Genomic DNA, 54199 nt, shown 5'->3' with positions numbered 1-54199 from the left:
ACTATAAGGGGATTAAAGGCATCTCAGCAATTCTAATAGGGGTTTAGGAATTGGTCACATCCCCCATGTGGCAGACATGTTATTCCCGGACAAATTTATTTACAGTAATACCTCAGTACTCAACTGCTTTGAAACTCAATGCATTTGATATGGAAATTTTGTGCCGGTACTCATTGTTTGTTTGGTACGACGCACAATAATTTGTCGGTGTTGGCTGCCTCATGATTCACTATCCTTTTCAGATGAAAAAAAGGGTGACACGTTACTCACGTGGTTTGCTACTTGTTGTTTTTAGTGCTGGTCACACCTCCTGAAACCGATTGATAATAAATACCAAGGTACCACTATATTTATTTTTGTTAAATTTATTTGCTGCCTATCTCACTATGGGACTACTCTAGTAGTTTTTGCATCTTCAGTTCAGTCATTTGAGGAAAATTCCCATTACACAACACACTTTCAAAATTCAGAGTATTCCACCCAGACCCAAAACTGAGAGGGTGCAGACTGATGTATCTCAGTATTTTATTTTTTTAAAAAAAATCTAAGCACTTCATTTAATATGAAGCTTGTCCATCCCTTAAGTCCCTCTGAAACCAATTGGAATCAGGCTGCTGTACCGGAACAGATTTATCTAACCTAATCTCCTATAATTACAGTCAGTCCCTGTGTTAAGAATGTCCAATTTAAGGACAATCTCTAGATATGAGCAGGCTGCCTATTACTAAAAATGGCAGGTGGCATTCTCCTTCCTTCAGTCGACAAACCATGTAAGCCATGCAATGCGTTTAGGAATGGTTGAAGCTGCACATTTTTAACAAGCTGCCTGTTTGAAGCCATTCCTGAAAGCATTGCGCAGCTTCAGTGGTTCATTAATTTGAGGAAAAACAATGCCATCAGCCCAGGGGTGAAATCCACTTACCTTTGCTACCGGTTCGGAGCAATGTGAGCGCACATGCTCCACCTCCACACATGCGCAGGACCTTCCGTGTATGTACAGAGCGTCAAAATGATGTTTGGGTGGGTGGAGCCTACTACCAAGCATGCCTCGCAAGCGATTAAGCAAATGTGAGGAAAGCGAACAGCAAAGGGTGGGATCCACTTTGCCACCCAATTTAGATTAGCTAGAATAAAATGAGGAGCCAGATTGTTGGGGGCAAAATTCTGACTCTGTAAACTGTTTGGAGAGGAGTATAAAGTGGTATAGAAGTCTAAGCGTTAACCCTGTTTCCCTGAAAATAAGACCTCCCGGGATAATTAGCCCAATCAGGCTTTTGAGCACATGCACTAAAATAAGCCCTCCCTGAAAATAAGCCCTCCCCTGAAAATATTGCAACACATTGCAATATTGCAAAATATTGCAACATAGCAGCAGCCATGAGATGACCATGATTGCTGCCTCCTGCACCTCAAAAATAATACCTCCCTGAAAATAAGGCCAAGTGCTTATTTCAGGGGTCAAAAGAAAATAAGACTGGTATTGCTATTGTTATTGCCTCCCTGAGCTTAAATGGACTCCAGAGGATAGTAGAGGACAGGAAGGCCTGGAGAAACAATTTCATAACTAACAACAACAACATTGCCTCCCTGAGTTGCAGATGCTCCATCACTGGAGTTTTCAATAAAACATTTGACAACCATTTTTCCAGAGTGGTATAGGGTCTCCTACGCAAGCAGAGGGTTGGACTAGAAGACCTCCAAGGTCACTTCCGGCTCTATTGTTCTATATTCTGTATTCTTCATGGAGGTGATCAGCCATGACTTCGGGAGTTGAGGGAAAAGATACTGTTGAAAATTAACCATCCTGTGGGTAGAAATACCAGCGGAATCTTCCCGCTGGCATTTTCTCATACCACTTATGATTACTTTGTGAATTATGTGCAGAAGAAGAATTTGGAACAAAACTTTTGGAACAAAATGGAGACTTAGGAGCAGAGTGAGGCTCTAGTTAAAATTGGCATAATCCTCATGGCACTGTTACCAGCCTATCCAAATTCTGTGAATGACATTAACCATTTTTGTTACTTGATGATAAATCGTATTGGATACAAACTGTACCCAGTGCAAATCATTTTAAATTCATATTTATTATATGTATGTTTTGTTTTGTTTTGTTTTTCTTATGAGGCAGAAAATGATATTATTGTTTTTAATATTTTTGAAAGCATAACAATTACCTAAAATATAAATATATTAATTCATTAATTGTATAGAAACATAGAATAGGTAACCAACTTTGCCAATATTTCAAGAAAATGCTCTGACCTTGAAAAAATAGATTTTATATATTGTATATATTTTTCAAAAATGAAACTGACAGGTGCACTTTTGAATATTTTAATTCAAAGGTTGAATAATGAATGGATGTTACCCAAATATAATTATAGTGCAAAAGATTTATTGGGTACAAGTTAGTGTAATAGCAAAATGTCGATTTTCTTGTTGTTCTGTTACATGTATCATGAACCCTAACTATATACAGAAACTAAGTTACTAATATTTTTTTTAAAAATATCTAATTGTAAAGATGATCAATATTTTAATATCACCTTTCAAGGTGAATTACAAAAAGAATGTACAGTTAAAATGTGGAAATGTGTATTCAATACACAATTATCTGAGATACATAGTGCATTACCTACATTTATTGAGCCAAATCAGTGCTTATAGATATATTAATATATTAATTCTTGTCAACTGTTAAAATTCTGTGTCGAAATCATCTAGATTCTACAACATACCGTATCTAAGCATATGCAAATCAAACAGATTTACCCCACAGTTTTCTTCTCTTAGGATTTATTTTTTATTTGTCACAGAATCTGAAAAAGGTAGTGTGTGTGTGTGTGTGTGTGTATAGCAAGCACTGTTCTATTTGAAGCATTTTTCCCCAATGCTAGAAAACAATATATTTTTGCTTGTGACAAACAGTGGCTTTTATACTAGAAGTCTAGCTCTCAATCCACTTGATATCCACTCTCCTCTGCTGCTCATGTTCCTCCTGATTCAGATAATTTTGCCAACTTATAGTACAGCACAATAAACTAGTCCATGAAAGCTTGTAATATAAATGTAGAGTAATGGAAAGCTCCTACACATCTTGTCTTAAGAGAGACAAAAGATGAAAAATGAAATTTAAAGGAGAAAGGGGCTGCTGCAAAAGGAGAATTGCAAACTAGATTATTTATTTATTTTATAGCTGCCCAAATCAAGCAAAAAAAAAAAATAATCTCTGAGCATGAGTACTTCTTTCTCTCTCTGTATCTCTCTCTTTTTCTCTGTATCTCTGTCTCTCTCTTTCTCTCTCTATCCATCCATCCATCCATCCATCGCTATCTCTATCATCTCTTATGAGCCTGCATTGACTTGTGGTTTCTGTGAGATCCTCACCGTTATCCTGATAGTGTCAATTTTTAGTCCTTGCTTCATCCTTGGCACTTGAGTTGCTTTTTTCCAGCAAAAATGGGTGCTCTCTCTCACCCAGAACAAAGCCAACAACAGCCTGAATATCAACATCGTCTACAGTAAATCACTTACTCCACTTCATGTGGAGTGGCAGAAGATAGTCAATGTAACATCAATTTCCTTCCCAATCAATCAACCCCCAAAGCAACCAATTATGTATTAATTATCATCTCTGTCCTTCCAGATACAAATTCTCAAACATTACATTCTCTCTCTCTCTCTCTCTCTCTCTCTCTCTCTCTCTCTCTCTCTCTCTCTCTCTCTCTCTCTCCCCCCCCCCCCCCTCTCTCTCTCACACACACACACACACAAACACGCTCTGAAGAGTAATGGAAACCTGAGGGAAAGAAATGTTGGCCCCAAATCTCCCTTGCCATCCCTTTCCTCTGAGAAAAAGGCTTCTGTTTCACTCTTTAATTTTCAGGAGGCTTGAGAATTTCCTTTGATTTCTTCAAATGAGGTTTTTGAACTCACTTTATTATTGGAGCTGGTAGAAGATGGCACTGCTGGTGGTGCTTTCAGTTAGGATCTTTTCATCCTTTTGAAGCCTTTCCAGCTGCCCACATTTCCCATTTTCAAAAAATGCAAAGGGAGAAATGCCCTCATCGTGGTTTCCCTCGGGAATGTTTGTTTGAAATGGGGGAAGCTGCAGAATTCAGCCATCTCTCAAAGAAGTGAAGGGAAGAAAGCTGCCTTTGCTGTAAGAAATTAATCAAAATGTTATGTTTAGTTTTCATGGAAAGCAAATTCTTCTGTCAGGTTGAATGATGGCCGAGGAAACCAAGCTTATTATTTTATACTTTACTACCTTGAGGAATAAATAGCCTGCTCTTCAGTGCATCCCATAACAAACTCCCTCATTATTCAGGAAGTGAATTCTCCAATCAGTTGCCATCAAAGGCGTTATGATTGGCAAATCCAGGGATACCTCAAAGGCAGATAATCCAGAGATATCTCAAAGGCAGGCAGATAATCTCTCTCTCTCAAATAATTGGCTTATTGAGAACTTCTGGATCTGCTGAACAACGGTACAACCTCCAACATTCTGTTAGCCATCATGGGTGGGGCTTCAAAGAGTTGAGGCCTAACATAATTGGAAAGCATTAGGTTGGCTAAGATCTTTCCACCCTTCATACAAGCCTACCCAAATATTGTCATAGCATCTAAAAACGCCACTTGTCTAGAGAAATACAACTATTAGGTTGATTTTATGAAAGAAAATCGGAGGAATAAATTGAGTGGAATGGGGGACTTGAGTGGAGAGCCACACCAAAAGATCAAGTCCTATCAGAGGTGGGTTCCTACCAGTTTGGCTGAACCAGTAGTAGTTTGGCAGCCTGGGTCACTGGAACCGGCAGAGACCCAGACCTGCCACGCCCCAAACCAGTTCTCTGGGCAGCGCCATAGGTGGCGCCATCTTGTTTTTTATTTCTGTGCAGGTGCAGAACAATTTATATTGCACTGTGCATGCACGCACATCAAGCGTGTGCACAGTACACCCACAAGTGAACCAGCTGTAGTGATTACTGGAATCCACCCAAGTCCCATGGTCACCAGAGAAGGTTATAAATCCTAATAGGGAGTAATTACCTATTACTAATTGTTCTCACCCCCCTCCGTATGGTGAGGCACACTGACACAAGATTACTGCTAGACAATTTATTCACAGTAAATTAACACACCAACAAGCCTTCGGCAGCAACCCAGACTTCCACAGATAAGAAATACACACCAGAGCACCTCGGTTCACCCACGTAACACCTATCCTCCGCGAGCTGCACTGGCTGCCTATTGGTGTCCGGATACGCTTCAAGGCGCTAGTCGTCACTTATAAAGCCCTTCATGGTATTGGACCTGGGTACTTGAGAGACCGCCTGCTGCCAATTACCTCCACCAGACCGATTAGATCCCACAGACTAGGCCTCCTCCGAATTCCATCCGCCGGCCAGTGTCGACTGGCGACTACCCGGAGGAGAGCCTTCTCTGTGGCTGCTCCGACCCTCTGGAACGAACTCCCCATGGAGATTCACACCCTCACCACCCTCCAGGCCTTCCGCAAAGCCCTTAAAACCTAGCTGTTCCGACAGGCCTGGGGCTAAAGAACCGTTGCCCCCGCCTCGAATGGTATGATTGTTGTGTGTTTTTTAATCATGTATTGTTTTTGTGTTGTGTTAATTTGTCTGTATCCCCCCTTCCTTGGTTTGAGTTGTGAGCCGCCCTGAGTCCCCCTTCGGGGGGAAAGGGCGGCATATAAATGAAATAAACATTTAAACATTCAAACATTCCAGCTTTAGTATAATAGTTGAGTCCTGCAAACAGCCTCCTCCCAAAGTCTCTTCTTATATACTCTCTTGGGAGGAGCCTAATCACAACCACCTGGCACCAATTATCTCCTTTGTCTCTGTAATTGCTGCCAGCACTTATCCGCCTGTCTCTGCCGGGCGTCCAGGACCAATTCCCTCTGTACCTCCTCACTGCTCAAGGGGCTGATGTCTTCACCACTGCTCCAGAGCCTGATGTCAGTGACAAACTCCCTTTGGCTTTTACCGCTGCTCCATGCCCCAGGCGCCTCCTGGTGGCCAACCAGCCTCTCTGGTCCCTGCTTGGAGTCTGAACCCTGTGCAGGGTCCTCCACATCTTCCAGAACCTACTCATAAGATCTCTCGCTATCGGAGTCTGTTTGCAGCTCTAACGGCTCCTGCTGGGCTACAACAACTAATTATTATCACAATAGAAAGCAGTAGTCTGTGAGTTCTAGTCCCACCTCAACCATGAAGGCCAGCTGGGTGACTTGGCCCAGTCACTCTCCCTCACTCCAACCCACTTCATAGGGTTGTGAGAAAACTAAGAGGAGGAAAGGATACTGGATATGATCGCCACTTTGAGTTATTTATAAAAATAATGAAGGAGGGATACAAATAAATAAATATTACTATCTCAACTAGGGGTGTCCGCAAGAGGAGTCAAAAAAGTCAGCAGAGCAGGCCCAACCACACAATCGCTGCACACTTCTTTTATCATATATTGTATGCATATGAGAGACAGGGACTCTCTCTTGGAGATGTTATGGGTCCCACATTTAAAGAACTCAAGATTTATTGCAAAACTGGAACCCCAAATAATTAGGGGGCTGAAGAAGGTATTTCAGGTAGAAAGAGCACAGCAGTTGGAGCAAAAGCAGTAAACACCGTTTTCAGCTCTCTAATTATTTGAGTTGTCCTGTTTTACAAAAGTTAAAAAGCTTCGAACAAAAGAAAGGCAGAGAAAACATGACAGAGGAATGCAGAGCATTTCCTGGCATCAATAATGCAAAGAGATGTCTCCCCCCCCCCCCCCCCCGTTTTAGAGCTCAAGGTCGTCTGTGGAACCTAAACCGAAGGGAGATTTAAGACCAAGGCAAAGAAAGACTGTTTTGCCCAGCATATAATTAAATGGAGAATTCATTGCCGGGGTTGGAGTGATGGCAGCCCATTCAGGTGTTTTGAAAAAGGAACTGGAGAAGTTCATTGGAGGATCAGGCTATCAACAGCTGCTAATGGGCCAATAATTCCTGCATACTAGGCAGGTGGTTTTAAATCCTGGGAAGCCATGAAGTAAGGCGAGTCTCATTCTCTGGTCCAGGTCTGGTCCAGACAGGCAGCCATGAAACTTCCCATAGTAAACCCAGATAGGGAAACAGCCCAGGGTGGGAATAAGAGTCCCCTGGTAGTCTCTGAGGGACGTGTTAGCCGGCTGCAGCTGGTCACGGCTAACTCGGGGGCATAATCGGGCGAAGGTAGACCAGGAGAGTAGGGAGCGGAAGAAGCTGGAGTCCACTTCCATGCTTCAGGACTGACCTTCCAGGCAAAGGGTAGCAGAGATCTTCTTCATCCCTGCAGAGGTCTGGCTGACAGTCTCCCCAAGGTCTTCGGGCAGGGTCACCGCGTAGCAGTCTTCAGCCTGCCGCGGAGGCCAATGATCCGGTTGGCGGTGCGGTTGAGGCTGCGGAGCGGTGGGCAGCTGTAGGAAGGAGGGAGCTGACAGCGAGGCATGACAGACCTACATTAGGTGCCCTTTCTTGCTGCAACGGCGGCACATGGAGCCATTGAAGGGGCAAGCGGAGCGGCTACGCTTGCTCCCGCATCCTACACAAGCAGAAATGGCAGGAACAGCAGGCAGTGGCGGAGTGCGCCTAGGCTGAGCTCGGAGCAGGGCCACTTGATCGTAATCAGGCTCATCAAGTGGCACTAGCTCATCGACGAGGCAGGCACGAACAGCAGGAAGAGGTAGAGGTTGAACCCTCTGCATGTCGGCCGTGGACTGTTCTGAGAGCTCGGCAGCCGTGGCTTTGTCCACGGCCTGCTGCAGGGTGACCTCCGGCCGTGCCAAGAGACGGCGTCTGAGGCGAATGTCCTTGACACCACAGACAAACTGCTCCACCAGGTTGTCTTCCAGATCCCCAAAGTCGCATTGAATCGCCGCTACGTGCAATGACTACAGGAATTGACTGACTGACTCCGCGGGTTTCTGCACACATTGGTGGAAAGCGTAGTGGTGGGCGATCGCAAGGGGGTGGAAGCGTAATGGTTTTTTAGTTTGGCCATCAATGTCTCCCAGCTAAGCTGGTATACCGGCCGAGGAGAAGCCAGAGCCCTTGCTGAGGCGAACATAGCCGGGCCGCAGCAGCTGAGGAAAAAGCTGCACTTCTCCTCAGGAGGCAGGTTGTGGTTTTTTGAGGCTATTAGGTAGCACTCAAAGTGCTTGAGGAACCCGGCCCACGACTCGCCGGAGATCCCAAACGGTGCGAATGGTGGCAGAGCTGCCATCTCTAGGTCGAGAGGCGTGAGGTGAAGTGAGAATGAGGAATGAAGAGCCGACGGAAGCTCCGCGGATTGTGTGGCTTTGCGGCTGATGGTCTTCTTGTTCGTCCTAGGCACTGATCAATGGAATCACCGTGATCCCATCCTCGTTGCCAGTTTAGTTGATCGGTGGGAGGACGAGGCTGGAGCCAGAAATGCAGAACGAGGAACGCTTTATTCAAGGTAACTATTTACAGGCGATTCAGCACCTTTCCTGCTTGACAGCTATTTATACGGAGCTGTCAAGCAGGAAAAGCCAATGAGCGCACCCCTAGCGGCCCGCGCTCAACCAAGCCGTGCCTTAGCCAATCAGGGCGCGGCTTGGCTGGTTGCTAGCCGCTGGGTCGTAAGTCGAGGACTTTCCGAGTCCTCAACAACCTGACTCACCGGAGCCGGATCCTGCACTGGTTTGGCAACAGACGACGACTTAAGGCGTCCGCATGCTCTATGTGCTTCCCAGACTGATGCTCTAGCCGGTAGGCATATGCAGCCATAAACTTTACACAATGTAGCTTCCTAGGCGAAAGGATCAAGGGGGTCGGGGAGTCTCCTGCCAAAATGAAAGAGCCGAGGTGGCGCAGTGGTTAAATGCAACACTGCAGGCTACTTCAGCTGACTGCAGTTCTGCAGTTCGGCTGTTCAAATCTCACTGGCTCAGGGTTGACTCAGCCTTCCATCCTTCCGAGGTGGGTAAAATGAGGACCCGGATTGTTGTTGGGGGCAATATGCTGACTCTGTAAAAACCACTTAGAGAGGGCTGAAAGCCCTATGAGGCGGTATATAAGTCTAACTGCTATTGCTATTGCTAAAATACCCAGAAGGGGCTTATGGTCCGTAACTAGTAGGAAACGGTGGTCGTACAAGTAGTCATGGAAACGCTTGATTCCAGCAACGATCGCCAATGCTTCCTTATCAACCTGACTGTAATTACGTTCAGTCAATGTTAAGGTACGCAAGAAATAGGCAATAGGAGTCTCCTGACCATTGGGTCACCTGTGGGCCAGGACAGCGCCAATGCTATATGGCGAAGCATCGCAGATGAGAATCAATGGCAGTCGGTCATTGTAGTAGTTAGTTGTAGTTTATTCAATTTGCATGCCGCCCTATTCCCGAGAGACTCAGGGCGGCTAACAACCAAAGGGGGAAGGGGATACAAATAAGAAAATAAAAGACAAACAAATTAAAATACAACAACAGTCGCAACTTCAAGTGGGGCTGAAAATTCATCGGCCCCAGACCTGCCGGAACAACCAGGTCTTCATGGCTTTGCGGAAAGTCGGAAGGGTGGTGAGGGTTCGGATCTCAATGGGGAGATCGTTCCAGAGGGCCGGAGCAGCCACAGAGAAGGCCCTTCCCCGGTGAGTTGCCAGCCGACACTGGCTGGCAGATGGGATTCGGAGGAGGTCTAATCTGTGGGATCTGATAGGTCTTAGGGAGGTAATTGGCAGGAGGCGGTCTCTCAAGTACCCAGGTCCGATACCATGCAGGGCTTTAAAAGTAATGACTAGCATCTTGAAGCGTGTCCGGAGCCCAATAGGCAGCCAGTGCAGCTCGCGGAGGATAGGTGTAACGTGGATGTACTGAGGTGCACCCACGATCGCTCACGCGGCTGCATTCTGGACAAGCTGAAGTCTCCCAATACTCTTCAAGGGCAGCCCCATGTAGAGCGCGTTACAGTAGTCCAGTCTGTACTGTATGAGGACCGCTGATGATATCAGCAGAGTGTTAATGGCAACAAATGCTTTGGCTTTCTTAGTCCCCCAACACTACACAGCCAACTTGTCCAAAAGCTTGTGGAGGGGCTCCGCCACAGACGCCTTATGGGGAAGAAAAACTGCATAAAAATTAAGGAGCCCCCAAAACGCCTGCAGTACACCTTTGGATGTAGGGGTAGGTGTGTTATGGATATCCTCTACCTTGGCTGGTGTGGGGTGGATTCCCTTAGCATCAATTAAAAACCCTAAAAATTCTACTGAGGGTACCCTCAAGTGACACTTACTCTTCTTAAGGCACAACCCATCTTCTCTGAAGTGCAGCAAAACAGCCCGTAATTTGAGGACAAGGTCTGCTTTATCATTAGCAGCCAGCAGTATGTCGTCAAAATACGGAACCACCCCGTCAAGGCCTTGGAGCAGATGTTCCATTAAACCTTGAAATATACCTGGAGCCACGCAGACTCCGAACTGGAGTCTACAGCATCTGAAGGCTCCCTTGTGTGTTACAATTGTTTGGGCATTGGTAGCAGACTCATCAACAGGTAACTGTTGATAAGCCTGTGCCATGTCCAATTTAGCAAAAATCCGTCCGTGTCCCAATGAATGCAGTACATGTTGGACTACTGGAACAGGGTACGGATTAGCTTGTAATGCCTTATTCAAAGTTGAGCGGTAATCCGCACAGATCCTAATGGACCCGTCGGCCTTCACAGGGGTGACTCTAGGAGTCTCCCACTGTGAATGATCAATGGGTTCCAGGATCTCTTGGCTGATCAATTTATTTAATTCTTCCTTCACTTTTGCCCTAAGCGCGAAAGGAACTCTGCGAGCTTTCAAGTGAATAGGGGCAACAGTGGGGTCCAAATTCAGCATAATTACCCAGAATCCCCTCAAACACACCTGCAAACTCTTTGGACAGTTTGTCAAAGTCATAATCGACAGTCGCTGCATGAATACCAGCAATAGTTAGGCCTAGAGGCTCAAACCAGTCAATGCCCAAAAGGCTAGCCAGCGGGTTGGCTACCACGATGAGCTGCAGGTGGCTTCGGAAATCGTTCAACTGCACTAACACCAAGATCTTACCCAGCACCGGAATCATGTTGTCTTGGTAATTGCGGAGCTGGCAGCTGCAAGGCAATAATGAGTCTTTAGTAATAGCCAGCATCAGTTTCTTTAGTATAGATCAGGAGACGATGTTTTCGTAGAACTGGAATTGATCTCCATCTTGCATGGAGATCCTTCAATCTGCACCGTGAGGATTTTTTTATTTATTTCTGCGAGCGCTCTTCCACTGACCGCACATCCCACATTTCTTGTGGAATATCGTCGTTCATCATGGCGCAGGCTGCTCTCGGTTGGCCCACACTCTTCCTTTCCACATAGGCATCGCGTCCTTATCCTGGCCCCATCAGGATGGCCCGGCATACGTTCATCAAATGGCCTTTTTTCCCGCAACGGCGGCAGATGGCTATTTTAAAATGGCAATTTGATCTATTGTGATTGCTGTCGCAACTGAGGCACCCATTCTGCAGTAATTTGGTGAGCCAACCATTCCCAGTTACTCTGGTTTTCAGGTGGGCAATCTCCTCATAGTCATTTAATAGCTCCCCCTCAGCTTTCTTGCTGGTTGACCGAAGCTGATTGGGGCCCTGAGGTAGTGGCCGCCATGTAACACTGAATCTGAGCCATAGATCTCTCAGCCATTTCAATGACCCTTGCCTCATCTATTGCAATTTGGAGGGTGAGCTCAGATTTAGCCAATAGCCTCCGTTGTAGTTTCAAGTCCCTAATGCCACATACAAATTGTTCCACTACTGCGTCATCTAATTCAGGGAACTGGCAATTGATTGCTTCTTTAGGTAATGAGGCCACATACTGTCTGATCGACTCACCCTCTCTCTGGATACACTGTCTAAAGGCATGCCTTCTCGCGATCTTCGAAGGGGTTGGGGCATAGTGATTCTTTAATTTGGTTAACAGCAGTTCCCATAGCACTGTACTCACTGGCATAGGAGCCGCGAGCGCCCTAGCTGTGCCAAACATATCCTGGCTGCAAGCACTAAGGAAAAATCCTTTCTTCCTTTCACATTTACCTCAGTAAAATCACTAGCGATTATGAAGCATTCAAATCGCTCAATAAATGCATCCCAGGATTCTCTCTCTGTGCTGAATGGCACAAAGCTAGGTATAACTGACATGTTGCGGCTGAGACTGATGGAGCTAGTTATGGTGGCTGTGGGAATTAATATCCCACCCTCGTCGCCAGTTTTGTGTATTCACCGTGGAGGAATAACTGGCTGAGGCAAAGGCTCAAATCAACAACTCTTTAATCCTAACCAACTAGAATGAACAGAACAGAACTCTCCGCTTTGACAGCTATTTATATAGCTCCTGTCAAACCGGCAACCAATGAGAACACAAACTTTTCCTGCCTGCACACTCCCCATTTCTCAGCCAATAGGAGTCATCCGCAGTCCTGATTGACACATCAGACACAACACTGCAACCCTCTGCCAGTGAAAACGGTGCTCGGGAGGGCCATGTGTGGCCCTCCTGAGCACTGTTTTCACTGGCAGAGGTTGCAAGAGGCCGTCGTATCCTCCCAAGCTCCGTTTTCACTGGCAGAGCACTCGGGCCATCTCAAGCATCCCCAACACAATTGACATTGAACTGGCCACACCCACCCGGCTGCCCAGGTCAAACAAAACCCTGATGCAGCCCTCAATGAAATCGAGTTTGTCACCCTATATCATTTCATACAAATGGTTGTCTAGTCTCTTTCTGAAAGCCTCCAGTGATTGAAGCACCCACAACTTCTGAAGACAAGCTGTTCTATTGGGTTGATTGTTCTCACGGTTAGAAAATTTCTCCTTAATTCTAGGTTGCTTCTCTTCTTGGATGGATAGTTTCTACCTACAAATGGTTTCTACCCATTGTTTCACATGATCTTGATACTATACTTCCTGGACATCAACTGGAAGTAAATCTTAAGAGCTCTAGGAATGTCTTGTCATCAAATTTCAAAAATGAAATACAAATAACACAAACTCCTTCTTGGAGGTTCTGGAGGCTGCACGAGAGCACACTGCATTCCTCCTCAGCCTCCCAAAATTGTGCAAGAATGGGGCATGCTTTAGAGCAAGGGTAGTCAACCTTTTTATACCTACCGCCCACTTTTGTATCTCTGTTAGTAGTAAAAAATTTTAACCGCCCACCAGTTCCACAGTAATGATGATTTATTAAGTAGGAAAGCAACTTTACTTTATAAAATTTATAAAGCAGAGTTACAGCAAACCCTTACCGCCCACCATGAAAGCTGGAACGCCCACTAGTGGGCGGTAGGGACCAGGTTGACTACCACTGCTTTAGAGAATTCCTATCAAGTGTTGGTGAACACTGGCATGTCAGCAAAACATTATGGTACGTCACTTTTGACATACATGTCATACGTTTGCCATCATTCAGTTAATCCCAATTGGAGAGGTTGGTAGGAATATGAAAATCCAGGAATATCCTTGTATGTTAACATTTCAAAAAAAAATTTTTTAGAACAGTGTTGATGGACTGGTGCAGGAGGGTGGGAGGGGATGGTTTTGTGCAAGAGGCAAGCGGGTGCATCCAAAGCTTCATTTGTGTGAGCAGCAGGGCACATACATCCGCCACGAGCAGCAGTGGGGTTGTGAGCACCAGGACCCGCTGCTTGTGTGAGTCAGGCTGCATGCTTGCATGCACCAGCCCACCCCTCACATAGCCCAGTTGTGAATAGTCCACGGCCTGATAGTGAGCTGCAGTCCACAGATTGGGGACCCCTGATTTTAAAAATGTATATGGCCACCCAACTGCCTCATGGTGAGTCTGGCTAAATTAAAGAAATAAAACACAGTAAACTCCTATCCACCCACCCATGCCAGTAACAACAATCAAACAAACAAACCACTTGATGGGCTATGGATCACCTTGAAGTCCCTAGGCCCACTGGCAAAACCAAGAGTTTCGAAAGAGTTTCAGGGTTAGGCCAATGTTCTCTGCAGTGATAATGTTCCACAGGGAGGGAGCCACTGCAGAGAAGGCCCTTTTTCTAGGTCCCACTATATAAAGCTCCTTACTGAAACGATCCATAATACACCCTATCTCCTCAATCTAATGTGTCAAGTAGATGTAACTGGATTACTCATCTCTAATGATCAAAGTGCCAGAGCCCACTATAACAACATTACCAAATAGGCACTAAGAGTTGTAAAACTACTCCTGTGTAGCTTCTTCTCTGGTAACACTTTACTACTAACCAAAGCATACAAAATACAGTTGCAAGAAAAAGTATGTGAACCCCTTGGGATTACATGGAGTTTTGCATGAATTGGTCATAAAATGTGCTCTGAACTTCACCTAAGTCACAACAATAGACAAACACAGTCTGCTGAAAATAATACTACACAAACATTAGATGTTGCCATGGTTTAATTGCACATAACATGTAAACATTCACAGTGCAGGGAGGAAAAAGTATGTGAGCCCCTAGCCTAATGACATCTCCAAGAGCTAATTGGAGCCAGGAGTGAGCCAACCTTAACTCCAATCAGTGTGATGATATTGGAAGTGTTGCTGACAGCTGTTCTGCCCTTTAAAAACACACACCTGTTGTGGGTTTACTGGTTTCAAGAAGCACTGTCTGATGTGGACCATGCCTCGCAGAAAAGAGCTCTTAGAAGACCTACGATCAAGAATTGTTGACTTGCATGAAGCTGGAAAGGGTTACAAAAGTATCTCCAAAAGCCTTGATGTTCATGTGTCCATGGTAAGACAGACTGTCCACAAATGGAGAAAGTTTAGCACTCTTGCTACTCTCCCTAGGTGTGGTCGTCCTGTAAAAATGACTGCAAGAGCACAGTGCAGAATGCTTCATGAGGTAAAGAAGAATCCTAGAGTGTCAGCTAAAGACCTATAGAAATCTCTGGCACATGCTAACATTTTTGTTGACACATCTACAATAAGGAAAACATTAAACAAGAATGGAGTACGTGGGAGGACACCACGGAGGAAGCCATTGCTGTCCAAAAAACCCCAAAAACATTGCAGCACGTTTGAAATTTGCAAAAGAGCACCTGGATGTTCCACAGCACTACTGGCAAAATATACTGTGGACAGATGAAACCAAAATTGAGTTGTTTGGGAAAAACTCACAATACTATGTGTGGAGAAAAAAAGGCACAGCACATCAACATCAAAACCTCATCCCCACTGTAAAACATGGAGGAGGGAGCATCATGGTTTGGGGCTGCTTTGCTGCCTCAGGGCCTGGACGGATTGTTGTCATTGATGGGGAAATGAATTCCAGAGTTTATCAAGACATTTTGCAGGAAAACGTACGACCATCTGTCTGCCAACTGAAGCTCCGCAGGGGATGGGTGATGCAACAGGACAATGACCCAAAGCATACAAGTATGTCAACACAAAAATGGCTTCAACAGCACAGAATAAGCCCTCTGGAGTGGCCCAGTCAGAGTCCTGACCTCAACCCGATTGAAATGCTGTGGCATGACCTTAAGAGAGCGATTCACACCAGACATCCCAAGAATATTGCTACACTGAAAAAGTTTTGTGAAGAGGAGTGGTCCACAATTACTCCAGATCGTTGTGCAGGTCTGATCTGCAACTACAAGAAACGTTTGGTTGAGGTTATTGCTGCCAAAGGAGGATCAACCAGTTATTAAGTCCAAGGGTTCACATTCTTTTTTCCTCCCTGTACTGTGAATGTTTACATGTTATGTGCAATTAAACCATGGCAACATCTAATGTTTGTGTAGTATTATTTTCAGCAGACTGTGTTTTTCTATTGTTGTGACTTAGATGAAGTTCAGAGCACATTTTATGACCAATTCATTCAAAATTCCACATAATCCCAAGGGGTTCACATACTTTTTCTTGCAACTGTATTTGCTAGACCAATTCTCGAATACAGCTCATCTGTCTGGAACCTGCACTGCATATCGGACATTAATACAATTGAGCAAGTCCAGAGATATTTCACGAGGAGAGTCCTCCACTCCACTCTCGCAAAAGAATACCTTATGCCATCAGGCTTGAAACTTTGGGCATAGACAACTTAGAACTACATCACCTTCAGTCTGACCTAAGCGTAGTACATAAAATTATCTACTACAATGTTCTACCTGTCAATGACTGCTTCAGCTTGAACCACAACAATACACAAGCACACAATAAATACAAACTTAAGTTAAACTGTACAAAATTCAGTTGCAGAAAATACCACTTCAACAACAGTGGAATGCTCTACCTGACTCAATAGTTTCTTCCCCAAACCCCCAAAACTTTAATCTTAGACCGTCTACTGTTGACCGGTCTACCTCACCCCATTCCTAACAGGTTTGTAAGGGGTGTGCATAAGCGCACCAGAGTGCCTACCGTCCCTGTCCTAACAACCCCATTTATTTGTATCCATTTCATGTATTCATAATCTTGTATGTACTTATATCTATTATCTTATACATGCATGACAAAACAAACAAATGAATAAATAAAATATGTTCCTCTAAATAACCTGGCCCTATGCATCTAGGGCTTTTAAAGGTGACAATCTTGCACTGAATTGATTTGATCTGATCAAATTTGAACAATTGCTAGATATGCAGACTCTTCTTCCTTTCTGAAATGGGGCTGCCCCATAGGAAAGGAACTATACAGGTATGAATGTCTACTGATTACTCACCCAATCACTTGGGGCTTTATCAATGGTTCACTCCCCCACCCCTCACACACATACCACTTCTCTTGAAGAAGGGGCATTCAGGCAGCCTTTTTAGTGTTTCTTCCAGATCCAGACCACATCAGGATTTGTTGCAGATAACTGCTAAAAGCAATTTACAAAGCCAGGGCTGCAGGAGAACAGTGTAAAATTAGATCTGAAGAGTTAAGAGGGAGAAGCAGATAGAATATATTTTAAAGTGGGGAGGGGGAGAGGGCAAAGAAAGATTACATGGTAGGAGAAAATAAATGGAAAAAGGGAAGGTGTGAGACAGCAAGGAAATACAACACAAATCATGGGGTAGTGTGAAAGATTACACACAGAGAGATAAAGCAAGTCACAAGGCAGCATTAAAAACATAATCTAAATCCTAGGCAGAACAAAAGGTGCGAACATAGAAAAAATAATGTTCTGAAGAAGAGAGAAAGGGGAAGTGTTTGGAAAACTAATTGCTGTGCGTGGGGAGGCGTTGCAGAGTCTGGTAAGGGTGGGACTCAGTTACTTCTTCAGTGGGTGGATATGCAACAGGGTGGGTGGGTGGGGGAAAGGTGGGGAAAATATCCCATTATAGACTCTTGTTGCTTTGTTCTCAAGGAATAAAAATACCCCAGGAAATCTGCTCCTGAAAGGAGCAGAGAAAATCACAGATGCAAGATGGTTGGGTGTGAGATGGTGGAGATGTGTTTACTTATGCTTTTGCATGCAAGAACCATGGAGTTGGGACCATAAAGGTCATGTCTAACCCTCCATTCAGGGCAGGATCCACTATCCCTGTGATGGCGAACCTACGACATGCGTGCCAGAAGTGACATGCAGAGCCATCTCTCCATTGCTCTTCTGGGTTCCAGCTTGCCAACCAGCTGGTCTTCACACATTGGGAGTGCCAGAAACTGGAAGACCAGGTGCCCGTTGCACATGCACATGCCGGAAACCGGAAGAGCAGCCGCACAGATGTGCATGTGCACCAGGCAGCTGCTCTTCTGGTTTCCGGCGTGCATGCTCCCGTTTCAGTACGCGGTGCCAAAAAGGTTCGCCAATACTGCACTATCCCATCTCTGATAGATGACCACCCAAGTTCTGAAGATTTTATTTATAAATGTCATACCCAGGCCAACAATTCCCTGAGTTGATTAATTTAGCCTTCCTTTCCTCCAGGCAAATACACATATAGCGGTGGCCAAAATTGTGGAAACTTTGTGAGAAAAGTGTATTTTTGAGGGCTGATGGCTAATAAGAATACTTTTTTAGCAGTACCATAAAATTATATATCAATGGAAAGATAATTTAATCAAGAATGTAATGCAGCAAAGTTCATTCAATTATCTATATTCTATGAAACATTATAGCCAAATAACCAGAAAAAGGAAGCACAAACTTGCTTAGGTTGATATTCAGTAGCTTTCCTTCATCTGATTGTAACCAATGAGCATGAGTGTTTAGAGACCCAATCGGGTGTCTTCTTGTTTTGGCAATGAGCCAATTAGATCACAGTAGAATTCAGTTATTGATGTTATGTATTGAAGCTGAGAGGAGGACATTTGACAGTGTGTTATGTAATTGCTATCAAGTTGATTGCGTTTTTTTTCCTGTTCTTTCATTTAGTGAGCTTGTAAAAAAATTAATGGTGCAAAGAGTTGGCTAGTCACCCAGAAACCGATGTAAAATAGTACTAAATACTCAGCGTAACGTGAAAAGACTGAGGCGACCTTTCTGGAACAACACCCTTTTTGGTTAACTACAACAATCTAATGTGAAGAGAACAGAGAACTTCGGTTTGACAGCTATTTATAGTGCGGCTGTCAAACTGGCAACCAATCACAATATTATCTCCCGCTGATGACGCCCAGGCGAACCAGCCAATTCTGGCACTCGCTGGTGCTGATTGACGCTGCGTGTTCACCATGGCTCGGACACAACACCTCTTTCCCCCAAGCTTGCACAGGCGTAGTTGGATAGATAGGCCAGCCGTCTCTGGATTTGCTCGGAACGACGCCTTGCATTGGAGCCCATGGAAGAGGAGCTGGTATTTTTTGGTCTTCCGGAACATGATGCTCATCAGGTAGCCATGTTGGCTCCGCCCTGGGAGGAGGTAGTTGCTCCACAGGTAAGTTAATCAGCGCCGGATCAACAGTCAGAAACGCGCAGGGAATGAGAGTTGTAGCTGGGCTAGGCCGGCAGGTGGCATAAAGTCTTTCATTGTTCTGATGGAGCTCATCATTACACTGTTCCCTCGGGCCTCGTGGCGGCGCAGGTGATCACTATGACGCTGCCATTGCCGCCCATCGTTCAGAAGGACTCTGTAAGAACAGGGCCCTGTTACTTCGATAACGGTAGTTGGAACCCACTTTAGTTGTCCCCCAAAATTATGTGCAAAACCCTGTCACCACTAATGAATTCCCTTGTTGGGTAAGCCCCCGGTAGCGCAGGGACATTGTTGTATTGTGGGTGCAACCTGTCAAGGGTAGTCCGGAGCTTCCTGCCCATCAAAAGTTCAGCAGGACTTTGATTAGTGACCGGACATGGGATGGAATGTTGGTAAATTAAATATTGGCAGATTTTGTCTTGTATATTGCCAGAGGTCATCCTCCCCAAGGCTTCTTTAACCAAACAGACCGCCTGTTCCACTCGGCCGTTGCTGGCCGGGTGGAAAGGGGCCATTAGAACCTGCCGGATCCCCAAAACAGCTAAAAATGACTGGAAAATGGCCGAGGTCCATTGGGGCCCATTAGCCGAGATTACTATGTCCGGTAGCCCATGGCATGCAAACAGTCATTTCAGAACCTTAATGGAAGCCTCGGCGGTCATAGTGGTCATAGGTACTACCTCTACCCACTTTGAGTAAGCTTCTACAATTACCATAATTTGAGTACCCTGAATAGGGCCAACAAAATCAAGGTGTAACCTTGACCAGGGCTCCTTAAGAATCTCCCATTCTCTGGTTTCCGCAGTCACCTGAGCTGGCTGGGCGGCTTGACATTCAGGACACTGCCCCACCCACACTTTAATGGCCTCATCCATTCCCAGCCACTACACATAACTGTGTCCAAGGGCTTTCATGTAAACGATTCCTGGGTCACCCTCATGCAGCCGCTGTAACACCTGGTTGCGAAGAGCTATGGGAATCATGACCCGATTCCCCCATAGCAAATACCCCTGGAGTATTGACAGTTCCACCCGCCAACTCCCGTAAGGAACAAACTGGTCATTTAAACCCTCAACAGGCCATCCCCTGCAAACCCAGTCCAAAATCTTAGTGAGGATCGGATCACGTCAGGAATAAGCAGCAATATCAGTGTAGGTCAGCGGTAAATTAAGCTCACCGACTGCTATAACATTACACATCGGAGCCTGGGCCTTTAACGGCAATGGACAGCGACTCAACGCATCAGCATGCCCTATGTGCTTACCTGGGCGATGCTCCAACCAATAGGAATAAGCGGCCAAAAATTCGGACCATCTCAGCATCCTTGGAGAAAGGATAGGGGGAGTAGGACGATCACCAGATAAAATCCCCAGTAGAGGTTTGTGATCTGTCACCAGGAGGAAGTGGCAGCCGTATAGGTAGTAATGGAAACGTTTAACCCCTGCTATGGCCGCCAATGCCTCCTTATCAACCTGATTGTAATTACATTCCGTAGGCGCTAAGGTTCAGGAAAAATAAGCAATAGGGGCTTCCTGACCAGAAGGTTGTACATGAGCCAGAACAGCCCCAATCCCATAGGGGGAGGCATCACATGTTAGTGTCAATGGAAGATCAGCATGGTATTATACTAGAACAGCTGAGGAAGTGAGGAGATGCTTAATGTTCTCGAACGCTTCAGCTTCCCTCGGCCCCCACTGCCATGCAGCTGAGTTATCTAGGAGCCTATGCAAGAGCTCTGGCAAGACACTTTGTGCGGCAAAAACACTGCATAGAAAGTCAGCAGACCCAAAAAGGCTTGCAAGTCAGCTTTTGACTGGGGCGTTGGAGCCTGATGGATAGTGTCAAGTTTGCTAGGCGTGGGATGGATTCCCTTACCATCAATCAAAAATCCCCAAAATTCAACGGAGGGAACTCAGATAGGGTTCGCAACTTGGGAGTCCTCCTGGACCCACAGCTGACCTTTGACCATCACCTGTCGGCTGTGACCAGGGGGGCATTTGCCAAGGTTCGCCTGGTGCGCCAGTTGCGACCCTACCTGAATCGGGAGGCCCTCACAACAGTCACTCGAGCCCTTGTGACCTCTAGGCTGGAATACTGCAATGTGCTCTACATGGGGCTGCCCTTGAAGAGCATCCGGCGACTTCAGCTAGTCCAGAATGCGGCCGCGCGAGTGATAGTGGGCGCACCGCGGTTCGCCCACATAACACCTATCCTCCGTGAGCTGCGCTGGCTACCTGTTGATCTCCGGGTGCGCTTCAAGGTGCTACTTACCACCCATAAAGCCCTCCATGGTAGTGGATCTGAGTACTTGAGAGACCGCCTCCTGCCAATTACCTCCCTTCGACCTATTAGATCGCACAGATTAGGCCTCCTCCGAGTTCCATCCGCCAGTCAGTGCCGACTGGCGACTACGCGGAGGAGAGCCTTTTCAGTAGTAGCTCCGACCCTTTGGAACGATCTCCCCGTGGAGATTCGCACCCTCACCACCGTCCAGACCTTCCGCACAGCCCTTAAGATCTGGCTATCCCGTCAGGCCTGGGGATAAAGATTCTAATCCGCCCCACCCGAATGTTGAATGAAAGTTGTGTTTTATTGTTTATTTTTTTATTCACGTATTGTCTTATGTTTTGTCTTGCACACCCCCTCCCATGAATTGTAAGCCGCCCTGAGTCCCCTCAGGGAAAAGGGCGGCCTATAAATAATAAATAAAATCTAAAAATCTAAAAAAACTCCTAGGTGGCATTTACTGTGCTTAAGTCTAAGACCTGCTGCTCTAAACCTTAATAGAACATTCCGCACTTTGACGACAAGATCCGCCCTGCTAGTGGCCGCAATCAACACATCGTCAAAATACGGAACCACCCCATCCAGTCCGTGGAGCATCCGCTCCATGAGACTTTGAAATAATCCTGGAGCTACAGAAACTCCAAATTGAAGCTGTTTGCAACAAAAAGCCCCCTTATGAGTAACAATAGTTTGGGCATCAGCAGAAGCCTGATCCACAGGCAATTGCTGATAAGCCTGGACCATATTTAATTTGGCAAAAATACACCCATGCCCCAGCAAGTGCAATAAGTGTTGCACTACCAGAACAGGATATGGGTGCAAATTCAGAACCTTATTAATGGTTGATTTATAGTCTCCACATATCCGAATAGACCCATCAGCTTTAATAGGGGTAACAATGGGGGTTTCCCATCGCGAATAATCAACGGGTTCAAGGATTCCTTGCGCTACCAATTTGTCAAGCGCGGCCTCGACCCTGGCTTTGAGAGGAAAAGGAATCCTTCTGGGCTTTAACCTTTTTGGGGAACATTAGGGTCCAGATTCAAAGAAATAGGGGTGCCCCTGTAGTTATCCAAGGTATTGTCAAATAAATCAGCAAATTCTATTGTTAAGTTCTCAAAGTCATTTGTGCTGGAAACAGAGTTCCCGCCATCAATGGACAGTCCAAGAGGCTGGAACCAGTCGAGACCAAGCAGTGTAGCCAGTGGTTTGGCTACCACGACAAGGGGCAGTTTTGTTTTAACAGACTTGTATTCGATGAGGACCAATGCTAGACCTAAGACGGGAATCAAGTTCCCTTGATAGTTGCGCAGGCGGCAGGTACAGCCTTGGAGTTCATCTCTGGTAATTGAAGGCAGTAATTCTTGCAGGGAAGGCCAGGATATAATTGATTTAGCGGAGCCGGTGTCGATCTCCACTCGGCAAAGTCTCCCCTCAACGCAAAGAGTAATGAAGAATTTGGAGGTTTTTGGATCTTGTTCGGATGCCGATTGGATGTTCCAGTCATTGGTGTCTTGTTCCACAGTCAAAGCAGAACAGAGGAGGACTAAAAGAATGTTGAGACTTAGCTAGCCTTTTGCCAGGAGCTCGGTCCCCCTGACAAACCTGATCTGTCAAATTTGCGCGGCACACAGCAGCTATGTGGCTGAGGCGGCCTCAACACCTGCAGACCGCCTGTTTAAAATGGCAGGTAGAGCAGAGGTGTTTGCCTCCACAGCTCAGGCAGCCCACACCTTGCATTTTGGCAGGCTCGGTCCTGAGGTAAATTTTTGATTGTATACAGCCAATTTGTTCACAATCATTCGAGTCGTCATAGTCCTGGCCAACTTGGTGGGTGACTGAGGAAGAATTAAACTGAGGATTAGCGCCATTAAGTTTTGTGTGAATCTGAGCGGTAGACTTTTCAGCAAGCTCCGCGGCTCTAGCCTCATCCACAGCGGCTTGTAACGTTAACTCTGATTTAGCCAAGAGCCGGCGCTGAAATCTAATATCTCTAACCCCACACACAAATTGCTGTAACAGGGCATCGTCTAGCTCTTTGAAATTGGAAGGAATTGCCTCTTGGCAAAGGGTAGCCATATATTGGCAGACAGATTCATCTTCTCGCTGCATACATTGCCTAAAAGCATGCCTGCGAGCTATTTTAGATGGTGCAGGGGAGTAATAGTGTTTTAATTTAGTTATTAGCACATCCCACGGAACGGTATTCACAGGCATTGGAGCTGATAGCATCCTGGCCATACTGAACATTTCAGGTCCACATGCATTGAGGAAAAATCCTCTCTTCCTATCTTTTGTCACCTCAGCGAAATCATGGGCCAGTAAAAAACATTCAAACCTCTCCAAAAATGCTTCCTATGACTCCTTATGAGCGGAGAAAGGAGTGAAACTTGGAATAGCAGACATTTCTTAATCAAAAGACTAATTTGTTAGACAGGATACGAGAACGTGGAGACTTCCCTACTCCTTGTCGCCAGTATTAAATACTCAGCGTAACATGGAAAGATTGAGGCGATCTTTCTGGAACAACACCCTTTATTGGTTAACTACAACAATCTAATGTGAACAGAATAGAGAACTCCGGTTTGACAGCTATTTATAGTGCAGCTATCAAACCAGCAACCAATCAGAACAACGCTAACTCCCGCTGATGACGCCCACATGAACCAGCCAATCATGGCACCTGCTGGTGCTGATTGACACTGCGTGGTCACCATGGCTTGGACACAACAAATAGTATTATTAAGGGAACAGGGCTACAGTTATAAAGAAATTAGAAGAAAAATTGGTGGAAACTTAACCAAATGTGGCATTTCTAAGTTTTTGAAGACATATAAGGAGACTCAGTCACTACAAAACCACTCTGGTAAAGGCAAAAAAAGGTGCACAACACCAAGTGATGATAGATGAATTAAGAGAATGTGCCTATGTGACAAGAAAACCATCTGGAGGTATACAAGATGAAATGGCGCAATGCAATGTGAAGTTGAATGCAAGGACTATTCAATGCAGACTGCAGGAATTTGGCCTAAAATCTAGAATTGCACAAAAAAAGCCACTATTATCTCTCAAACAAAGGTTGAAAAGACTAAACTGGGCTAAAACCCATCTTACATGGACAGAGGATAATTTTATGGTATTACTTCAAAAAAAGTGGTGTTATTAGCCATCAAACAATACTGTATACACTTTTCCCAAAAGGTTTCCACAATTTTGGCCACTACTGTATATGGAGAGCTGTGATTTAGAACATATCACTAATAAACTCCTATCCTCATAGTTCTTTATGCCTAAATTTTATTCTGTTAATTTCCCAACTACCCCACAGTATCTCACACAAATCTTGGGGATCATCAATTCATGGAATACTTTCAGTCTGCAAAATTTCAGAAACCACTAGGTGACAGCAAAGATCTTTGAGTAACTCTCTGTTGCCATCTAATGGTCAATCCCATTTTTCCAGTCTGAACTTTCTGGTTGTGGAGTAACAGGACATATGGGATTAGCTGATGTAATAATTTGGGGGGATTTGTACAGATTTGCCTGGAGGAAAGGAAGGCTGGGCTGAATACTAAATCCCTCTTCCTAGTCCTTTCTTTTGCATTGGAAAATATTTGACAGGAGCAGAAAATTGCAAATTTTTGGAATAATCAGATGGATCTACTAGGAAAAAACTTTGCAAATCTATACTCAAATCTATTTTCTGGGCTCAACCCACCATTGAAAAATTATTTTTGCCTTACATTCTGCCAAAACCCAAAAGTTTCTTTCTATAGATTTCAGCTTTGGACAAGTTACTCTCTCACATACACCAGCCTACCTCACAGGCTTATTGTTAGAGTGAGAAAAAGGCTAAATGTTTTGAATGAAAGATATAAATTTAATACGTAAATTAGTCAACACAGGGAATTGTTGGCATGTGTCCCACTGGAGTATGACATTTTGAGATAGCTAATGGATAATTAGGGACACAGTGGCTAAGACACTGAGCTTGTTGATCAGAAAGGTCAGCAGTTAGAATCCCTAGTGCTGCGTCATGGAGTGAGCTCCTGTTACTTGTTCCAGCTTCTGCCAACCTAGCAGTTCGAAAGCATGTAAAAATGCAAGTAGAAAAAGTAGGAACCACCTTTGGTGGGAAGGTAGCAGTGTTCCGTATGTCTTCGGTGTTTAGTCATTCTGGCTCTTTCAGCTTTGAAACGGAGATGAGCACCGCCCCCTAGAGTCGGGAATGACTAGCACATATGTGTGATGGGAACCTTTACCTTTAATGCGTGACCACACTTTGCTCCCTCCATCTCCCTCCTTGTCAATTTTATTTTAACTGAATTTTTAAATTTAAATCCCTATTTATTGCTGTAATGCTTTATAATGTATATTTAATTGAATGACTGTTAAGCTACAGAATCACCTTTGGCAAAATGAATAGCATGTAAATTTCATAATAAATAAATTGCTGTAACCATCCCAAAAATTCAACATGGTCAAGTTAACGAAATTCAATGATTTTATTTTAAAATAAAGACAATGTCCTGGTAAATTGGACTAATTGATCTTTTAGATCCCCCTCCTGGTCTAAGTAACCTCCTTATGTAACAACTGTGGAACTTTCCATATCTATTAGGAATACAATTCCCAGAATTCCTAGCCCGGGTGTATTAACCCAATGATTACTACATTTTTTTTTTAAAAAAACCTATTTTTTCAATTCGCAATATGCTGCTCCAGGGCTCAAAACTAAATATTGGCCTACGCATCTGCAAAAGACAACAATTCAACGAAGGAACGAGGTAAACAATACACACTTCCTATTGTATGAGGGGCACGAACGGATTCGAGTATATGACCGGGGAAACATTTCCGGCGGTTTCTGATTGGTCCCGAATCGCGGGTGTTCGCCTCTCAAAGTTTCTCAACGTTCTATTGCCATGAATGAAAATAAATTCCGAACTTTTTCCTACCCACGTGACTTTCTGAGAACTCACGGAGGGCCGTTTTCGACCGACTATCGAGCTCCTCCGAAACTATCGCCGAAGTGACCCGATTCGTTTCCGAGACTCCCCGAAGCGAATCCGATCATTTCCGAAAGAGGCCATTTTCTGGGCCTCTCTAGTTGTTGCCACTCTAACCTTGACATCTCTATGATGAAACTGCTTTGTGGATCATCCCCCCCTCCCTCCCCCCCCCCCGGATGGGTGGCTCAGGCGGGGAAAGCCTTTCAATCGTGGGCCGGAAATGCTTTGCGATTGCAGAGCGGAAGAGACTGGAGTTCAAAGGAGGCGGAGCTTGATTGATAGGCCTATAAAACCCCTTCGCAGCGGCTCAGCCCTTCTTTTTCCGCTTCCGGTCGCAGTATCGACAAGAGGGTGAGGTGTAGGCCGCGTGTTTCTCCAAAGGGAAGACGCTGCAGTGTGGGGGCCCAAAGAAATGGGGGAGAAGGACGGATTCTTGTGAGGGACTGTTAGAAAGGCGCCACATGGTCGAAAATATTAATCCGTCGTCTCCATGTGTTATGAATTCAGATGCCCAGGAAGACAAATGAATGTGCCCCCTCCCCCCTTAATATTCAATCTCAGATTTAAAGTTATTAAAAATGGATTCACTGAAACTCAGTGGGATTTATTTTTAAGGAATTACGCCTTGAGCTGAACGCTGTTTCTCTTAGGCTTAGGCTTCTCTTAGGGTGTGGAGTGTTTCCTCCCTTTTTAAAACATGCCTTCGCGTCTTTTGTAATGTTGGCAGTTAAATTACATATTAGGCGAGCGGATACCTGGTGGTCTGCTTCATTTTTTGTAGGGAAGCGTTTATTTTTTTTAAAGTAACATTTGCTTTAATGTGAATTCTTAGTTGGAAGGAAAATTATGGGAGAAAGTTACCCTTAAGTATTTATTTTCATACATACCACTGTTTCGGTTTTGCTGAAATATCTGAAAGAGAGTAAAATCTTGTAACGCTTATTGGCAGAGGATGCCTTTTATTCAAATTGTCAATTTTTTATGTTTCAGTTAGATTCTTCATTTTTAAAAATAATCTTTACAAGATGTTCAATTCTGGAGTCCTCAAATAGCATGAAAAACATGGGAATTGGGAATATAGAATATTGAGTTGGAGAAAACTACATTATTTTATATTCCTTTGAAAGACCTAGAAAAAAATTAAACTGCATAGAATATCAGATAGGAAGCATAAACTTGAAATGCAAGTAGCAGTGGCATTAAACATATATATATTCTGTATTGAAAGGAATAAGAATACTTGTTGGACTTCAAAACAAATCACTCAGTGCTGGGATTTTGAAATTAAATGAACTGAATGTCTGTTTGGTCTTTCCTTCCCAGGAATTCTCCACAATGTCTGCTCATCTGCAATGGATGATTGTTCGCAACTGCTCAAGTTTCCTTATTAAAAGGAACAAGCAAACTTACAGCACGGTGAGCCACATCTACTATCTTCAAAACCAACAGCCTTCTTGCAAATAATTCTAGGGTGTTGTTAGGCTTTCCTGGACTTTGAATCTACTTTTTTCCACATATATTTGTTTTCAAATAAATGATTCTGCCTTGAGCTTGCAAAACCTTTCATTATAAGTTACAAGGAATTCTAAAAGTGTTTTTCTTTCTTTAAAGGAGCCCAACAACCTGAAGGCCCGTAACTCCTTCCGCTACAATGGTCTGATACATCGCAAGACAGTAGGAGTAGAACCAGCTGCTGATGGAAAGGGTATTGTTGTAGTCCTTAAGAAGCGTGCAGGTGGGTATTCTCCGCTTAAATCAAATTCCTACTGAGCAGAGAAGGCGGAACAAAATAAGTTGGAAGCAACCTCAGAGGTCTTCTAGTCCAACCCTCTGCTCAAGCTGGAAACCTGATATTATTCCAGACAAGTGGCTGCCTAGTCTCTTCTTGAAAGCCTCCAGGGATAGAGCACCACTTCTGAAGGCAAACCGTTCCACTGGTTAATTCTTCTCAATTTTAGGAAATTCCTGCTTAGTTCTAGCTTGCTTTTCTCCTTCAATATTTTCCACCCATTTTTTCCTGTCTTGCGTTCTGGTACTTTGGAAAATAGGTTGACCTCTTCTTTGTGGCAGCCCTTCAAATATTAAATCACTGCTATTATTCACTCCTAGTCCTTCTTTTCACTAGACAAACCCCAATTCCTGCAACCGTTCATCACATGTTTTAGCATCCAGCTTCCTAATCATCTTAGTTGCTCTTCTTTGCACTCTTTACAGAGTCTATATCTTTTTTACAATATGGTGACCAAAATTGCAGTATTCTAAGTGTGATCTTACCAAGGCCTTATAAAGCATTACTAATACTAATTCATGTGATCTTGGTTCTAACCCTTTGTTAATGTAGCCTAGGATTGCATTGGCTTTTTTGGCTGCTGCTGCCCACTATTGGCTCATATTTAAGTGATTGTTTATTAGGGCTCCAAAATCTCTCACAATTAGCTGCCATTGAGCCAGTACCACCTATACTATGCCTGTGCATTTGGTTTTCCCAGCCTAAATGTAAAATCTTACTTTTCTCCACATTGAATTTCATTTTTTAGGCAATTCCGGAAAGGATAGAAATTATGTGATCTTGAGCCATAGATAATGCAGAGTGATGGAAGCTCAAAGGGCAAAAGAAGTTACCCAAGTCTGCATGTAAAGTGCAGAATTTATATTTACCTCAGTTTTGTGGAACCAGAAATAACTATTAGATTTCACAATGATTCTGAGCCATTCAAAAATACAACTTAACATGTCAAAAATGCTTCTAAATTAAATCTTAAATTTGCAAAGCAGTACCTAAAGAGATTTTCAGTCACCCAAGCCATGGTGGTCCCAAAGGTACTTTTTTTTTTTTTTTTGCAAAGCAGATCGTTTAAAATAGTTAATGATCTCTGGATAAACAGATATATTCTGAAATTCTCTTCCTGCAATAAGATATTTTGGTCTACAACATGTAAAAACCAGCATTAACTGTAGATACCAAGTATATCTAGCAGGACCTGCCAACAATGCCCCATTAATAATCTATACTTCTGCTTCTCAGGCCAGAGAAAGCCAGCCACTTCCTATGAAAAAGTCACCATCAACAAGAATGCACGGGCCACACTCAGCAGCCTCCGCCATATTATTCGCAAGAATAATTACCGCAAGGATCTGCGCATGGTAAGTCAGCCTCGTGGATTCTCACTCTGCAGAGTGGGGCTTGGATGAATATTACAGCTTCCACTAATCCAATTAATACATAGTAGTGATTTATGGTAAACCAAACTTCTCCATCCAGCTAAAAAGGAATGCAAAATGCTAGTCTTTGTACCTAAATCCTAAGCCTTGGCATTGTTAAGGTATATACTGTATAGGAGCCATGGTGGCGCAATGCTTAGAATGCAGTATTATAGGCCGGTTCAGCTCTGCTAGGAGTTCAGTCCTCACTGGCCCACAGTTGATTCAGTCTTCCATCCTTCCGAGGTTGGTAAAATGGGGGCCCAGATTGTTGGGTACAATATGTTGACTCTAAACCGTTTAGAGAGGGCCGTAAAGCATTTTGAAGCAGTATATAATTCTAAGTGCTAGTGCTATTTTCAAATTATGGAGCAAACTCAAAACAAAAACCCTCCCACTCCTCTAAGTTGTCCCTGGGTTTAGCAGTCTCAGCAGGTTGGGCCCAGTTTTTGAATAACCTGGAAGCCAAATCTTGTGTATTTTTTGTTGACTCGGCCAAATTTTTGCGAATGCTTTTGAGAATGCTTAGACACCCTGATAGTTGTGGGCGTTTTATCGCCCATATCTCACTTAAGGTTATAAGAGTTTAATCAGAATTGGTACACATACTGACAAAAAGGTGAAAAGCTTGATTCAGGAATGCTGTTGAATGAGAAAAAGAGCATAGGTATAAACATTAGGAAATCTGCATTTGAGGAGAGAAGAGATGTATGTGGAGTTCACTTTATTCACGTCCCCCTTTTTCCCCTCTCTCCTCCAGGCTGCCTTGCGTCGGGCAAGTGCAATTCTGCGCAGCCAGAAGCCCGTGGTGGTGAAGAAGAAGAGGACTCGGGCTCCCAAGACTGCATAAAAAACAGTTCTCAAATTATCTAATAAAAGAATACAACCAGAAAGCAGAATGTCTGAATGTAATTTATAAATCTGTAGTCATGGGATTACTTCTCTCCTCCAAGAAAATGAACTGGACATTTCCATTTGTTTTGAGAATAGAATAAATGTCTCAGAAATCACTATTTCTGTAATGAGATGGAATTTGAAAATTAGTAGGGATTTGCAACTTGAGTTTTGAGTCCCGCTTGTTTTTAATTATGTCTCACACCTTCCTTGATGCCACAGCTAGTTTGAATGGAAATGGTTTTGCTCCTTTTAGGAAGTCTGGCTCTAGTTTAGAGTCCTTTTCAAAATGTTTTCCTAGGATATGTGTAACAATCTGAGAAACCCTGGATATGTGTAACAATCTGAGAAACCCATAGTTCCCTCTCACTTTTTTTTCTTTTATCTTGCAAAGTTATGTTAACTACAAGAGTTGCTTTTTAAAAGCAGAAATCAGTTCATTTCCCTGTATGTTGCCCATATAGGATAAGCATCAATGTAGGTTTTTTTGTTCCTCTTTATGACGCCTTGAACTAAACAACAACGACGCCGTGAAGAGGGAGGCTAGCTCCCTCTCAGTTGCTGGATGCAGTTAAATCAGGAAAACTAAATTTATCCTGATCACATTGGTGGTTAAATACCTGTGTTGTGGAAGTTACAATCTCTTGACTTCACTTTACAATCTGAGCTTATTATATTCAATTATACAATTCCTGGTAAAGTGAACTCCCTTTACTGCTTAAAAATCTTCCTTGCTATAGAAATATCTATTCCTCTGGAACTGAGCAGTTAAAAAATAGCATGTTAGCAGAAAAGGTGAAAAAAATGAAATGGATTAAGGTCTTTACGTCACCTCTCACAGGGAGAGTGACATTTGAGATTTTTTTAATTGGCTTTGCAACCATAAGGTGGCAGTTAAGAGCTGAAGCAGATCTAGGCAGTTGTTTATTTTCAGTTTTATCCTTTTGCCCTAGATTTCAAGAGGTTGGATTTACGTACCATTGTCTATACTTGCCTCAGTAATTAATGTCGATGAGAAGCCTTCTTAGGGGACACAAATACAAAGGAAACACTTTGTAGATGATGCACAAAAGTCAATGAAGAAACCTGATTGTTTTACTCTGTACCTATAAGTATTGGGTGCACTTGGCTGTCTCATGCCGTGGTAGCTCTGGATAGCTGCTGGGATATTCAAAAAAGAAAGATGGGCTTTCCAGTGGATAAACCTGTGCTGCTCCTATAGCATCTGTTTTTCTTCCTAAAAGCTACCAAGGTATGACAGACCAACAATTGGACTGACTTGTTAGTTGTGAATTCGTGTCCAACTCATTGCAACCCCATGGACAACATCCCTCCAAGCCATGTCCTCTACCATCCTCGAGTCCATTTAACCTCACTCCTTCAGTGACTCCATCCAGCCACCTCATTTTCTGTCGTCCCTTTCTTCTTTTGCCCTCAGTCTTTCGCAGCAATAGACTTCTCCAGTGAGTCCTCATTAGGTGGCCAAAGTATTTGAGTTTCATCTTCAGGATTTGGCCTTCTAAGGAGCAGTCAGGGTTGATCTCCTCTAGGACTGACCAGTTTGATGGCCTTGCAGTCCAAGGGACTCTCAGAAATCTTCTCCAGCACCAGAGTTCAAATGCCTCAATTCTTTGTTGCTCATCCTTTCTTAAGGCCATCAAACCAGCTTTCACAGCCATCCATTGCAACTTGGAAAACAGCCTTGACTATAGGCACTTTTGTTGGAAACGTTGGACTCACTATGTGCCCTCAAAATTTAGCTGGCTGTAGCAAATTACCTTTGCAAGCCCATAAGGGAGAATACAGGTGATCCTGAACTTATGACCACAATTGAGCCCAAAATTTATGTTGCTAAGTGAGACTTGTTAAGTGAGTTTTGCCCCATATTATGAACTTTCTTGCTCTGGTTCAGCAAATCTCTGCAGTTAAGTTAGTAACACAGTTAAGTGAATCTGACTTCCCCATTGACTTTGCTTCTCAGAAGGGTGAAAAAGATGATCACATGACCTTGGGACATTGCAACCGTCATAAATAGGAGTCACTTGCCAAGCATCTCAATTCTGATCATGTGACCATGGGGATGCTACAATGGTTGTTTGGAGTTTGGAGTTGGAGTTTATTCAATTTGTAGGCCACCCTATTCCCTGAAGGGACTCAGGGCGGCTGAACAAAAGCCAAGGGAGGGGAAATTACAAAAAGTAAGACAAAAACAATCAGACAATACGAACAATTTAAAAGCACAACAGACACAGCAAATTCGAGTGGGGGGGACGGACTCAACCCCAGGCTTGCTGGGACAGCCAGGTCTTCACGGCCGTCCGGAAGGCCCGAAGGGTGGAGAGGGTCCGAATCTCCACGGGGAGCTCGTTCCAAAGGGCCGGAGCAGCCACAGAGAAGGCCCTCCTCCAAGTAGTCGCCAGCCGACATTGGCCGGCAGGTGGAATACGGAGGAGGCCTAATCTGTGGGATCGAATGGGTCTGTGGGAGGTAATCGGCAGAAGGCGGTCTCTCAAGTACCCAGGTCCAATACCATGTAGGTCTTTATAAGTAATAACTAGCACCCTGAAGCGTATCCGGAGACCAATAGGTAGCCAGTGCAGCTCGCGGAGGATAGGTGTAACGTGGGTGTACCGGGGTGCACCCACAATCGCTCGCGCGGCTGCATTCTGGACCAGCTGGAGTCTCCGAACACTTCAAGGGCTGCCCCATGTAGAGCGCCCCATGTAGAGAGCGTTGTGTATAAAATAGTCCTGTTACGAACTGTCACTAAATACACTTGTAATTCGAGGACTACCTGCATGCTCAGGGTTGAAATGAGGGATCCTTCGTGCTCTAAGCTTCGTTGTTTTGCAGACATTTCATTAACCAAACTAGGAAACATCAGTGTTAGTAAGGAGTGGGGTTTGCTTTCAGTTTATAATTAGTGCAGTGATGGCGAACTGTGATCGCACTGAGTGCCGAAAAGGTCGCACGGAAACGTGTGCATGTGTGTGCACTCGTCGGGCCACGCTCCAGAAAAGCCCAACTTCCAGGTTCTAGTTCACATACATGTTTGACAATCAGCTAGCCAGCACAAATGCACAGGATGGTTTTCGGCACAGCCACGCATGTGAAGGGATCGCGCCCCGGAAAAGCCAAACTTCCGGTTTGTGATGCATGCACACCTGACAATCAGCTGGCCAGCATACATGTGCACAAACGGTTTTCTGCACTGCCATGCACGCGCAAAGGTCAGCTAATCATCACGTGCACAGGCACACCAGAAACCCAAATACTAACAGGCAAGGCTGTGTGTGGCAGGCGACATGGCTTTGTGTGCCACTTTGGGCACGCATGCCATAGGTTTGCCATCACGGATCTAGTGTCTTGCCATCTCAGTGGTCTAAGAGGTTCTTTGGTTGGGCTGTTTATTATTGGCTAAGATATGAAGAAAATTTTAATTTCACAACATATGGGCAGACCAAACCGTAGTTTGAACTGGGAAACTGATCCTCTTACACCAAGGCAAAACCGCTAGGGAATTTCTAGAAGCCTGGCGGTCTGACAAATTATCCATCACTAGACACATAGACATCAACAACGTCTATATATAATGCAAAAGAGACAAGCCAAGCCAAGGAAGAAACAAAAAGACCCAAACGCCTCCCCACCACCAATCAGCACCCAGACGAGCATAGATAAACTGCAAGTTTAACATCATACCAGCAATCAAGTAAACAATGCCCCGATCAAAGAAATACCAAACAAGCTAACAGTAAACAGCTCAACCAAAGAACCTCTATGACCAGCCCCTCAACGCTGACAAGTCACTAGAATATAAACTGAGAACAAACCCCACTCCTTACTAGCACTGATGATATTACCTAGTTTGGGTAATTAAATGTCTGCAAGAAAACCGAGCTCAGAACAACAAGGTATCCTTGCAAGGCCAATGAAGTTGAGATTGTAATTGTATAGTCCCAGAAGAATCCAGACAGGACTTTTCTTTTCTTTTTATAAAGATTTTTTTTTATATTTTTGAATAAACACAAACAGACAAAACACACAAAAAACCTCCACAAAACCATCTTCCATTACAAATTGTAGAAAGTGTGTCGATTGGTTACAAAAACTTCCCTTCCCCAGGCATCACCTACAATTCATATCAAATCATATATTTTAAATCATATATATATACATACATATATATAAAACTATCGTCATACCTCAACCTTCATTTGACTATAATTGTTTTTACGTCCTTTTATATAAAATATTCCAGATTTAAAGCAAAACCACATAATGGCATTCCATTAGCTCTTCCCAATATCATCCAATAACATTACATCTTTATAACATGTTCTAAATAAAAATTTGTTATATTTAATAACAGAGTTTCTAAACCTCCTTTCTTAGTCACCATTTACAATTTATATTAAATTACCTCTTATCAAACCAATACATATATATGCATTATTATTATTATCAATCAATTATTTAACTGTATCCATTATCACTTCATTTTATACATAATGCTCTAAATTTGACTTAATTTTTTATTATAAGCCTTCATTACATCAACCTGTGTCTTTCCAGTAATAGTTCAGTCCTATGTCTCTTGCCATTTGTGGCATTAGTATTCTGATTATTTCCTTAGTAAGTTTTGTATGGACTTGTCTTCACAACCTATTGCTTATTGCATATCTTGTATAAGCTCGAAACCCTCCATCTGCTTCTTCGATCAGCTAATCTTTAGTTATCACTATGCTTCTCTCCTTAGTTCCATCAATTCTTCTCTCTTTTCTTCTTCTATACTTTGGAATCTGGGGTAGAGCTCCAGTCCATCTATCTCCCCTTTCCATATTCCACTCTTTCCATTTCCAACCACGCTCAGTTCACCATCAGTATCAACAATTTTCTTGTCTCTTTGTTTATTTTTTCCTTCAGTTTTTAGAACTCTGACCTCCACTTTCTTCATTTGATGAACATCCTCAATTTTTCCATCAAATTTTACTGTTCTATGATCTATGTTCTCCAGTCTCTTCTCAATTTTCTCTGTTACGTCTAATAATTTTTTAATTTCAAACATAATCTTTTGCAATGTTAAGGTTTCTTTTTCATGTTGCACCATTCTTCCAACTTGTAAACACTGCCACTCTGCCATTCAAAGCTTTTTATTAAATTTAAAGCAGGTTTATTTATAATCTTTCAAGACAAGGCTTTGTTGTCACTCCACTCCAGCTGCCAATAAAGCTCCTGAAGAGCACCTGTATAAACAACCCATGCTCTTCTCACTAACACTCTCTGTAAACAAGCTGAGGAATCTTGAAATGCAAAGTCAAATGATCAAAGAGAAAAAAAAAAGACAATATTTCCAAGCCTCCAGTCTCCAAGTGGTGGTGTTCTTCCTTTCCCTCTGTTATTACAGCCCTCTTTGTATTTCTTTTATATCTTCTTTATATTCCAGCCTTAAAGAAAACAAAATTCTTAAATGGAGCAAAAAAAAAACAACCCATCCAATCCAGCATTATAAAAATAAGAAAAGAAAATTAATACATAGGTATAAAAAAAGAATATAAAAAGTAGAAGAAAAACTAATCCGTTCAATTTAAAGAACAGGAAACATTTGCAAAAGTTCCATCCATAAAAGAAATTTTTAAAAAAAGGATAACACACTGTCTAATGTATCTTAATTTCGCCAATTGTTCTCTTCTGTTTTCAAATTTAATTTAGCTTTAATTTTTTGGGGGGTAGTCTCTTTTATAATAATAAAATTTCCTCACCAGATGGACACACTTTCTCTTTCTGTTTTCCTCCCATTCCGGAGCTGTCCCAACTTCAGCAGCTTCAATGGCTGTGCTTCTGTTGCAGGCAAAAAGAGATTCTCCTGGATCAATCAGGGACTTTGCGGTGTCCCTGAGATCAGCAGGACGTACTCTTCCCTGTCACCGTCTCTTTGAGACGGTTTAGGTCCAAAATGACCATCCAGCGGTAAAAATATCATTGAGACACCAGCTCCTCCTTCAGACAGACTTTTCTTAAACTTAGGGGGTCATTTGTCATCAATCTGTTTCATAAGTCTCCTTGATGCCACAACTGAGATGGCAGCTAGATTGAAAGCAAATGGTTTTGCTCCTAGGAGGTTTTGGCTATGGTATAGAATTCTTTTCAAAATAACTAGTACAGGTAGTTGTCGACTTACAACAGCTCGCTTAATGATCGTCCAAAATTACAACAGCACTGAAAAACGTGACTTATGACTGTTTTTCACACTTATGACTGTTGGCAGCATCTCCATGGATATGTGATCAAAATTTAAATGCTTGGCTACGGACTCACATTTATGACGGCTGCAGTGTCCTGGGGTGTGTCATGTGATCCCCTTTTGCGATCTTCTGATAAGCAAAGTCAATGAGGAACCCAGATTCACTTTACAATCATGTTCCTAATTTAACAACTGCAGTGATTCACTTAACAAACACGGCAAGAAAAGTTGTAAAATGGGGCAAAACTTACTTTAAAAATTTCTCATTTAGCAACATAAATTTTTGGGTCAATCATGGTTGTAAATTGAGGTCTACCTATACATGTGTAACTAGCTGAGGAACACAGGATAATGTCCATCGTCCCTGCTTGTTTTTCTTCAATCTCTACCTTGCAAAGTTCACTACGAAACAGAATAACAGAGTTGGAAGGGGCTTGGAGGTTTTCTAGTCCAATCCCCTGCTCAGGCAGGAAACCCTATACCCGTGATGGTGAACCTATGGCATGCGTGCCAGAGGTGGCATGCAGAGGCCTCTCTGGGCACATGTGCCGTCGCCATCTGCTCTTCTGGTTTCTGGCACACATATGCATATTGGCCACTTGGTCTTTGCACATGCCAGAGCATGAGAAACCCGAAGACAAGCTGCGGCCACCTGGTCTTCGGGTTTCCAGTGCTCCGAGGGTGCTCAACGGTGGTGGGTTCTGGATTCCGTTCCAACCAGTATGGTTGGAACAGCCCCGGCATTACCCACATGGATGCGTGCAGCGCATGCACGCACATACATGGTGCACACATGCGTCATACTTGCCTGCAACATTCCCGCAAGCCTCTGCAATACTCCAGCTGCTCGGGAGAGCATCACGCAGGCGCTGTATGCACCATGTGCAGGCGCGGAAGCACCAAAGCTTTAAAGTACAGGTAAGGAGCTCAGGTGGACAGGTAGGCCCTCAGGAGCACTACCGGAATGGTACTGGTGCTCCGGATAGGCTCCGGTACGCCCGTACCAGGGCATGCCACCTGCAGCCCACTACTGGTGCTCACATTCCAGTTTGAGCACTCCGTGCCGAAAAGGTTTGCCATCACTGCCCTATACCATTTCAGACAAATGGTTGTCCAATCTCTTCTTTAAAAACTCCAGTGTTGGAGTATTCATAACTTCTGGAGGCAAATTGTTCCATTGATTAATTGTTCTAACCCTCAGGAAATTTCTCCTTAATTCTAGGTTGCTTGCAGTTTGGGGCTGCTAATTCAGGGTGTTTCTCTACCACCACCACCAACAACAACATTACAGATTTAAGCTCCTGGACTCCTGTGCCTAAAGTGGGTGGAAGCAAAGCAAGTTAGAGAAATCCTTCGCAGGATTTCAGCCCCTTCCTTTGCTGTGGCCATAATGATGGCCTAGTAGTCTTCTTAAACACATTTTCTATGCTCTCCCCTACCTAATTTTGTAGTTCCTTGCTTCTTTACCCTTCCCATCCTGGCTGGGAAAGTAAATGTCAATTACTAAGTGGGTCTTTGAGGAATGTGGTTTCTATTAGCACACCTTTTACAGGCAGTCCTCGGCTTACAACAGTTTGTTTAGTGACCATTCAGCTACAATGGCACTGAAAAAAATGACCTGATCCTTTTTCACAGTTGCAACATTTGCAGCATCCTTATCAAAATTCAGATGCTTGTCAACTATCTCATACTTATGAGAATTGCTGTGTCCCAAAGTCATGTGATCACCTTTTGGGATCTTCTGACAAGGAAAGTCAATGGAAACCCAGATTCACTTAACTGCAGTGATTCACTTAATAACTATTGCAAGAAAGGTTGTAAAATGGGGCAAAACTCACTTAAGAAATGTCTTATTTAAGAACAGAAATTTTGGGCTCAATTGTGATCTTAAGATGAGGACTACTTGCACCAGGTTTCCCTCCATTGATCCCTCATTATACTCGTCACCTGCCTACCTGGTGTGTGCAAAATAGCAGTTTTACTATTCATCCAGGTACCTTGGCTGGAAGGAGAAACTCCAATTAATTTCTGGATGAAATAAAAGTTCAATCATCAGTAAGATTCTTAAATAGAGAAAAGTCCAGTTTTACACCATTTTATTTTTTTTAAAAACCCAGAACATTTAGCTTTTTTGCCATCCCTTTGATTTTTTAAAAAGTTTGCTATTTTATCAGTAAAACAAGAGAGGGGGGGAAAGGCTCAGTGGAGGACAGTAGTACCTTATGCCAGTGTTTTTCAACCACTGTGCCGCGGCACACTAGTGTGCCGTGACATAGTGTAAGGTGTGCCGTAGGAAAAACACCCGCCGAGTGTTTTTGTCTCGGGACATCTCTGTGTCCCGAAAGTTGCTTTCGGGACACAGGGATGCCTCTATTAAGTCCCTGCGGCCCCGCATTTACTTTAAAAACGCGGGGACCGCCGGGAGGTAGCGCACGCAGGGACGTCACTGATGTCCCATGCGTGCGCCCATAGCAACAATCGCGGAGGACCAGAGCAGCGAGGAGAACGCGCGCTGTCAACTTGGTAAGTGTTACCAGCGGCGCATCTCCTTCAGTGTTCCGAGCACCGAAGTGGGGCAGTACACAGGGAATTACAACCTAATGTTGGGGAACTACAATATAGGCACAGAGTTAAATTTTTTTAACATTTTCTAATGGTGGTGTGCCTCGTGATTTTTTTCATGAAAAAAGTGTGCCTTTGCACAAAAAAGGTTGAAAAACACTGCCCTATGCAACACAATGTCAATGAATTTGCTTATGATAGAATGAAGCACAGGCGGTGAAGAGAAGAGCCCCACCTGTATTAACCACAAGTCAGAAATTACTACTTTGGATGCATCACAGGAAAGAAAATGGCCATAAATTTCCCAAGTGGTGGGCTAGGACAAATAGAGGACAAAATGGTTGCCAGTCCTCCTGGATTGGTGGCCGGTACTGATGTTGAGGTAACCTGGTGGAGCAGATTTATTTACCTCACGTTGCCAACAGCAGCTGAACGTGTATGCAGTGAATAATAATTCTGCAAATCAGGTCCCTTTCCTGTGCCTTATTTAGACTGCTGTGTTTAAGATCAGGAAGTGAGCCAAATCCACAGGTGGAGATGATTGAATGATATTCTGCTTGCCCTATTTTGAAAAGGAACTTTGCAGTGTTGCAAAGAATAACATTAAGTAAAAAAAAGAGCGCTTTCTGTAGCAGAAAATTCTCTTAAGCCCTTGGTGGTTTTTTTTTTAAAGATGGCAGAATCCCAGTTTTTATTTTACAATATCCTGATCCTACTGTTTTCCCCAGAAGCTCACAATTATATCTGTTTCTCATATCATAGGAAGCTTATTCACTGACATTGCAGCTGGGGATGAGACGAGCATATTGATAACTTGAAAGGGAAGGGGGAATTCACCATTTTCCATTTTAAAAAACCACAAAATTTCTGTCCTCATCCCAGCAGGGGAGGTGAAAATGGCAATTATTAATCTAATCAAAGAGTCTTGATTAGATTTGGAGGATAATGTGATAGAAAATATTAAGATATGGGTAAGCTAATGATATAAAAATGGGAATCTGACTTAGTAATAAAAATTCATTCACCATTTTTCAAGCCTTGCTGCACATCAAACTCCCTTTTTTCCCCCTTGAGGGTTTGTTCTTTCATATTTTGAGAAAGGTTTTCTCTGCCTTAATAATTTATTAAGCTGTAAATGCCAATAGATGCAGCTGCTGTTTGGGAGAGGAAGATTATAGAAACTGCAAAGTGGTTGTTTTTTTTTAAAAGACACACCAGTAAAATGAATGCATAATAGTGGGGTTTATTACCGTTCATATGAGTTGTGCAATGAGGTAATATGTAATTATTATAAGATGCACTTCGCTGAAGGATTTTTTTTTTGTCAAGCTCAGGTGCTGGTATCTGGCAATCTTAGCAATGTCAGTAAAACTAAAATATGGGCTGTTAGGTCTGATTCTTGCCTGGGTGAGCATCTACAAGTAAACCTCCACTTAAAACTATTTCTTTAGTGACTGTCAGAAGTTACAACGGCATTGCAAAAAGTGGCTTATGACCAGGTTTCACACTTATAACCATGAGCAGCCCCATGGTCACTTGATCAAAATTTGGGCACTGGGCAAATTAATTATGTATTTTTCATGGTTGCAGTATCCTGGGGTCATGCGATCACCTTCCCAATTGGCTTCCGACAAGCAATGGGGCAGGAGTCAGATTCACTTAACAACTCCATGATTCATTTAACAACTGTGGCAAAAGGTTGTAAAATGAAAACCTGCTTAACAACAGCCTTGCTTAGCAACTGAAATTTGGGGTTGTACTGTGGTTATACTGTAAGTGAAGGACTATCTATATAGGGAAAGTGAGGAAATGGGAATGAATATATATATATATATATATGTAGGTCTCTAGTTGTTCGGGTTTTCTCCCGCGTAGAATTGGAGATGTCTTGGCGACGTTTCGACGAAGTCACATTCGTCATCTTCAGGCTGCTGCTGACTACTTCAGGTTTGGTGTTTCCAGGAGTAGTGTGAAACACCAAACCTGAAGTAGTCAGCAGCAGCCTGAAGATGACGAATGTGACTTCGTCGAAACGTCGCCAAGACATCTCCAATTCTACGCGGGAGAAAACCCGAACAACTAGAGACCTACATACTAACACCCGCGAAAACCTCAGAAAACATATATATACATACATACATACATACATACATACATACATACATACATACATACATATATATATATATATATATATATATATATATATATATATATATGTTATATTTATGCTGATAAATAAAATAAAGGGAGACTAGTATAGATCTATTTCAAGCTATTTAGCTCTCATCAGCTAGCCATACCCAAGTTTTTGGGAATCGAACCTGTGCTCTATTGCCTCCCAGGCAGGGAGTTAACCATTTGAGCTACAGAGAACGACTCCTTTTATCAGCCAGCCAGGGTGGGAGGTATATACTTAAAGTCACAACCCCTGGTATGCCCAAGTATGGGAGGAAGGTCACACTTCCACTCTCTGTCATTAGGCTCGTCACAAGAGTCCATCCAGACAGAAACCCAATATTTTTTTACTGTTGCCTTTTTTGTTACATTTGTTATATTTATGCTGATAAATAAAATAAAGGGAGACTAGTATAGATCTATTTCAAGCTATTTAGCTCTCATCAGCTAGCCATACCCAAGTTTTTGGGAATCGAACCTGTGCTCTTGTGGACTCTTGTGACGAGCCTAATGACAGAGAGTGGAAGTGTGACCTTCCTCCCATACTTGGGCATACCAGGGGTTGTGACTTTAAGTATATATATATATATATATATATATATATATATATATATATATATATATATATATATATATATATATATATATATATATATATATATATATATATATATATATATATATATATATATATATATATATATATATATATGTATGTGTGTGTATATGACTACTCAAAATTTCAGCTACTGGTTCTCCAGAACTGGTCAGAACCTGCTGAATACCACCCCTGGTGTGCAAGCCAGTTTAGCTAAAAAAAAATCCCACCAGGCTAGGAAAATAGGTTATTACCCTTTGTGTCATTCTAGGAAATTATTGTACTGCAGGCAAACCACCAGTTAAGCAGATGAAACTTGAGTTTTCCCAGCAGGAAGACCCTCTGAGTTAAAATTTCTTCCTGGTCCTCCTATGGATGGCTTTATTCAGCATCCATAAACATTGGTGCACCTGCAAAAGCTGAAAGAAGCCACACACGGCTTCTGGGAACAAAGCTGGACAATGAGTACAATGCAGTGACCGAATGAACCTTGGGCTGGCCTGCTAGGATGGAAGGAGGAAAAATGTGGGTGGATGTTTGTGTTTCTGATTTTCCTTCTGCTCTGAACAGCTTCTAGGCAGAGACCCCGCCAGGCCTGGAGGAGTGTGTCATTCATCAGCAGGAAATGGGGCCGTGCTCTCGGAACAATGCGCTGACCTGGGAGAGACTCTATGAACGGAGCGATAAGCTCCGGCTGTTTATAAAAGGGCACCAAGATGGCAGAGATTGAGCCAGCCCCAAAGGGGTTTGTGCAAGGCTATCTGCGTGGCCCAGGATTGGGAGGGGAGAATTTTCCTTTCCTCTTGGAATCTTGCCTTCACTGGAAGGTGCGGGCCAATTTCTAGCCCTAAGGTAAGAAGTCTTAATTTGCAAAGCAACAGCCACAGCGCTCATCCCATTATGCCTGAATAGTGCTACTTCGGACTGAAAAGATCTTGCTGGGAGCAAATGCACTGGCTTGGTTCAGCCCTGTACAAACTGTGCCTTATGCAAGACAACATAAAGCAATGCAATTAAAAGGAGGGCGAGGAGAGGAGGACATTTGAAGCTAGTTTGTGCCAACCCCTTTCATTACAGATAGTCCTCGAATTACGACCACAATTGAAGTCAACATTTCTGTTAGGAAGACAGTTGTTAATTGAATTTTACCCCATTTTACATCCTTTCTTGACACAGTTGTGAAGCGAAACACTGCAGTTATTACCCTGTTTCCCTGGAAATAAGACCTCCCCGGATAATAAGCCCTATCAGGCTTTTGAGCTCATGCGTGAAAATAAGCCCTCCCTGAAAATATTGCAACACAGCAGCAGCCATGAGGTGACCACGCTCGCCCCCTCCTGCACCTCAAAAATAATAAGATCTCCCCCAAAATAAGGCCAAGCACTTATTTTGGGGGTCAAAAGAAAGTAAGACGCTGTCTTATTTTGGGGAAAAAACGGTAGTATCATGGTTATTTTTCTTGTGAAAAGATCAGAAATGGTGATTTCATGACCCCAGGACACTTCAACCGTCATAAATATATGCTGGTTGTCTAGCGTCCAAATTTTGGTGACCATGGGGATGCTGCAAGGATCGTCTGAAAATGGTCCATAAGGTACTTTTTTTTAGTGCCATTGTAAATTCAAATTGTCATTAAACAAATAGTTGTAAGTCGAGGACTAGATATATTTTTCCATAACTATTATGAAATTGTGTCTGTACACTTCTTCATAGCTTGCCTTTGGTTTTTAAAATTGTCATTTTTGGGGCGGGGGGCGGGGAGGATCTTATCAATTCCAACCAACCATCACATTCTCCATCTTTCTCTTTCTTGCAAACCATTCACTCTTCTTTTGGCTGGGGAATTCTGGGAGTTGAAGTCCACATAGTTTAAATTTGTCAAGGTTAAGAAACATTGCTCTAGTTTTCCACCATTTCTGTTTAACTTGCATTTAAACATTTTCCCTATCAAATACAATACCTTGGTCTTTAATTCATTAATTGCTAGAACCACACTCTTTGTTTCATTCTGTAATCTATCCACATTTGCTGAAAATCTTTTGAGTTTTTGATCAACATAGCATCATCTGTGAATAAAAGTAGAGATACTTTTCCACAAAAGGATATCTTTAATAATCACAAACAATCCTTTTTTTTTTTATCCAGGAATGTGAAGTTTATCCAATCATCTTCCCTTTTTTGGGAAAGGAGATCTCCATCATTGCAATGGAAAAAAAGGAAGGGGCTGGTTATTGAGAATGGTATATAAACATGTGTGAGCATAAGATGCATAAATGCATATTTGCAGTGACTTGAAACAGAAACTACCCCAAAAGGATCCTGACAAAATATGCATGAATATGTAATACTTTTTTGACACAATGGCAAAAGAAAAACTGAGTATATATATATATATATACATTTAGTTCTCATTTAGCAAGCACAATTGGGTGTTTAGCAAAGCAGTTGCTAATTGAAATTTTGACTATGCTTATGATCTTCTACTTTTCTTTACTTTACAGACCTGTAAATGAGAGGATGGTAAAATTACTTTCTCACCACCATCATAACTGCAAACAGTCACTAAATAAGGCAGTCATTAAAGAAGGACTACCAGTATTTTATTTTGTATTTAAAAGTTGTTTTTATAAAGAGTGGAAGGCCTCTTATCTATTCAGTCTTTGGGCACGTGATACTAGAATCGTTTAATATTTATTTTGAATACATTCATTTGAATATATCTATCATCCTGGGTTTTTTTTCTTGTATGTCTTTTGATTCCTTCTTCTTTTCTCCCCCTGATTTTATTTTTCCATTTGTTTAATCTAAAAGAAAATGAGAAAGGTGGGACCAATTCTGAAATTAGTCAAATAGTTCGAAACGAGCTTTGCCCAATGAGGCCAAATGAGATTTTGTCCTAAGTTAACTCCTGGGTCTGGGTCTGGATTTGGTTCAGATAACTGGTTTTTTTGCTTCCGTTTCACCGGTTAGGACGGTCCAGCTGCCACAGTACTTCCTCCTCCTGTACTGCTGCCAGATGCAACCTACAGTCATTCCGAGAATCCCAACAGCCAACATAACTCCGCCTATGACAGTCAGGATGGTGTCAGAGAAACTACCGGCACAAGCGACACTCGTAGTCACTAGGCCAATGATGCTGGCCAGCACTTCAAAAGGAAGCAGGCAGCTGTGGCAGGAGTCTTCTACGGTGCCGGTGGTAGTACTTATGAGGCGGGGATCCAGCTGGGATTTGGTGCGCTCCAGAGAAACCTCTTCCCGTTCCATGTTCACCGTTACACGGTCGTAAGGCAATGTGGAAGGCAGAGCCATGATGTTTGCAAACCTGCGGAGGAAAACAGAAAAGAGGACGTAGGGTGGTCACTGTTGTGGCCCACCAACAGCCAGCAGGGCTGGCAGAAGATTCGGACAGTGAGGAAGTTGGGGAGGAACATGGGCCAGTCCTGGAGTCTGGGAAGGCTCTGATGAGGGCTCTGCATCGGAGTCAGACATCAGTGAGGCAGAGGAACAGCTGGAGCCTGTTCCCAGTGTGCGCATGTGCAGAGTGGCCAGACGAAGGGAACAGCTAAAGAACAGGGGTCAACTTGGGAGTAAGGCCACAGGTGGACGATGAATGCCCTCCCCAGAGGAAATAAAAGAGGAGCGAAAGGAGAGTGGAGTTTGCAGGAGACAATTAAAACGCGAGACTCCTTGCCAAGTTTTGCAGATATTGGCCTGGCAGTTCTCCAAGCCAGATAAGGTCTGTGACTGTAAATCCTCCCTCGAAAGACTGTGCTGGATATGAATGAGAGGAATTCACAGTAAATTAATAAAAGGCTTTTTTGTTGGGACAAGGAGTTTGCGTCAGGCTCTTGGGAAGCCTCGGTCAGAACAACCCCCTTAATATAGGTTCAATTTGAGAAAGAAGGCCAGATATTTTTTTAAAACCAGGAAATGGAAATAAAGATGGTTCTTGAACAATGGCTGTTGGAACTAGAATTTCTGTTGTCAAGTAAGACGATTGTTAAGTGAATCACACCCACTTTTTTTATCTTTCTTGCCATAGTCAAATCAATTACATAGTTGTTAAGCTTCCCACATTGACTTTGCTTGTCAGAAGACAGCTGGGAAGAAAATGGCGATCACATAACCCTGGGATGCTGCAACCATTGTAAATACATACTGGTTGACAAGCACCCGAATTCGAGTCGCATGATCATGGGGCTGCTGCAATGATTGTAAGTCACTTTTTTTTAGTACCACTGCAACTTTGAGTTCGAACAGTCACTAAATGAATGGTTATAAGTTGAGGACTACCTATAAGGAGGGTTGAAGGAAGAAAGCCACTCTTAAAAGTTGGCAAGACTGGGAGGTTTTAAAATAGGTTTGAAATTAGGTTGAAGTTTTAGTTTAGTTTTTTTAGTTTTGGTTTATTTGTATGCTGCCCTTCTCCAGGAGGGACTCAGGGCAGCGAACAACTCAAAGGGGAAAGGGAACATAAACAACAGTACACATAATTAAAATACACGAAAATCACACAGCCATACCAGTCGAGAGGGGAGGGGAACTCATCAACCCCAGGCCTGCCGGCACAGCCAGGTTTTGACGGCTTTCCGGAAGGCCTGGAGAGAGGTGAGGGTCCGGATCTCCGCGGGGAGTTCATTCCAAAGGGCCGGAGCTGCTACAGAGAAGGCCCTCCCCCGGGTAGTAGCCAGATGGCATTGGCTGGTGGACGGAACCCGGAGGAGGCTGACCCTGTGTGATCTGACGGGTCTTTGGGAGGTAATTGGCAGCAGGAAGGTGGAAGAAATATTTATGTTTGTCCTTCACCTCTCCGGAAGAATTGGGAAGAGTTGCCCCCTGATAACATGGCAGGCACTGAAAATGACCAGGTTATGAATAAAATACAATCATGGTTTGATTGGATTCAGAATTGCTTCTTGTGTTTTTGAATTAAGGGGAAACTTCCTAACAGTGAGGATAATTAACCAGTAGGACAGCTTGCCTTCAGAGGTTGTAGGTGCTTCATCACTGGAGGTTTTTAAGAAAAGACTGAACAGCCACCTAGTATGTGAAATGCTATCAGGTCTCCTGCTTGAGCAGGGGGCTGGACGAGAAGACCTCCAGAGGTTCCTTTGAAGCCTATTCTGATTGATTGATTGATTGATTGACCTCTTAGGTGCTTTCAGTTACAAAAGCGGAATCAAATTCTTAGGATCCTAAACACTAAATTGGTTTCTTTACTATTTATCCATCCATCCATCCATCCATCCATCCATCCCTGTTTCTATTTATATTCATCATATAGCCGCTCAAACTCACAAAACATTGCTAAGGAAAAATGTTTCAGGCAGGAGCAATAAAATTCAGGGCCACCAAAAATAGGTATAGGTAAGAAAGGACCACAAGCCCAGTTTATATGCTCAGAGGCACTCTTTTGAAACAATTCTGTTGCTAGTGGACGGCTCTGATTGGAGGATCTTGAAGCTGTAAAAGAAAGAAGAGAAAACCTGAGGTTTGCCCTTTTAGCGTTTTCCCTGGTGGCATTCAGAGGCCTCCGTCAGGAGGTGGGGATGGCTCTTCTTTGCCACGGCTCTTCTTTTTTAGGACACCAACACCCCTCCTGCATACACTCTTGAGAGCTTTGGGATTCCTTATTATTCCCAAATGCTGAAAGACAGATCAGTCATAGGCCTTTTACGACTGTCTTTTTATTTTTACTACCCAAAGTGTTCCACACTAGCGATTTATAGCACCGCTTCAGCTATCGTTAGAGTGATATAGCACTAATGTAGACTGGCATTATATCGGGAGCTTGGCTGACTCCATAAACCATAAAGCTCAAAGACCTTCTAAATCAGCATTTTTCAACCCTGACAACTTTAAAATGCGTAGACTTGGGTACTTGAGAGACCGCCTTCTGCCGATTACCTCCCTAAATCGACCAATCAGATCGCACAGACTGGGCCTCCTCCGAATTCCATCTGCCAGTCAATGTCGACTGGCGACCACACGGAGGAGAGCCTTTTCTGTTGCTGCCCCGACCCTATGGAACGAGCTCCCCATGGAGATCCGCACCCTCACCACGATCCAGACCTTCCGCGCAGCCCTCAAGATCTGGCTCTCCCAGCAGGCCTGGGGATAGGCTTCCAATTACCCGCCCGAGTGTTTGATTGCTGAATGAAAGTTGTGTTTTATTATTTTTCTTTTGTTCACAAAGTGTTTGTTTTGACCTTGCACTTCCCCTCCCCTGTGGTTGTAAGCCGCCCTGAGTCCCCTCAGGGAAAAGGGCGGCATATAAATCCCAATAAAACCTAAACCTAAACCTAAACCTAGACTTCAACTTCCAGAATTTCCCAGCTAGGGAATTCTGGGAGTAGAAGTCCACACAGCTTCAAGTTGCTGTGATTAGAAAACACTGGGTAGAGTGTAATATGCCTGGTGGATTTTAAGCTATTTGTTTTAGGTCAGGAAAAAAAAAAGATAGGAAATTTGTAAGACTACCGTGTTTTCCTGAAACAGGGAAACAGGGTATTTATTGGAGGCCAGTTTCTACAATGCAATCCATGAAAGGATCTGACATACATTGTGTAATTTTAATCTTTCAAGAAACAAGTTTAAAGATAGTAACTCCAAAAAGCTTTCCTCAAACTGATACCTAAACTATAATTTCAGGCATCCCCATCCCCAGTAGTTCAATGTTTCTAGAGAGTAACATGTGAGGCATGGCTAGCTCAGGCAATTAAAAAAAAAAATCCCCCTTAGGCATGAAAAGAATCAAGTGTGGCATTGTAAAGGAGCCTGGAAGCATTTTCAACACACCCGCTTATTGCATTTCCAGATTTTGTTTGTGTGGGTCACATTTGTTTTTTCAAGCTGGAGACTGTGTATTGAAAATGTTTCCGCACACGCAGGATATACGTCTGTCTTTGGTCTGTCTAGCTAACCATCAAAATGTTTGGACAAGCTGAGTGGATACATGTAATAAGTTTATTCAGCAATGGACGAGAGATAAATTATCATCAGAGGGGATTTGGGAGAGGGGAGGAGGAGACAGGACAGAAAATTGCTTTTTTCTGCCAGAGTGGAGCTCAAAATGACATTATTCAATAATCTTTTCATCTGAGATTACAACCTGGTGTGGGATCCATTCAATTCCCAAGGGAAGAAAGTATGGAGGTTTTATTTTAAAAGAAAAGGCAGGAAGATATATTAGATGAAGTTATGGAAGAAAGTTGACAGCAGGCCAGGGATTAAACAAAACAAAAAACAAAAAAAGGCCTCACCAGGGCTTGTGAGCAGAGCTTCATGGTTGCAAATGGAAAACAATGCTTTTATAAGACAAAAGATTGAATTTGTAACTGCCCCAACAAAAAGGATGCTGAGAATAAAGAGGAATAGTCAAAAATTTTAAAAGTTCTGGATTCGGAACAACCCATGGTGACAGCCATTAGCAGATGTTAAATTTAGATTTTGCAAATCCTTCTCAGAGGATTTTGATTAATTCTGCACTTTCCACTGTTGTCTGAGGTGAATGTTCAAGATTGCCTGTTTATTTTTACTTCTAGATAATTAGCAACCTAATTGTGTAGGGTGGCCATTTGAAAAAAATAAAGGAAACCAAAGGAGATCCTTGATAGCTATATTACAGGCTGAGTCAGTAAAGGAATATTTTTGAGGCAAGTTGATGTGCTGACAGACACCTGCATATTTGATTCTTTGCAGCAGAAGTAATTCAGTTTAATTTTTAAAAAAAAGTATTCTCAGACTGACTTTGAAAAAGGAGGAGGTTATATTTGTATTTTCAACATGCAATTGCTATGCTTGAAACACTTCGCTGCAATGCCTAAATCTTTTCTGCATAAATAGCTAACAAATATAAATAATAAAAGCAGAACTGCACTGTTGCAGAAAACCTTTAAAAGTTGTGTCCTGAAGGGTTAAAAATAAGATTTACTCCTCCTGTGAGATTTACTGGCAAATAATTAGGTAAAATTAAGCAGCATAGAGTGTCCACTGAATCTCAAAGGAAAAGTCAGCTGACTTCTCCAGAAAAAAATACTCTCATTTGCAGTGCCATCATCAAAAATAAAAGGTTTGTAGCACAGAAAGTAAACACAATGCTAGCATCAGAATGATGAGCCCAGTTCAACAATTGATCACATTAACTCTCATTATACTATCACAGAAACAACAAAATCCAAGAGGATCTAGTGGGATCATCTACCTAGTATTGTCAGTCTCAGTATGTCATGGTGTTACAACTAGATCAAGCTGGTTTAAGAGATGCCTTCATTATTTGTGTATCTTTGATTTTATTATTGACTGATTGTACCTTCAAGTCAGTTTTTTACTCCTGGCAATTTCCTGGACAAATCCCTGCAGTTTTCTTAGCAAGGTTTTCAGAAATGGTTTGCCATTGCCTCTTTCCTAGGGCTGAAAGAGAGTGACTAGTTAGCTTTCTGCCTCAGGCAGGACTTGAACTCACAGTCCCGGTTTCTGGTGCCTTAACCACTACCCACAACTGACTCTATTTATATCATCCTAATAACCATCCTATGAAACAGGCTGCTCTGAAAGAGATTAAGTGGCCCAAAGCTTCACAGTTCAGTGGGACATTCAATTTGAAATATCCTCAAATGATCTGACATATGAACAACCATATTTCACTTGCAATTTTGCTTAATGTACATATTTGGGGTAATTTTTTTCCGTAATTTATGCAATTCTGTACATTATTTTCATGATACTATGCATTTTGTACAGACATTTCCTGAATCCACATTTTTTTTCACAGTTGGCAAATTACATTGCAAAATTTGGAGACCTAGACATTTTAAACAAAGGCTATATTTGGCTTTGAAAATCCAAAACTGGGTATGTTTTTTTGCACTGAAAAGTAAAACACATTTCCCCCCATCCCTCTCACTTGCAGAGAAGTACCAAAAGTGCGATCACACCAGCATGCCACAAAATCTTCAACTTGGATAAGATCAAACACGTCCTCCTACCCTCACATCTTTTGTGAAGTTGTCAGAAAGAGCTAAAGGGCAGAATGGGTACCATTAACTTAATTTTACCCCTCAATAGCCCTTCCCCTTGGATATATTAAGGTAAACATTTCTCTGTCAGTCATGTTAAACACAAGGGCATGGTGCTCATCTTGGTTTCTTGACCGAGGGAGCAAGCATTGTCTGAAGACAATTATTGTGATCAAGTGGCCAGCATGGTTATACACCAAAGGAATGCTGTTACCTTCCCACCAAAGTGGTACCCATTTATCTACTGGCATTCAGATGGTTCAAAGTGTTAGGTGGGCAGAAGCTGGGGCAAGTAACGGGAGCTCACCCCATTGCGCAGAGCTTGGGTCTCGAATCTGGACTGTCAACTGTCCAACATCTTTAATCCTTGAGCCATTACACAAACACACACACACACACACACACAGAGCCCAATTTGGAGGGTGACTTTTGCTGTGATGTGCAAATCCTAGGGTAACTCCTAAGTATGTTCTTGTCCATCTGTTTCTTACTCACCTTAGTTGTGAGTCAGTATTCCTTGTAGAGAAATTACTTTCCTCCCATTTGCTCCCGATCCTTAGCGCCTGGCCACAGTCCTGCTTTCTGTCTTCTTTGGATTCCACTCAACTCAGCACCAGACAAAACTCAGTTGGTCTCTCCAGCCAGCCTGGCTGTTGCTGCAGTTGCTGCTGCAGATCTTAAATTTGGTTCCCGGTTCCCCCACCCTGATTTCTGTGTCAATCATCCTGGAATACGGATGATGGACTGATAAGGTGGCAATTAAGGAGTTCCTGTAACTTTAGTGGCCATCTGAGAAACTTGGATACAATATACAGAGTGAGGAATGGAGCACATTGTCCACGGTAGGTACACACCCAACCAGCCAGAGAATGCTGTAAATAAATTGGCGGACCCCATTCAATAACCTGTAATATATAAATGTAAATTGACATTCTTCTGAAAGAGCCCCTGATAAGCTTCCACGAATTCTTCAGAGCACAGTCTGAATACCAAATGACTTTAGAATAGAGAAGCTGCATCCAGATTTAAAGCTCTCAGTGGAAAAGATGGAGTGAATGAAATGTTGGAAATGTTAAGCAGAAAAAGAAAAAGAGTTAGCAATATGTTTTGAATTTCATTTTAAACTTTTAAAAAATGTACTATTTTTTCATTTTTGTTGGGCCAGGCCTAGCAAGGTGAGGCAGGTGTTAGGGAGACAGAAATAATGGATAAAAATTACAGCTGCCTAGATTTAATTTAAATATTGGGAAGTGGGGGGGAAACTTTTTGGTGGTAAGATCTGTACAGCAAAGCCACATGTTTGAGATTTGGAAACAGTGAACTCTTCCACTCTGGAGAATTAGTAAGAGTCCCAACAGCCACTTCACAAGGATGGTTTAAATCAAAGGGATGGCTGGGGAATTCTGGGAGTTAAAATCCACAAGTCTTAAAAGTTGCCAAAGTTGGACACCCCTGGTTAAAACGGTTTGGAACTGAACTAGATTATCACTGTACCCTTCTTGCTCCATTCAGGTAGTCCTTGACTTATGCCCAATAGTTTAATGACCGTTTGAAATTACAATAGAACTCCCTGTTTTCTACTTACGATCTGGTTTTGAAATTCCAACATCAAGAGTGCTTATTGGGAAGTCAGCAACTGGCTCACATTTATCAATGTTTGCTGTATTCCACAGTCACACAATCACTTTGTACAATGCTTTAAAATGCATTTGCTTCTAGTTTTCTTAAAAATCTCCAGTGTTGGGGCACCCACAAATTTGGAGGCAAGTCATTCCACTGATTAATTGTTCTAATTGTCAGGAAATTTCTTCTTAGTTCTAGGTTGGTTCTCTCCTTGATTACTTTCCATCCATTGCTTCAAAATTGCCATCAATTGTAGAAATTCCTTAGCACACAGCTAAGTACAGAAATAGTTTCCACAAGTTGGAGAATTGACATCTAAAGGATGAATCTTTAGATCGGACAGCCGGTTTCTGCTCTGATCAGTCAGCAGAACATCAAGGAGTTTCAAATAGATCCACATATATTTCTCCTGCATTGTAGAAGAATTCCTGTTCACCTATTATAATGCAAGAAAGAGATTTACAAGGTCACTTGCCTACAGGTTGTCCGGAAATTACAATCACAATTCAAACCAGATTTTCTGTTGCTAAGCAAGGTGGTTGTTGAGGGAGTCAAGCCCAATTTTATGATCTGTTTTGCCATGGTTGTTAAACAAATGACTGAAGATGATGTGAATCTATGACATTGCTTGTCGTAAGCCAGCTGGAAAGGTTGCAAATGCTGATCATATGACCACGGGATGCTGCAATCACTGCCTGTTGCCAAGAATCTGAATTTTGATCATATGACTGTGGGGGATCTGCAATAGTCATAAGTGCAAGGACCTCTTATATAGGTAGTCCTTGACTTACAACCATTCATTTAATGAGTGTTTGAAGTTAAAATGGCACTGAAAAAATATGTCTTATGATTGTTTTTCATACTTAAAATCACTGCAGTATCTCCATGGCCACATGGTCCAAATTTGGGCACTTGGCATGTTTTTGCAATGATTGCAACGTGCTGGGGTCATGTGATCACCTTTTGCAATTCACTGACAAGCAAAGTCAATGGGGAAGCCAGATTCATTTAACAACCATGTTATTGACTTAATAACTGCAGTGGTTCTCTTAACAACTGTGGCAAGGTAGGTCCTAAAATGGGGTGAAGCTCACTTAACTGTGCTGCTTGTCAGTATAAATTTTGGGATCAGCTATAGTCATAAGTTGAGGACTAGCTATAATTTATTTGGTGCGATTGTAACTTTGAACAGATCCGAAATGAATGGTTGTAAGTTGAAAAGTAGTTGTACTTTCTTTCTGTACACATAAGCAATTTAGTTTGTTGAAGATTTGCTAAGCTACCGTGCTCAGTGAAACATTGGCCATCTAGCTGGATGAATCCACTGCCACTAGAGTGTGATAGGAAGGAAGGAAGGAAGGAAGGAAGGAAGGATGGAAAGAAGGAAAAGGAAGGGAGGGGGAGAGAGAGAGAAGGATAGGAAGATAGAAAGAGGAGGGAGGAAAGAAGGAAAAGGAAAGAAAGAAAAGAAAGAGAGAGAGCAGGAGGGAGGGAGGAGGGAGGGAGGAGGAAGGAAGAAAAGAAGGGAAGAAGGAAGGAGGGAAGGAGGAAGGGAGGGAGGGAGACAGGGACTGTGGAAACTTTTTATTCCCATCTTTTCCTCTTCTTCTGCAATACAAAGGAAATTTGCCTCTACTGCATATACCGTATATGCAGACAA

General features: G+C 42.9%; 1 protein-coding gene across 1 annotated transcript; it reads left to right on the top strand.

Moving 5' to 3' along the window:
• Positions 1 to 26475: 26475 nt before the first annotated feature.
• Positions 26476 to 30319, top strand: RPL28 (ribosomal protein L28). The gene is made up of 5 exons (XM_032238151.1): positions 26476 to 26573; positions 27546 to 27638; positions 27834 to 27957; positions 29248 to 29366; positions 30184 to 30319. Exons 2-5 carry the CDS (start codon positions 27558 to 27560, stop codon positions 30271 to 30273), a joined length of 414 nt encoding a protein of 137 aa, XP_032094042.1. The 5' UTR covers positions 26476 to 26573; positions 27546 to 27557; the 3' UTR covers positions 30274 to 30319.
• Positions 30320 to 54199: the final 23880 nt, after the last annotated feature.

This window comes from Thamnophis elegans, chromosome Z (genome assembly GCF_009769535.1).
Source record: "Thamnophis elegans isolate rThaEle1 chromosome Z, rThaEle1.pri, whole genome shotgun sequence".
NCBI lineage: Eukaryota > Metazoa > Chordata > Lepidosauria > Squamata > Colubridae > Thamnophis > Thamnophis elegans.
This window is presented reverse-complemented; position numbering and strand designations above follow the sequence as displayed.

Excerpts from the sequence above, each read along its gene's own strand:
- RPL28 (XM_032238151.1), top strand. The coding sequence starts at position 27,558 with ATGTCTGCTCATCTGCAATGGATGATTGTTCGCAACTGCTCAAGTTTC. Across the intron at positions 27,639-27,833 it reads ACAAGCAAACTTACAGCACG|GAGCCCAACAACCTGAAGGC; the intron begins GTGAGCCACATC and ends CTTTCTTTAAAG. Across the intron at positions 27,958-29,247 it reads AGTCCTTAAGAAGCGTGCAG|GCCAGAGAAAGCCAGCCACT; the intron begins GTGGGTATTCTC and ends TCTGCTTCTCAG.